Source organism: Macaca thibetana, chromosome 6 (assembly GCF_024542745.1).
Source record: "Macaca thibetana thibetana isolate TM-01 chromosome 6, ASM2454274v1, whole genome shotgun sequence".
Taxonomy (NCBI): Eukaryota; Metazoa; Chordata; class Mammalia; order Primates; family Cercopithecidae; genus Macaca; species Macaca thibetana.
This window is the reverse complement of record NC_065583.1, coordinates 170,015,119-170,086,138: the sequence shown is the minus strand read 5'-3', so window position 1 is coordinate 170,086,138 and position 71,020 is coordinate 170,015,119. Positions and strand designations below refer to the sequence as shown.

The 71,020-nt window shown below is 47.1% G+C and overlaps 1 protein-coding gene across 2 annotated transcripts; it reads left to right on the top strand.

Annotated features, from left to right (window-relative positions):
* The first annotated feature begins 20,787 nt into the window (after positions 1–20,787).
* Positions 20,788–64,784, top strand: TENT4A (terminal nucleotidyltransferase 4A). Of its 2 annotated transcripts, none has more exons than XM_050792933.1 (13): positions 20,788–22,036; positions 44,895–45,018; positions 46,065–46,111; positions 47,111–47,231; positions 49,936–50,043; positions 51,146–51,274; positions 54,273–54,486; positions 56,188–56,314; positions 57,352–57,452; positions 58,117–58,289; positions 58,771–58,929; positions 60,609–60,773; positions 62,496–64,784. In XM_050792933.1, the coding sequence occupies exons 1-13, from the start codon at positions 21,324–21,326 to the stop codon at positions 62,685–62,687; spliced, it is 2,373 nt and encodes a 790-aa protein (XP_050648890.1). In that variant the 5' UTR covers positions 20,788–21,323; the 3' UTR covers positions 62,688–64,784. The 2 variants fall into 2 exon arrangements, with proteins under 2 accessions (XP_050648890.1, XP_050648889.1); XM_050792932.1 differs by having other exon boundaries at positions 62,493–64,784.
* The last annotated feature ends 6,236 nt before the right edge of the window (positions 64,785–71,020 follow it).

Genomic DNA, 71,020 nt, shown 5'->3' with positions numbered 1-71,020 from the left:
CTCATGAGAGTCCCTCACTATCATGAGAACAGTAGGATTCAATTACCTCCCGCTAAGTACCTCCCACAACAGTGAGGATTATGGGAACTACAACTCAAGATGAGATTTGGGTGGGGACACAGCCAAACCATATCAGTGGCTTAAAATCTTTGCCAGGTTTTGCTATGTCAACAGTCTTTATCACTCAGTTTGAAATAGTCTCTAATATTCCTTCTGATATCTTCTCTCACCCATAGCTTATTAGAACTGTAGAGCTTAATTTTCACACAAGTGGGGATTTTCCAGTTTCTTTTTTCCCAAGCTAACTTTCTCTGTGGCCAGAGAAAATGATCTTCGTTATTTAAACTTTTTGAAATTTTGGGAGCTTGATTTACTGACCAGCTATAATCAATTCTGGTAAATGTTTCATGTGCAATTAAAAAGAATGTGTATACTATGGATTTAGAGTGCAGTATTCTATAAATGATAATTAGGCCAAACTTGCTAATTGTGTTATTCAAATTATCTGCTTTGAAATATTTGTGTTAAAATCTACCATTATGGTTGTGAATTTATTTACTTGTTCTTCATATTTTGTTAGTTTTGCTCTACATATATTTTCAAGTTCTGTTATTGGATTCATGCAGATTAAAATTTATGATATCTTCTTAGTGAATTGACCCCATTATCATTTTCAAATGTTTATTGTTAGTAACACTTCTTGCCTTAAAGTCAATTCTGTCTGATATTAGTATAAATATACTAGCTTTCTACACCTATAATCCCAGTGCTTTGGGAGGCCAAGGTGGGTGGATCACTTGATTCCAGGAGTTCTACACCAGCCTGGACAACATGGTGAAACCCCTTTTCTACCAAAAATACAAAAAATTAGCCGAGTGTGGTGGTGCATGCCTGTGGCCCAGCTACTCGAGAGGCTGAGGTTGGAGGACTGCATGAGCCTGGGAGGCAGAGGTTGCAGGCACCTGAGATTGCACCACTGCACTCCAGCCTGGATGACAGAGTAAGACCTTATCTCAAAAAAAAAAAAAAAAAAAAAGCATATATATATATAATGTATATTTATACTAGCTTTGATTTGGTTTTCCTGGCATATCTTTTCTCATCATTTTACATTCAATCTTTTTGTATCCTGATATTTAAATCATTATCTCTTGGAAGCAGCATATAGCTGGGTTTTAATAGCCTCAACTGACAATCTTAAATCTTTTTCTTGGAGCATTTAGACAATTTATGTTTAACACAATTACTGATATAGTTATGTTTGTATCTACCATGTTACTATTTTGATCCACCTGCTTTGTGTTCCTTTATCCTCCTTTCATGACTTCTTTTACATTAATCAAATATCTGTATCATTTATTTTCCCTAAGCTAACATGCTAGCTGCTATATAAACTTGAACTCTCTGATGAAATAGATATTTTGTTATGAAGGTGCAAATAATTCAAATGAATTTGTTAAGAAATAGAACACCAGAAACGGCTCTTGAAAATTTAAAATTTATCAAAAATCTGTCTTCAATGTTGGGATGGCCAGATAATTCTTACAAATAATCATGATGATATCTTTAAGAAACAAATGCCATGATTTAAACTACAGAGTATCACAGAAGTAAAACCTTTAATAAAATATTAGTGTATATTGTCTAGTGGTATAGTCTGGTAATAATATAACAAACCTAAACAGATTTTATTGCTTGAACGTGAATGTGATTTAACATAAATGAAGCCTCTCTATAATTCTTGAATGAATAAAAAGGTCAAGAAAGACCATAGGATATTTTCGTAAATATAAAAAAGGTATTTGAGAGTATTTCTTTCTGAATTTTAAAAAGCTTCTAGAACTAGGGATAGAATATCATTTTCTTAATAATGTAATAACCTACTGGAACCAGCAACTAAAGAATATTTAACAATTACAGAATATAATTATTTTCATTAAAATCAAGAACAAGAGAAAATGCCTACTATTACTCATATGGTTCATCATTGATTTGCATTGTCTAATGATTTTAGACAATGCAGTGAGAAAAATATGAAGTTGCATACTGCAAAGTAGGCAATGATATTTTCTGTCTTTACAGATGATTTGATTGGCTATCTGGAAAATCCAAGGGAATCAATTGATTAACACTACTTTAATTGATAATAAATTCTAATTGGATGGTTGGTTAGCTATCCAAGACACAGAAATCAGTATTTTTCCAACATAGCACCAATAACTTGAAAAGCTAAAAAACTACGTATTTTCCTTAAAAAATATATAAATACTAGCAATAAACCTAAAAAATATGCAGTTACTGCAAAGTAATTAACACTTTACTTCAAGACAGAAAAGTTTTGAATAAGACAGCATTCTTCTGGATTCGAGACTTGTATTAATTACTTTTTTTGAATGATAGAACCACAAATTTACGTAATAAAATATAATTTTAAGCCTCTCTCATGCTCACACTCATCGGCAACTTCACATACTTTTAGTTGTACATTTACATCTAAACACAAACATATAGCTTTCATAAAAATAGAATCATACTGAACATGTTATTCCCCAGGTTGCTTTCCATTCAAGAACACATTTAGGAATTCTTTTTACGGTTGTATAGTTATATCTCATTTTTAACTCCTACATCGGATTTCATAGTATGGATATGCATGATTTATTTACATATTTTCCTTTCTAATGCATTGTTTATAATCTTTTAATTTATTAAAGCTACTTACATATTATAGGTATCAAACCTATGTTTATTTTTTGAATTTTATGTTTTAACTTTAAATTTTTAATTTCAATAGCTTTAAGAGTCCAAGTGGTTTGGGGTTACACTGATGAATTGTACAGTGGTGAAGTCTGAGATTTCATTGTACCCATCACCCAAGTAGTGTATGTTGTACCTTATAGGTAGATCTTTATCCCTCATGCTCATCCACCCTCCCCACTTCTAAGTCTTCAGTGTCCACTATACCACTCGGTACGCCTTTGCATACCCATAGCTCAGCTTCCACTTATAAGTGAGAACATGCGATATTTGGTTTTCCATTCCAATCCTGAGTTACTTCACATTGGATAATGGCCTGTAGTTCAATCCAAGTTGCTGAAAAAGACATTATTTCACTTTTTTTATGGCTGAGTAGTATTTACATATATATCTCTCTCTCTCATATTTTCTGTATCCACTCATTGTTTGACGGGCACTTAGGTTGACTCCATATCTTTGCAATGGTGAATTGTGCTTCGATAAACATACTTGTCCAGCTGTCTTTCTGATTTTATGACTTCTTTTCCTTTGGGTAGATACACAATAGAGGGATGGCTGTGTTGAATGGTAGACTTACTTTTAGTTCTTTGAGAAATCTCCAAACTGTTTTCCATAGAGAATGTGTTAATTTACATCCCCACTAGCAATGCATGAATGTTCACTTTTCATCACATCCATGCCAACATCTATTGTTTTTTGACTTTTTAATAATGGCCATTCTGGTTGGGGTAAGGTAGTATCTCACTGTAGTTTGAATTTGTATTTCCCTGATGATTAGTGAGGTTGAACATTTTTTCATATATTTGTTGGTTACATGTATGTCTTCTTTTGAGAATTGTCTAATGGCACTTGTTCACTTGTTCACTTCTTAACAAGATTATATTTTTTCTTGCTGATTTGTTTGAGTTCCTGTAGATTCTGGATATTAGTTTTGTCAGAGGAATACTTTGCAAATATTTTCTCCCATTGTGTAGGTTGTCTGTTTACTTTGTTGATTATTTCTTTTGTTGTGGAGAAGCTTTTTAGTTTAATTACATCCCATTTATTTATTTTTGTTTTTGTTGCATTTGCTTTTGGGATCTTAGTCTTAAATTCTTTGCTTAGGCCAATGTCCAGAAGAGTTTTTTCTAGGTTTTCTTCTAGAACTTTTTTATGGTTTCAGGTCTTAGATTTAAGTCTTCAATCCATTTAGAGTTAATTTTTGTATATGGTGAGAGGCAGAGCTCGAGCTTCATTCTTCTATATGTGGCTATCCGATTTTCCCAGCATCGTCTATTGAATAGGGTGTCCTTTCACCAGTTTATGTTTTTGTGTGCTTTGTCAGAGATCAATTGATTGTAAGTATCTGGCTTTATTTATGGTTCTTTATTCTGTTCCATGGGTCTATGCATCTACTTTTATACCAATAACAAGCTGTTTTGGTTACTATAGACCTTGTCGTATAACTTGAAGTCAGGTAATACAATGCCTCCAAATTTGTTCTTTTCATTTAGCATTGTTTTGGCAATTCAGGCTCTTTTTTAGTTTCTTGTGAATTTTAGGATTGTTTTTCTAATTCTATGAAAAATGATGCTGGTATATTAGCAGGCATTGCATTGAATCTGTAGATTGCTTTGGGCAGTATGGTCATTTTCACAACATTGATTTTTCCAATCTATAAGCATGCAATGTACTTCTATTTATTTGTATCATCTATTATTTCTTTCAGCAGCATTTTGTAGTTCTCCTCGTAGACATATTTCACCTCTGTGGTTAAGCATACTCCTAGCTATTTTGTGGTTATTGTAAAAGGAACTGAGTTCTCGATTTCATTCTCAGCTTGGTCATTGTTGTTGTATAGCATTGCTATGGATTTGCCTACACTGATTTTCTAACCTGAGAGTTTACTGAGTTTATTTATGAGATCTGGGAGTCTTTAGGGTTTTCTAGGTACATAATCATATCATGAATAAACAGTTCTGACTTCCTCTTTTCCAGTTTGAATGTCTTTTTTCTTTCTTTTGCCTGATTGCTCTGGCTAGGACTTCCTGTATTAATTCTTATGCGTAGTTAGCCCAAGTTGATAAAATCCATTTATAGAATTTAAAAATGTAATATAATAGATTTAAATTTATAGAACTCCATTGGGGTTTTGTTCTTGAACTTACCAAAATTATCCTGATTTATCTAGAATAATACATTTGTTTGAATATACAAAACTTTTTCAGTAAAATAACATTAAATTTTTGAGGAGAAGTATCCTCTTACTAGGTAGTAAACATATCAATTTACAGTCTAATAATCAAAACAGTATTTTTTTGGTCAATAAATTAATAGACCAATCACTGGAACTCAATAGAAACTTTAGAAACGTATTCAAGTTTCTGTAAGAATTTATGATATCATTATCTCAGTAATTGGAGAAATAGTATATTGGAATGAATTATCATTTAGAAAAAAATAAATTTCCTATCTCATGTCTTACACAAAATAAATTCAAAATGCATTAAAGTTTTGTTTTGTTTTGTTTTTTCTCTGGAGACAAGGTCTCGCTCTGTTGCCCAGGCTGGAGTACAGCAGTGTAATCATAGTTCACTGCAGTCTCAGACTCCTCAAGCAATCTCCCACCTCAGCCTCTGGAACAGCTGGAACTACAAAGCACATGCCATCACATCTGGTTAATTTTTTAATTTTTATTTTGTAAAGATGCAGTCTCACCTATGTTGCCCAGGCTGGTCTTGAACTCCTGAACTCAAGTGATCCTCCTGCTTCAGCTTCCCAAAGTGCTGAGATTACAGGCATGAGCCACTGCACCCAGCCTGCATTAATGTTTTAAATGTGAATTTTAAAGGCAGATGATGAATATATGTATTTGATTGGGTGAGGAAATTCTAAGCATGACTCACAGTCAGAAAAAGTACTCTATGAATATTTTTCCCCTTCACAGTGGTTGGTCATTATTCTTAAAATATTATACTAACCCACTGAACCACTGTTTTATGTTTCATGATCTGCTAGTTGGAAACTATTTTTTGTCTTCATATCTTTCTCTCATAAAAAAACTTATATATTTAGAAGATTTATCCAATAATGGGCTTACATTTACCATAAATACCATTTTTTTCTTCCATGAAATTATAAGTCACATTTTAGACATCAGGAGACTCTCAGTCCTAAGAAGTTACAATTTGAAATTAAACTTATCTAGTTTTTAAAAACTTCTAAGCTAGCAGGATATAAATAATGTGCTGGTGTTGGCAATAACTGTTCATAGCTCTTTCAAAAATTTGAATTCTGGAAATGCCTTTCCCTCGGCAGCATGTTTTGTTTGCTTCAGGCATTTTGCAAACACAATACTTTTAAAACACAGCTTTCTATCTCCCCCATGAAATAATTTGAGAATCACCTTTATGGTTTGTCATTTTACTGTTTAGACTTGAAATGGATTCATCTGTCTTACTAATCAAGCCTTTAACTAATAATATAATTACAGCACTTATGCATGTATTTCTTATGACACTCCAAACTTCACAAACTCTTGCTTAGAATCAGTGTAAAAGGAAGAGGTGAAATTTCTCCCATCTCCCTCCAATAGCTGTGTGCCTTCTGGAAAACACGTGCTATGATCTGTGTCTCTAAAATATGCTGAGTGCTTTGTCCCGAAAACAGTCAGCTTCTCTGGAAAAAACGTCAGCCAAGATCCCTTTCTAACTTTACGATGAGAAGTATCATTCCAGATGAGAAGCACAAGTCCCATTCAAAAGGAATGGAAGTGAATTTTACAAAGATTATGTGATTGATCTGAAGAGGAAGACAAAGCAAATTGAATATCTCTTCCCGTACCATATGTGACAGTTTCTCTGAAAGTTTTAGGACCATGAATATGACTTTCCTAATCAAGCAACCCATTTCAATTTTTTTTTTTTTTTTTTTCCTTTTGAAATAAGGTCTTGCTCTATCACCCAGACTGGAGTGCAGTGGTGCAAACGCAGCTCACTGCGGCCTTTCCCTCCTGGGCTCAGGTGATCCTCCCCAGTAGCTGAGATTACAGGTGCACACTAACATGCCTGGCTAATTTTTTAAAAATTTTTGTAGAGACAGGGTTTTGCTATATTGCTTAGGTTGTCTCAACTTCCTGTCCTCAAGTGATCCTCCCGCTTTGGCCTCTCAAAGTGCTGGAATGAGCCACCACACCTAGCCAATCTTTTAATTTTTACTTAGTAACTGCTTACATTTTCAAGTAAATGTGAAAACCTACGTCTTTTGTGCTCTGTGTTGATCTCTTCCTGAATGTGGTTTGGCTCAGAGCCCAGCATCCTTGGCATTGACTTGGTTACTCCTTAAATATTTACAGTCCTCAATACTTTTCTTGTCCTCAGCCTTACTCTTTTGCTGTTTGGAGCATTTGGAAGTGAATAATGTCTCTCTCAGTTTCGTCTGAGACTTTTGCGGAGAGTTTCTGCCCTGTGATGCTGGGGGTGCCTGCTGCAATGCCCGTTGCATTGCCCCTCCTGGGAAGCATGAAGGAGTGGAGAGGCAGGTGGGTGAATTCACACCACGCCAGCTTGTGTTCACTGAGGGCTTCCTGCCTGCAGGCCGTGGAGCTGGGTCCAGTGAAGGGCTCAGATTCTGGGGGGCAAGGCTCCTGCTGGGACAAAGCCTATAGTCCACTGGGGATGCTGAGCAAAAGGGTGGAAATTAAAAAGTGGAAGAGCTAACTTAATTCAAGGCAATAAGAAAAGCCCTATCATTCATTTTCACAATCGCCACAGTAATTTTCACAATTGTTACAAATTTCTCTCTCCTAATTTCATTACTTTAAGGCCGATGTGGTCAGGAAAGCTTTACAGAGGTTTGGTTGGACCTGAGCCTGGAAGGCTGGCGCTGCGCTGGGAGAGGAAAAGGTGATGTTAGGGGAGTGTCCAGGAAACAGTGCGCCCTGAGGCACAGGTCAGAGACAAGGCAGCCCGAGGCTTGCACAGGGCCTCTGGGCAAACCAGCTCTGGTAGGTTCCAGGCTTCAGCAAGTAGGTGAGTGGCTAAAAATCAGGCTGGTCTGGAGATGAGGGTCTAAGATTAGGGAGGGTCAGCAGCTTTGTTTTTATTCAGTCAACAACTATGCATTGGACACAGCTGTCTGCCAGGCCCTTTGCTGGGCTTTTCCATACAAGAGTGGACAGAGTTGGCATCGTTGCTGTCCCCAGGTACAGGCAGCTAATGAAGGGATATAAGTGAGTAAACCTGCAATGAGCTGACCATGTGTCAAAGGACTAGAGACACAAGAGAGGGCCTCCCCAAGGACAGCTGAGCCAGATTCCAGGGGTGACAGAAAGTGTGTGGGGGGAGGGGGCTTCAGCGGCTCATGGACAGCTTTCCCAGACAGAGAGGGCAGTGCTCAGGCTCTGCAGCGTGGAAGCAGGCTGCAGCCGAGGGTCTGAAGGCGTTCGGGGTGGCCAAGGGAAGAGCGCCAGCAAGGTGATGACAATACTAGAACCTAGAGAGGGAGGAGAGAGTGAAATCATAACAAATGGACCCAACAGAGGTGTCCAGGCGGGGGCTGGACCACTGATGGTGAGGTAGGGGCTGTGGAAAATGCCCTTGGTGCTGGAGAGGATGTGGAGAAATAGGAATGCTTTTACACTGTTGGTGGGACTGTAAACTAGTTCAACCATTGTGGAAGACAGTGTGGCGATTCCTCAAGGACCTAGAACTAGAAATACCATTTGACCCAGCCATCCCATTACTGGGGATATACCCAAAGGATTATAAATCATGCTGCTATAAAGACACATGCACATGTATGTTTATTGTGGCACTATTCACAATAGCAAAGACTTGGAACCAACCCAAATGTCCATCAATGACAGACTGGATTAAGAAAATGTGGCATATATACACCATGGAATACTACGCAGCCATATAAAAGGATGAGTTCATGTCCTTTGTAGGGACATGGATGCAGCTGGAAACCATCATTCTCAGCAAACTATCACAAGAACAGAAAACCAAACACTGCATGTTCTCACTCATAGGTGGGAATTGAACAATGAGATCACTTGGACACAGGGTGGGGAACATCACACACCGGGCCTGTCGTGGGGTGGCGGTAGGGGGAGGGACAGCATTAGGAGATATACCTAATGTAAATGACGAGTTAATGGGTGCAGCACACCAACATGGCACATGTATACGTGTGTAACAAACCTGCACGTTGTGCACACGTACCCTAGAACTTAAAGTATAATTAAAAAAAAAAAAAAAGACAATGTCCCTGAATGAGAAACTGTGTTTGTGCAATGCACATGACAATTAGTGTCGACGGTGCATCTTTTCCGCTGTTTCCAGTCTCTAGAAACTCTTTTATTACAGAACAGTTGAGAAGAACACAAAACCAGCATCCCTCCGAGGTGACTCACCTTCTCCCCACTGCTCACTCTGTTAGTAACACTGACATTTTTTACACAGAATATTGAACACCTGCCCCGAAAACCTTGCTTTTGTGCCTGCTCTCAGGTACAGGAATAACACTGGGGCTGTCGGGGAGTGTGACCATGAGTCCTGATTCTGAACCCGTGATGGGAAGCGCACTAGGGCTGGATTCCTGCCATCCATTGCTGGCCATGCACCCTGCACCCACTACATGGGGAGAACCACAGGTAGAGTCACTGAATACCTGAATATTAAATGCACGAGGAGATGCACTTAACCATCTAAGAACCGAGGGAGCTGGCCACAAAGACAGGGAAAAATTTTTGACAGTGTTGAAAAGTTTTTTTCCTCGTTTCTGGACATCTTGAAGTCAGAATATCCAATGCTCTTTAAGCATTTTTATGATAAAAAGCAATCACCTTATTAGTGGCTGTGTTTAAAGCTAGCCAGACTGAGGGCGGTAAACAGCACTCCATTTATTAATGTGGGGCTGCGAACCTGAGCACCAGCTGGGACCTCCCTGTGTGCACTGGGCCATGGTGAGAGAGAGGCATGGGGCATGGGGCATGGGAGAGGCGTCCTTGGTCCAAAGGATGCATGAAATGGTATTAGAACCTCCCATTCCTGCTGCATGAAGACATCAAAAAAAAAAAAAGAAAAATAGAGCCTCCCATTTATTCTCAAGTGTTCTGTCTGTCCTCTTAGTCAGAGGTCCATACATCCCACCCTCACCATGTGGCTTGAAGGGCTCCCTGACATTGCCTTGGCCAATGAAATGGAATTTGGCACGACACTGCTATATCCAGCAGAATCTTGAGGGCAAATGTGTAGTTTCACCATGTCTCACCTTCCTTTGCCATTGACTGAGATGGGTTGCTACTCTTGCCTGGGTGCCCAAACACAGAAGGTAAGATGTGGGGTAGTGCCTGGGAGGAGAGCCACCACCAATGTGTGTCATGTTGTTCCTATGAGCCACTGAGGTCATGGGGATGTCTGTTACTGCAGCATAAATGAGCAAGAGCTAACTAATAAAGAGATTAACATTTAAACATTTAAAAAAATGTACAGTGGGCCAAACAAAGCACGCCCTGGGCCAGCATGCTCTTTCACACATCATGACCACTTCCCACCTTCCAGAGAGGTGCATGGGATCTTCCGCAATGCTAGGCAGGCTGCCCCTTTCCTTTCCTTTTTCCTTTCCTTTCCTTTCCCCTTTCCTTTCCCTCCCTCACTCCCCTCCCCCTCCCTTCCCCCTCCCCTCCCCATCCCCCCCTTCTCTTTTTCCAGACAGGGCCTTGCTCTGTTGCCCAGGCTGCAGTGCAGTGGCGCCATCATAACTCACCACAGCCTTAACCTCCCGGGCCTAAATGATTCTCCCACTGCAGCCTCCTGATCCTGGGATCATAGGTGTGCACCACCACACCTAATATTTTTTCTTTTTTTTATAGAGACGGGGTCTTCCTACGTTGTCCAGGCTGGTCTCCAACTCCTGGAAAGCATAGGAAGACCCTGTCTCTATTAAAAAAAAAAAAAAAAAGAAAGAAAAGAAAAGAAAAAAGAGGTCAGGCGCGGTGGCTCATGCCTGTAATCCCAGCACTTTGGGAGGCTGAGGCGGGCAGATCACCTGAGGCCAGGAGTTTGAGACCAGCCTGGCCATCATGGTGAAACCCCACCTCTACTGAAAATACAAAAAAATTAGTCAGGAGTGGTGGCACACACCTGTAATCCCAGCCACTCAGGAGGCTGAGGCAGGAGAATCACTTGAACCCAGGAGGTGGGGGTTGCAGTGAGCCGAGATTGTGCCACTGCACTCTAGCCTGGGTGACAGAGTGTGACTCTGTCTCAAAAAAACAAAAACAAAACAAAAAAAGAAAAAAGTGACCCTCCATCTCAGCCTCTGTGCCTGGCCCAAGACAGGTTGCCAAGACCACCACCAGTATGTGCTGTCCTTTCTCAAGGTGTCTTCAAGGAGAAGTTAAGTACACTGTGGACAGCCCCCTGGCAGTAACACACCTACTGCAAGCCCCTTTGTGTAGGAGGATTTGTTCTCCTGGCCCCTCCTTCCAATATGAACATCTTGAACTACAACTGTAAACCAGAGTCCGGACCTAGGGTTGAGATCCTCAAATACTCCCATGGAAGAGACCCCGTTCTCCCAGCTGCTTGGAGGCATTTCACAGCTAAAACCACTCTTCCAATTAAAGGAAGTAAATGAATGGGCAACAGCCGTAAATAATGTCCTCTCGTATTTTTCCCTAAACATTGGTTTTGTGGTCATGTCTTCGCTGGTGCTGAAACACTTTTTCACAACCAGTGATAATGTATGTGATTAAAACCTTGGAAATGGATTCCCTCAGTCACTCACTCATTTTCAAGGATGCCACCAAGTTTAGAATGTTGCTGTCCCATGCTTCTCCCCACCCTTGCCCATGGCCTTTGTGCTGCTGTGCCCATTATCTGTGTAATGGCTAAAATTCAGAAGAAAATGGCTAAAATTCAGAAGGAAAGTAAAATTACAAGCAGCATTTTTCTCAACAAACAGACCACTGGTGACCTAGTGAGGGCACCAGCCATTGCCTACGCCTGTCCTTCTGGTGGCACAGAATTCACTGGAAAGGTCTCGGCCAGCCAGGCTCTGCGTCCAGCCTCTGTCTGTGTCTCTAAGGGGGGCCTGCACCTCCCGGGCTGCCTGGCAGGGCCCGTGAGGCTTCACTGTCATGAGAAAAGAATCCACAGGTCTGTAAACTTGCTATTTTTAGGCCTCAGTGGACTTGCGCCAGTTTCCTGAGTGTAGTAATTACCCAGATATTTTATTGAATAGGGCCTTGAAAACTTACAACACACACCTCAAACCTACTCAGAAATTTAAACAGGTTTAAAATGCCACGTAGAGAATTCTCAAAGACAAATGACAAGCCCACTAACCCATCCACCTCCCCCCACGCCCTAAGGCTGCTCCTACCCTGCTTCTCTGTGCTTGCCACACCCGTCCCCGCCCTGGTGAGCTCACCCCATGCAGCTCTGCTACGTGCCAGCCAGGCAGGGCTTGCTCCCTGACGGACCTTTCCAGACTGGCTTCTCTTCTAAATGCAAGCCTCTGTGTCCAACTGTCTTCTGGGGATGTAGGAGGGATGTCTCCAACCTAGCGTTTCCTAAAGAGGGATGCTTCCTGCTCCACCCACTGGCCCCCATCTCAGGAAATAAGACTTTCATCCATGGCTGAGGCCACCGACCCAAACGGATGCTTTGTTCACTCTTCGCCTCCCTCCCCACTCAGTCCCCATGGCTGGCTCTACTTCAAAATCCATGCTGCATTCAAATCCATGCTGCTCCCCATTCAACCTCCACCTCCAGAATCTCCTGCGGGACTGCCATAGCCTCCTAACTGAGCCCCTGTCCCACTGGGTCCCCTGCCCGGTACTGTTCCACATGGCATGTAATCTTCTAGAGTATGTCAATTTGACCTTGATCGCTTGACTCACAAATCTCCAAGTCTTCACTTTCTTACCATGGGGGAAGGAAGGCCCGGCCTGCGATGAAGGCGCACAAGTCTGTGGGTGGTTTCCTTTCTGAGGCCCACGAGGCTGCGCTTCCCTCTGGTTGTTAAGTGTCATGTGTAGAAGATAATGACTCAAGTGCCTGGATTAGCAATTATGGGGACTAGCGATGCCCCTACCCTACCCTCAAAGTCCGGGCTTGAACAATAGAACAAAACAGACACCCAGAGGGTTTGGCAGGGAATAGAGAATGATTAGAGAAATAGAAAAATTAATTAGCTCATTAGAGCGGGAGCAGGAGAGCCATTCTCTTCCATTAATGGGGAAGTTGGAGCCCGAACCAAGAGCAGAAGGCATGGAGCAGAGCCACGGACTGAGTCTTTCTTCAGTTAGAGGAAGCAATGGGAGAAGCAGAAGACTGAAAGAAAACTCCAGCTCCTTTAAGAATCACGGAGAAGTAACAGCGGACAGGTAGGACGCACAGAATAGGTACACCGCACCGGTCACTCTTGTAAGCACTTCATGGCCATGCCTGCCTTTCATCTTCACATAATCCCAAGCATGAGTTACAACAATTTTCCCCATTCTGAGGCCAGCAAGTTTAATCAGTTTGCCTGAGGCCACACAGCTAGGAAATGGCAGAATGACGGCAGTCAGGTGAATTGGTTCCACAGCCACTGTTCTTAACAAAAACAGAAATCTAAATTTGAGAATATGCCCTGTTGAAAGACCCTTAAAACAGAGAGAAAATCCAGCAAACTTCCCCTGAGACGGATGGTCTGGGTTTCTTTCCATTTCCTAGAACTGCTTACCTGTGCGGAGCCATGCTTACTAACCCACTGCCCTTGGTGACAGTGAGGCTTGGTGCTGGGCTGCCAGTGACCTCAGTTAGGGCATGGAAAACTTGGTGACTTTAGCTGCAGGCAGTGTCTGGGGTGGCGGTGCCTGCAGTCTGGTGTGTTGTAATGTAAACACCCAGGAAAGCTTCTTGTTGCTGCTTTAGGCCCAAGGCAGGGAGCCAGGAGAAATAGAGAAGGGAAGGGGTCTTCATTAGATGAGAAAGGAATATTGAAAAGTGAGGGTTTTTCTGTTTCACTTTCATGTTATTTGACCTTTTACATTGTAAATTATATTCATTTAAAAAAATAAAGAAAAGGAAACATTTCTCCAGTAACTGGAATGCAGGACACATATTAAAACAGGCAGTGAGCGTTAAGCTACACAGTGATTTTAAAATGAACGCACCATCTTACTTGCTCCGGCAGTGGCTCCTGTGTTCACATCTAAGGCATCCTGTTCCGACCTCCTTGGTGGAAACCTGGAAGCTCTCTGATCTTTCCTCTCTCCTTCCTCCACATTGAATCAATTACAGAACCCCAAAGATTTTACCTCCTATACATGTTGTGGCAAAGTCAGTGTGGTGTGTTTGCCAGACCCAGTTCCTTTGTGTTTGGGGCTCTCAGCTGGACTATATATTCCAGCCTCCCTCAAGTTAGATGGGGCTACATATCTGAGTTCTGACCACCAAGACATGCGTGTGAGTGATGTGCTGGCCACCCCCAGACCTGGACCCTAAACCTCCTGCAGTATGTTCCATCCTATTTCTTCCTCTCACCCCTTTGCTGGCCCTCTGCAGAGAACTAGCTGAAAACTCCAGGGCCCAAGGGAACAGCAGAACTTCTGCATGAAAGAGCCAGGATCCCTGAATGACTGTGTGGAGCAGAGTTCTCCTTCCCCATACCCCAGGCTCCATGTGGTGGACTGGGAAGTGAATAAGAAATAAACTCTTAACATGTCATACCACTCTGATAAACTCTTAACATGTCATGCCACCCTGATTTGAGATCGTTTCTTACAGCAACAATGACTGACCCTAATTTATTTTCTCCTAAACAGTCCTTTCCATACCTAATACTGTGCCCATTACTGATTTTCTATTTCTCTCAATAGGCCATCCCCCTAACCTTTACCTCCATCTTCAATCGTGCCCTCTCATAATTCCATCTGTTAAGACAAAGTGAATTTTTCTTAAAATGCATGTCAGACCATACCCCTCTTTAGGGTACATCTTTTAATGGTACCCCCAAAAGGGCTGTCACATGGCACACCCTTCCTGTGCCTGGCCTTGGCCAACAGCCTCACATTGGATTTCTGCTGCCATGCTCGGGCCCTGGCCACTGAGAGCCCTGGGGAATTTCTGTCCTCAGGGCTGTGTCTCTGGCCATTTCTCATCCTGGAATGTCCTTCCTCTGTTAGGCTAATACTCTGCATCTTCTAGGATCAGTCCGGCAACACCTCTGGGTTCCCTTGCCCTGTCTCCCACTGGTACCCTGCACACACGTGTACATCACACACATCTCCGTTTGTTGAGCTGGGAGCTTCTTTGGGCCCTCACTCAGAGATGGAATTTGTCATCTGTGTGTGCTTGACGCCAGGGCCCAGCAACTACCCCAGTCGTGACAATCCGAAGTTGTCTCCAGACATGGCCACATGTCCCCTGGGAGACACAGTCAGCTCTGGTTGACAATCCTGCTCTAGAGTAGCTGGGAAGAAGAGGCATTTCTTGTGGCTTGTATTCTCTTGGTGGGGCTGTTCTATTCAAGGTTGAAAACTGGATTTCATCAGAACATTCAAGTCTCTGTAGTAGGCCAAAAAGTGTCCTCCCAAAATTCACATTCACCCAGAACCTCAGAACAAGACCTTATTTGGAAACAGGGTCTTTGCAGGCTCTCAGAAACAGACTCGTATGGACTGAATTCAGATGAGATTGTGGGTGGCAGACATTGGCTTGATATGAGACCCACTTCCTGCTTCTCTACTAACAGACCCAGTTTCTTTCAACATGGTCATAAGTCCAGCATGAACAATACTCATGACTGGTTTAGGTCATTCATGATCATTCTGTGTCTCATCCTGTGTCTCAATTTCTCAGACTCTCTTGCAGTCTGGGTGGCCTTATAACCAGCTCTAATCAACAAGATCTGAGGACAAATCTAACATGAGGTTTCTTGGAAAAAGTTTGCTTTTCTGATACAAAGGGTCATAGACAGCAGACACTGTCCTTCTTCCCCTACCTCCTTCCTCTGGACATGAGAGCTGGAGCCAGAGCAGCCATCAGGTAAAGGCCCAGGGAAATGTCAGACAGGTCAGCTCAGACATCCTGGGGCACTGGGCCACCATGCCAATGGCCCTCTCTTGCTGGATTTCTTATTACGGGAGCAAAATAACTTTCTTGTTTTATTTAAGTCTCTGGAGTAGATTGCACAGTGGTCTTCCCAAAATTCTGGGTGAATTTTGGGAGGACACTATGCAACCTCCTAGTGTCCTCAGAATGTCAGAACAAGACCTTATTTGGAAATAGGGTCTTTGGAGGTATAATTAGTTAAGAATCTTCAGATGAAATCATCCTGAATTTAGAGTGGGTCCCAAATCCAATAACTGATGTCCTTACAAGAAGAGAAGGCATAGAGAGATACACAGGGGAGGATGTCATGTGATAACGTAGAGGTTAGCATAATTCAGCCTCCTCATTCTCCCCCTTCCAGTGCCCCACGCCCCTTGCAATGTGATGCAGCTCCTTCCACCAAGAGGTGGAGGCTTCTTTCCCACTCGTTGACTTGTCAAGGCCTTGCCACTTGCTTTGGCTCACAGAATGGTAAGGAAATGATGGCATGCCAGTTCTGAGCCTCATGCATGTCTATTTGCATTCCTGAAACCCTGTTCAGCCACCTGAGAACAAGCCTGAGTCAGCCTGCTGGATAACAAGAGACTGATGGTCCTTGTCAACTCTGTCAACTCTGGTGTCCCAGCTGCCAGCCAGGCTACTCTAGCTCAGCCAGTCTTCAGCTGATCAGCCAGCTGAGTGGAGCAAGATCAGCTGTGTTTGACCCAGAGCAGCAAAACCACTTAATTGATTTGTAGCCTTGTGAGCGATACCAAACACTTATTTTAAGCCACTAAGCTTGGGGTGGTTTCTTACCCAGCGGTAGCTGACTAATACCTACACACTTTCAGTTATTTGGCACCTGTGAGCAATTGAATTTGGGCTCCCTGGTTTAGGTAGAGGTTTTCAAACTTCACTGTGTTTTAGAATTACTCAGAAAATTTACTTAAAATAGAGATTCCTGGGCTTGCTCCTAGATAGTGTCAGTAGATTGGGTGAGCTCCAGGTATCTGCATTTTGACCAGCATTGCTAATTCTGGCATGGGTAGTCCATGGAATACACTTTGTAAACCATTTTTTTCATGGGAACAAATCAATAAAACCATTGTGTAATTTCTAATATTATTCCTCCTCCAATATCACAAGAGAGCGAGGAGAGGGTTTCGGCCCAAAAGGAGAATGGGCTGCACTTATCTGTAGAAATTGATAAAGAGAAAGATCTCCCTCGCCCAGCATCTCAAAAACTGCATTTTACATTCAGTATTGTTTCTTGATTGCATTAAGAAATATACTGCAGCCGGGCACAGTGGCTTATGCCTGTAATCCCAGAATTTTGGGAGGCTGAGGGGGGTGGATCACTGGAGGTCAGGGGTTGAAGACTAGCCTGGCCAACACGGTGAAACCCCATCTCTACTAAAAACACAAACATTAGCCAGCTGCGGTGGCACACACCTGTAACCCCAGCTACTCAGGAGGCTGAGGCACGAGAATCGCTTGAACTCTGGAGACGAAAGTTGCAGTGAGCCAGGATTGCATTACTGCACTTGATCCTGGGTGACAGAGTGAGTCTCTCTCTCTCTTTCTTTCTAAATATATATATATGTGTGTGTATACTGTTTTTAATTTACATAAAAATATTTATAATCATATAAATAACAAAACCTCGGCTTTAATTACAAAATGTTGTTTGGTGGCTGGTGAACCAAATTAAGGAGGATTAGCTAGAGGCAAACTGCTAAGACAGAGTATGAGGCAATCAAGAAAAACTTAAAGTACCTAAACAATGACAACCTGTGTAACAGATCCTGGAAGCTGGACAAGGGCAACTGCACGTGTCCATTCCTGCTGGGCCAATCAATCAGCTGCCAGTCATTCTGCCAGTGTTCACCGAGAACTGATGTGTCAGACAATCCTTGAGCTGGTGCACAGCAGGGACAGGCCATTCCTATCCTCTCTTCATGGAGCATGCATTCTAATGGGGTGGGGGACACAGATGATAAATGCGATAAAATATAAACGAGGTGGTATAGTATCCCCCAAAAAGATATGTTCAAGTCCTAACCCTGGGTGCTTGCGAATATGACCTTATTTGGAAACTCTTTGCAGATGTAATTAGGTTAGGAGGAAGACACAAGGGGGACCCTAATCCAATGCCACTGGTGTCTTTCTAGAAGAGACACGGACACAGGGAAAATGCCATGCGATGATGATGACAGAGTGGAGTGATGCATCTACAAGCCAATGACACACGGAAACATCATGTGATGACATGTCAGAGAGTTGGGTGACGCACCAACAAGCCAAGGAATGCCATGGTTTGCCAGCAACACGAGAAGCTGAGAGGAGAGCATGGGGCAGACTCCCTTACAACCTTCGGAGGACACACGGCCTCAAACTTGATTTTGGACGTTCAGCCTCTAGGACTGTGAGAGCATGATGCACTTGTTTTAAGCCACCCAGTCTGTGATATTTTGTTACACAGCTCCAGGAAACTAATGGAGAAAAAGCGAATGGGGAACAGGGGCTGCTGAGGGTTATGTTTACATTTTAGACTAAAGAGCCATTCGGACGTCCTAAGATGGGGAGGGGGGAAAGCACGCCAGGCAGATGGAACAGTAAGTGCAAAGGCCCTGAGGCAGGAGGGTGCCAGCTGTGATTTTGGCTGCTACAGTTTGGGTTAGGGAAAGCGCTGGGAGGTGAGGTCGGGGGAAGAGGGGAAGGACCGGGGGATAAGGGACTTGCAGGTCATAGCAAGGTTGTTCCATTTTGCTGAGTGAGAAAGAAAGCCACTGGAGGGTTTTGAGCAGCAGAGTGGCATGAAGTGATTTTTTAAAAATTTTAAGTTCTGGGATACACATGCAAGACATGCAGGTTTGCTATACAGGTAAATGTGTGCCATGGTGGTTTGCTGCAATTGTCAACCCCTTACCTAGGCATTAAGCCCTACATGCATTAACTATTTACCCTGATACTCTCCCTTCCCCCAACCCCCCACAGGTCCCAGGGTGTGTTGTTCCCTTCCCTGTGTCCATGTGTTCTCATTGTTCAGCTCCCACGTATTACTGAGAACATGCGGTGTTTGGTTTTTCTGTTTCTGTGTTAGTTTGCTGAGAATAGTGGCTTCCAGCTTCATCCATGTCCCAGCAAAGGACATGATCTCATTCCTTTTTACGGCTGCATAGTATTCTAAGAGTAGCATGACCTGATTTTTAATAGTAACATCTTTTTTCTTTTTTAAAAAGGATCACACAAGCAGCTGGGCAGAATGTGGGAAACCAGCTAGAAGGCACTGCTTTAAATTGGACAGGTGGTGGGAAAGGGCGTAAAGAGGGGTGGAGGGAGGAGGAGGGGTAGCAGTCGGGTTCTGGATGTTTCTGGCAGTGGAGCCAAGAGTATGTGTTCATTGTGGACAGCGAGAGGAGCCAGGCATGACCAAGGATTTTGGACTGAGCCATTGGGAAGCAAAGAGCTCCCAAATAACGGCTGTTTGACTTGTCTGTGATTTTCTGTAGTTTACTGAATGCACGTTCTAATCCTTCGCCATGATTTCTACATGTACAATACGCAGGTACTTGAAAACGTCTGAAACATTCATTTTTATTATTAAACACCCCCACTTGCCCCAAAGCCTTTGTATGCAACGCACGTACCTTTCCTGTTGGAGAGATGTTTGGAGGGTCAAGTGCTTAGTAATGTCTACTGATCTGTGCTGGAGACGAGGGGGTAGCATTTACAACACGCCGGTAGGAAAGCCCGGTATGGTTCTACTTAAAAGGCTTGGAGCCCGGGCGCCACTGGGCTAAGGCGGTTTCAGGGCCCTGGCCCGGGAGTGCATTTGCGGAGACTCCCCCTGAAGACAGGGCGGCAGCCGCGGGGCCTCACGTCGCCCAGGCTTGCGGGGCACCGCGATGATCAACGACACTGGCGTTTGCTTTGGACCTCACAGGATGTGTGGTTGACGCTGTATTCCAGTGCCATTGTCAACTCGGCTTCCATCGCGCTCGGAACACCGGGATGACAAACAGCAGGCTGTGGATGGCGGGCGGTTTCCTACCGACTCCTGTCTGCTCCGTGCAGCTGGAAAAATCGAAGCCGGGGGCCGGACGCGCCGCCCACGAGCCATTCCTCGGCTAGCACTGCCCATTTTGTCCAGGGAATTAACTTGGACGTTTTCACTTCACTTTTCGCACAAAAAATCATTTAAAAAAGAAAACCAAACGCCTGTAAGCAGACCCGCTAGAGAGCAGGACTCCGCCGCCCGTCCTTCCCGGCTCCGGAGCGGCGGAGCCAGTCACTGGGCACTGCACGCGGGCCGCTCACCCAGCGAGGTGCAGGGAGCACGTGGGCCGGCGCGCGGACCCCGGAGAGCGCACCGTGAACTGCTGCACGGCCCCTCAAATGAGAAGCCTGCGGCGGGATCTGTGACCCAGGCCGGCCCTTGCATCAGGAGACAGGGCCCGCCGGCTGGGGGAGGCGCCTGCGGTGTCGTCCGCGGCCCTCGCCTGGCTGCGCGGAAACTTCCACCGCTGGCGGTGACCGCCATGCGCCCCTGCGCACGCGCAGCGCAGCACTGGCGGCAGCCCGGAGACACCAGCCCTAGCGCGCATGTCTGCACGCCCAGGTCTGCACGCCGCGGCGGGCCAAGGGCGGCGTGCGGGCCTTCCAGCGGCTGCCTGTTCCTCCCAACCCCGGCCTAGTCTGGAAGGGCTCAACGCCGCCGCTGCTCCCTCCAGCCCCTCCCAGTCGCGTAGCTTCTGACGCCGACCTCACCCCGCCCGCGGCCGAAGGACCCCAACGCGCAGGCGCGGTAACCACGGCGGCGGTGTCTAGTGAGTATTTGAAATCGGCCGCGCGTGCGCACTGGCGACGCGGCCCGGCGACCGAGGCCGCGCTTCCTCCTGCCGCCCCCGTCCCCGCCCCCTCCCCCGCCCCTCATTGGAGCGGAGGCGGTGGCGGCCCCCTCCTTCCCCCGCGCTGTCGCCGCGGAGAGTGTCTTTTCACCGCCGCCGCCGCCGCAGGAACGCGGAGCCAGCGGCGCGAGCGTGACTGAGGGCTGGGCGCACGGGCGGCGGCGCCTCCCGCGGGTCCCTCAGCCGCGCGGCGCCTGGGCCCGCCCCCTCGGCCCCGCCGCCCGCCCCTCTCCGATGGCCTCTCCCCGCGGCCCGAGTGGAACGCCGCCGCGGCCCCCGCGCCCGCCCCGCGCCGCGTGAAGCGGGAGCCCCGAGACCGCAGCCGCCTGCTGGGACGCGCCAAGCGCCGGAGCCGCCCGCCGCGGCCTGCCCGGGCCCATCACCGCCGCCGCCGCCCCACGCCGGAGCCCGACGGGAGCGCGGCTCGAGCAGGAGGCCGGGGGCTCGGCCCGCCCGCCGCCGCCGCCGCCGCCAGCCCAGGCCCGTCCGTCCGTCCGTCCGTGCGCGCGCGGCCGGGCCTCGGGGCGCGGCGGGGGCGGGGCCGCGTCGGGGCGGGCGGGCGCGCGGGCCCCGCGGGGGCGGCGCGTGGATGGATCCGCGCGTGGCCTGGATCCAGCCCGAGCAGAAGGGGCCGGCCAATGCCCTGTGGATGCAGATCTGGGAGACCTCGCAGGGCGTGGGCCGCGGCGGCTCGGGCTTCGCGTCCTACTTCTGCCTCAACTCGCCGGCGCTGGACACGGCGGCCGCGGCGGGGGCGGCCGGGCGGGGCGGTGGCGGCCTGGGCCCCGCGCTGCCCGCCGCGTCGCCCCCGCCTCCTGGCCCCGCCGCGCCCGCCGCGCTGCCCCCCGCGTTGCTGACGGCGCTGGGGCCCGCGGCCGAGGGCGCGCGGCGCCTGCACAAGTCTCCGTCGCTGTCGTCCTCGTCGTCGTCCTCGTCCAACGCGGAGTCGGGCACCGAGAGCCCCGGCTGCTCGTCGTCGTCCTCCAGCAGCGCCTCGCTGGGCCGGCCGGGCGGCGGCCGCGGCGGTTCCTTCTTCAACTTCGCCGACGGCGCGCCCAGCGCCCCCGGCACAGCCAACGGGCACCCCGGGCCGCGCGGCCCCGCGCCCGCTGGCTCCCCGTCGCAGCACCAGTTCCACCCGGGTCGCCGGAAACGCGAGAACAAGGCCAGCACCTACGGCCTCAACTACCTGCTGTCCGGCAGCCGCGCGGCTGCTCTCAGCGGAGGGGGCGGCCCCGGGGCCCAGGCGCCGCGGCCCGGCACCCCGTGGAAGAGCCGCGCGTACAGCCCCGGCATCCAGGGGTGAGTGCACGGGGCGGCCGCGGGGGCGGGGACCATGGTCCTGGCCGGCGCCCGCGTTGCAGACACCGCTTACAGGCGCCCGGGCTTCTTTTGGAGGATGCATGTTGAAGGCCAAGGCCCGACTCTGCTCTGAAAGTTTTTTTTTTTTTTTTTTTTTTTTCCTTGCTAATATGAAACTCCTTTATAATGGAGTGACTTGCCCAGATCCTGCAAGTAACAATGCAAGAAAGGGGCTGCTGAATAGGACCTGTAGGTATTTGTCTTTTTCACTCTTGAGACTGGAAAGGGAAATCGACTCTCCCCCTGCACCCCGCCTCCGGGCAAGTGAGGAACCCCTTGTTAAAGTGGGGCGTAGATAAGTGTGGAGTTTCATTAAGTTAAGTTGCAGAATAATTTAGCATTACCAGGAACTCAGATCACGTCGAAGGTAAATATTAACCGTTTTTATTTCATTTAAAACAAAAATTTAACTGTCAATTTAGAGGTGATTCATTTGGGGGGGGTTGTGTGCTTTAATTTCGTGCTGCAGTTAACATAAGCATAGTATATACATATTGGCTTAATTCAAAGAAAAAAACAGATATGTCATATATATCTATTCTTTGGAAGATGCCATTATTATTTTAAATACTTCCACATCCGCCTGGAGGGAATTAGAGGCTCTACTTATATTTAGTGCACCTATAGACGGCAAGGAATGAAAGCAAAGGTGGTGTGTGTGGGGTTGGAATTGCCCCAGGTGAGGCTGTTCAGGTGTGATGCTGTTGACGCAGCCCTTTGGCCATTTTGGGCTTTTCTGAGCGTCTGGAAATAATTTATGAGTGGGTTGTATGTCAGTATTTTAAGACTTAAACGATAAATTTTCCTTGCACGATTTTTTTCCCCCAATTTAAAAAAGAAGGATTTGCCGGGGTATGAGGGTTGTTACATGCAGTAGAGTCCTACGAATAACCACAATTGCTAGGTGTTGGGAGTTGTTACAGTGCACTTTTTCTTGTAACTCTGTTTCTCATGTGAAGTATGTTGGAAAACAGAGTTGATACTTCTTTAAAGCGTGTGATACACTGTAATAGCCGCATGTTGTGTAACTTTTTTCACCTGGCTTGGGCTACAAGTGATGCCTTCTAAATTCCCTGAAGGTGTAAACATGCATTGCAGACACTGGCGGGAGGGCAGACTCCTCTCCCTCCAGTTCTTACCTGTAGAACTTTCTGAGAGCAGGTGGTTGGAAGCGGTTTCTTCTTGATGTATAGTAATGTATACCTCAGGGCTCGCTTGGGAGGACCTTTAGGTTTCCAGCCTGTTATGGAACTGGCATGGGCTCCGTGTCTCTTAGCACTAGAAAAAACAGACACGTCGTCTCTGCAAGTCTTGGGTTGTACCTCTGCTCTTAGCGGTAGCGCATCAGGCCCCACGCATCTCACTTGGACTCCCCAAGCTGTTTCCTCCTGGTAACTAGTCAGCCTCAGTAGGTCGTGTTGCTTTTGTTAGTGAATGAGCCCACTAGGGTCAGGTGCTGTGTTGGGATCTGGGGATCTGGTGCAGAGACGATATGGAGACAATCTCATGATCTTGACCCACCCTGAAACCTGCCTACAAGTGCCCCCTGCCTAGAGCACAAGAGTACCCTGCTCAGTTGTGCAGGTCCCCTCTCACGCTCTTCGTCACCCACGCCCAATCAATCATCAGATGCTGTTCGTTTGGCCCTTTTAATCTCTCCACACCTCATCCTCAGGCAGTCTCTTGTTACCTCTGTGGAGATCGCTCAAGCAGCCGGAGGTGCCTTCGATGCACTCTCGTCCTGCTTGAGTCTTTTCCCATCACTGCTAATGGGGTGATCTTCTCTGCCGGCAGGTCTGGTCAGGTTCCCCTTCACCCTCTGATGTCACCTCCTCCATCTCCAACCCCCCACATTAAAGTCTAAAGCCTAAAACTCAGCAACACCTCCAGGGTTCTGCTACTCAGATGACCCTGGGTCCTGGCCCCTGGCCCCACACCCCACCCCTTGCCAACCTGTTAGAACCCAGCTGTAAGGCAGTATGGTGTAGGGCATAAGAGAGGGCTCTGAAGCCCGTCAGGAGGTCTGGTTTGATGCTACAGTCATGCTCTTGGAACCTTCCTTTTCACCTTTGCTGGAGACCTCTCCTTGCCTGTCTCCAGGTGGTGTGTACCATGCCTCCAGTATGGCCCTGGGTGCATCCACTTCCTGCTGTCTCTGCCCAAAGGGGCCCGTGAGGACTACCTGCTATGAGCCTAGAAGGGCACGTTGACCTCTGCTTGGGCTGCTACTCAAGCTGCTCTTTCAGAAGTAAACCTAAGCGGTGGTAGAGTTGGGCCTATGACTAGAGGAGGTAAGGTCCCCCCAGTGATCATTTCCACATGGCCCGTTGGTCCTACATGAACTAACCTTTTCGTGTCAAGAAATGGTTCCGTCTTGAACTTTCTTCTGGCCATCAGCTTACCCAGAGTGTTGAGAAAGGCCACCAAAAAGTCTTTCAGTTGTGCCTTAGAGAAGGAAATAACTGAGTTTTAAAGGCACACCTGAGCTGACCAATAGTAAAGGATCTTGTTGCTGGGAAGCTGCTTGGGGTTGTGATATAGTCCCAGGACGTGCACTTCTGAAAATGCAGTGTGCGTTCCTCATGGGAGGATGAGCCTGCTGCGGAGCACTGGCTGAACCCAGTTGGGTCTTTGCCTGGTAGCCCATGTGGCAACCCGCACTATTTGTCCTTTTCTGGGGAGGAGTTTTCTGTCCTTGGACACTTTGCCTGGTGGCTTGGCCTTGTGAGACTGCCAGTCTGCCTTCTGCTCAAGTAGGATGAAGAAAAAGCAGGTGAAAGAGGACAGGGATTGGTGCAAGAACCTTCAGAGGAGAGGAGGTGAAATGCTCCTTTTGACTCTGGTTCTTACTCCATTGTTTGATTGAAATCCCAAGCCTTTGTTTTGGGAATGGTGTGCTTAGCGTGAGCTCTGCTGTTGACCTGGGCTTCTGACCTTGAGATGTTGGGCAGGTGTGTGGACAGGCCCTGGGCCCGTTGCATCCCAGCCTCTGGCTGCTGTTACTTGCACGTGCTCTCATTCCCTGACCCAGCAGGGCTTTGAGCTGTTGTTACTTTGCCATGGTCATTCTAGCAGCTTTGGAAACCTCTCCAGGTTAAAAGTCTTGCGTAAGTGAGAGTGGGAGCATGGCCTTCAGATATTTGGCCACATCCTTCCTGGTGTGTTACAGAGACCCAGGAAGAGTGTAGTTGAACGAAGACATGTGCAGGTGTCCCGGGCCTTGAACAGCTTCTATTCAGAGTTTGGCCTTGCGAAGGCTGTGCCATCTCAGGTGTGCCTGCAGTGTGCCGCAGGTGTTTGCAGCTTCCTCTCTGCAGGTTTCTTGATATTTAATTTCATCTTTTAATATCTTCTGTTAACTCAAAGGAAATTCTTAGTTTGACGTATGAGAGAGACTGACCACTGTCAGCATAGGACATGGTCAGCCGTATCTCACAAGGCCCCTGGTGAGAGTCGTTTCCAACTTGGTGCATGTTTTTTTCGATTCTTTCTTGCAAAGGAGTCAGAGCTTGGAGGCACAACCAGGATCCCCTCCTCTCCCTCTAGCCTGGCCTCACTGACATAAAGTAGAGCAGGTGTGACCTGTCTGGAACATCCTTGTGATGCTCAGCAGGGCCTGCTGCAGAGCACGGGAGGCATCACTCTAGGGGCCTTTCCCTCCCATACCTTCCTGTGAGTGTCCAGGATACATAGAAAGGTTGTCGTGAGACCTGCCGTAAAGGATGGCGGTGGCACGTGTGGACCTTGCTTTCTGAGTTTCACTGTCTGAGTCCCAGAGGTATAAGCTTGTGGAGAGAAGTGTACATGATCACACTAAGCAGATACTTGCTCCTGCACTGTTGGAGGATGGGGAGGGATTAATTTCATAATTTCATAAATCAACTCTTCCAACACTCCTCCTGTTTAGTAATAGCATCACTTGTTCCTGTCTTTTGTTCCATTGCCAAGCTCCCCAAGGTGAAATTGAAAATAGAGTGCAAGACACAGGCTGTGTTGGAGTTGAGGAAAGTTTTGCTGGAGAACTGCTTGCACCACGTGTCTGGTCACTGATAGATGAGGACTGGCCAGGTCAGGACAGCTGACACTTGGAGAAGGGGCTGCCCGGGGGGGCATGACAGACTCTGGAAAAGGAGGGTTGGAGTATTAAACTGGCTGGGAATGAGAGGCCTCTAATCTTTTCTCCAAAAAGAAAAAAAAAAAAAAAAAGGCTTAATGCTCATGCGGTGGAAGTCAGAGTGAAGCAAAGTGAGTTCTGTCTGTCTTGCTGCTATGAGCGTGTGATGGAACAACAGTGTCATTTGCTTTTTCTCAGAAATACTTAATGCATGTTTGTGACATATTTTTTTATGTAATTTCAAATAAATATTTTAAAGTAAAAAGTTCTAAGATTTTTGTGTCTCCAGGTAAAGTCTCAAACTGTCTTTGGTCACTAATATGAGATTTTGTCTTCATTTTAAATGGATTCATGTAAGTGTCCTGTGGGAGAAGAGTTAATGGTTATCCTTGGAAAATAAGAACTTTTTATGCCTCAGTTAGGTCATATGGTTTAGGATCTGATTTTGTAGTTGTGGAGTAAAAAAGGTTGTTTAAGAAAAAAAAAAACAGAAAACCTTGATATTCAAATTCAGAAACTTGATTTTTGAGGATGCAACCAGAATTTGGACTAACGGTGGAGAGGGCTGGCAGAGTCAGACCACCCAGACTCGCAGAAGATTGAAGAAGCTGCAGTGCTACTGTGGAGAGGCCCTTTCTAGGAGGTGTGGCTGGCTTGTCAATGCTTTCTCTTCTCTGCAGTGAATTGGATGGCAAGCCTCGCCCTCTTTGAAAGCTGCCACTCTGAGCCTGCCTTGAGAGCATCTCAGGGAGGGCAGAGAGGTGGCCTCGGTCAGCGCTGACAGGTGCCCAAATTACCTGACCTGTTGTGAACATGTGCCTGAGTGAGGTGGCCAGGATGCCTTTTCTCCCAACACTGGGGATGTACACTCATGCAACATCCTATTTTTGAGATTTCTATGTTGTGGTAGTTCTCTGTTGCTGTGTAGCAAATTAGCATAAACTCAGAGGCGTAGAAGAACACTCATTTATGGTCTTGTGGATTCTGTGTGTCAAGTCAGGGATGGCTGGGCTGGGTTCTCTGCTCAGGCTTTTGCAAAGCTGAAGGGTGTTGGCCAGCTGTGTTCTCAGCTGGCACTCAGGGTCCTCTTACCAGCGCATTCCTGTTATTATTAGAATTCAGCTCCTTGCAGGATCGAAGTCCTTGATTGCTTGCTAGCTGCCAGCAGGGGAATTGGGTAGGGCTCTCTCAGCTTCTTAAGGCCACCTGCATTCCATCTGCAAAGCAAGGTACTTTGAATTTCTCTGATGTTTCCCGCCAGCTGCTTAGAAGCCCATGGAAGCCCCCTGCTTCTATGGGCTTGTGTGATTGAGTCAGGCTCCTGCAAATAACCTCCCTACCTGAAGGTCATGTAGTAATACAACATGATCATGGTGTGATAACCTCATCAGAGCCATAGGTTCCAAGGAGTAGGGTGTAGGACGTTGAGGGGAGGAGGTTCTTCTGTGGGTAGACTTCCCCTGGCGTGGAATCGGTTGATGAGGAGGTTGTGGTTCTTCTTGTCCAACACTTTTCCCCTGACTGGACTCCAGCCCATCGCAATGACTCTTGCAGATTGCCGGTTCTGTCCCCTGGCTTGGTGGTTACTGCTGAACTCAGGCAGCCACCATAACCAGGAGAACCTTTCTGTGCTGCACTCAGATGGACATTCTTTAAAATATGTCGTTTAAGAAAAGTTTGCAGGAAAGCCGTGTGAATATATGAAACTACGGTGATTGAAAAGTCCTGTTTGTGAGGTGTCCTGCATTGGCTGGATTAGGAAAGGGGTCATTCCTATGCAGGTGGGGGTCGATGACTTACCCAAGAGTCACCTCTGGAACATTCTCGTGTGTTCATAGCAGTCCATCTTTGCAGAAGGTGTGGGGGACACTTGTCCTGCAAGCCCAGGTTCGTAGGAATGTTGGCTTCCCCAGACCCTTGGCCGCAGAGCACCGTGCCTCCTTTAGGAGGGACAAGAAAACTCCCATATGGTTCTTCCCTCTGTCCCTTCCTGAGCCCCTCTGAGTGTTTGGCTCTTGTGGAGTTACTGCTGCTATAACAAAGCTGACCCGACTGCCCTCCTGAGTCTCCTCAGGGAAGGAGGAGCTGTATTGTAGCCTGCATTCTTAGTGCCAAGCACACGGTAGCCACTAAGTATGTATCTCCCAAGAAAGAAGAGCAGAAAGAGGATCTGCCAGCTCAGGAGGGCAGGTGGGGGATGGCAAGTCTGCGGAGTGTTCATAAACCAAATGCTAAGGGAAACTTTTGTTGGTTGTCTTAGAATTTTAAAAAATAAAGTCTGTTGCAGTTTATCTGCTTTCCTTCCTGGAGAGTGGCTAAACTAATGTTCTCTTTTACAACATAGAATGCGAGAGCAGAAAACATTCAGGAAAATTCTATACTGTATTTGAAAAACATCACCATTTAGTTTTAACTGCTCGCTCTTATTATAAAAATTAATACCTAACTATGAAAAGTTAGAAAGCCTGGAGAAGTATGGAGATGAGTTGTCCACCATTGGGCCACCTAGAGAGTGCACTGTGAGCCTGTCCCTGGTGTCCTGTACTCTGGTGATGTGCACTGCATTTGCTGGCAGTGAGCCAGGGAGTGGACCACATCCGGGCCTGGGCCGGGTGGATCTCTGCAGAAGTTTATCTCTCGGCTGACAGGGTGGGCTAGATAGGAGCAGCTCTGAGGGTCCCTATTGGCAGAGAATGTTTTGATTATCAATGACATGCCTTTTTGTTGTGATCTTTTTCTTTCCTAAATCAGCTGCTGTGCATAACCAGTTAGGCTCTCCCGTGGCTTAAGATTGGAATTGGTTTCCCAATGCTAGGATGTGGGTGTTAGGGGTGGTTTCTATCTTTCCGTTTGAAAGAGGTTTCAGATCAGTGTAACATTTCTAGAATCCTGTTGATCTGAAGGAATGGTAGAATGTAGTAGTTTAAGGGAAATGAAAAGTTGAATTATTTTGATGTTTCTGCTTTAAACCTGCTGGGTGGAGTCCATTTCTGAGCACTGGGAGCCACGTGCTTGGCTCTTGAGAGCCTAGCTCGATCAGCCCATGTCACACACTCACAGGTCTGGCTTTGCCTGGTTTCGCCACGGTTTCTAACTTGAGCCTCAGTTTCCCCAACTGTGAAGCGGAGCCTGTGGCACCCACCTTAGAGCACATGAAAGACTTGGAAGAGGCCGGGTAGCCTGTAATCCCAGCACTTTGGAGGTCAGGAGATCGAGACCATCCTGGCTAACACGGTGAAACCCCATCTCTACTAAAAAAATACAAAAATTAGCCGGGCACGGTGGCGGGCGCCAGTAGTCCCAGCTACACGGGAGGCTGAGGCAGGAGAATGGCTTGAACCCGGGAGGCGGAGCTTGCAGTGAGTGGAGATCGCGCCACTGCACTCCAGCCTGGGTGACAGAGCGAGACTCCGTCTCAAAAAAAAAAAAAAAAAAAAAAAACTTGGAAGCACTCTGTGAGTTGTCATGCAAGAGATTAAAAAGGCCACCACTGCCCTTTTCTCCTCTCTTTAAGGAAATTGAAACCAAAAATTAAGTCCTTCTTCTTGCCAGCTGGACAGGAAAAGCCTTTTTCTTGGTGTTTTGAAAATACAGTTTTCACTTTCAGATCAAAGTGAAAACTGCTAAAGACTGAATGTTCTGAGTTGTGGGAGTGGGGGGCTGGAGGGGTGTTATGAATTGAAAGATACTTTTCTATTTTTAAAACATTTTAACAATGCCTTAATAATATCTGTTCTAGTTTTGTGTTTTAGTTTTTTTTTTTTTTTTTTTTTTAACTGTTCTGAAGGTACATCAGCACTGTTCTACAGCTTTAAATAAGAATCTCATCTCCTTAGAGGCAAGGGTACTCTCGATGTATTTGGTCAGGGGTGAATGTGCTGCTCTGTGTAACTCGTTTAAAGTTGGTTAAGGTTTTTTTTTATTTTGTGCACATAGTAGAAGGAGTGAATGAAGTGTTTTCTGAACTCTTCCAGCTTTTAACATAGTATTCTGTGTATAGCGAAAGAAAACAAAATTAAGGGCCAGGGAACATTAAGAAGGCAACTAGAACAGCACTGTCCAGTAGAGCTTCCTGTGGAGATGGAATAATTCTAGTTTTGCACTAATACAGTAGCCACTGGCCATATGTGACTTTTGAGCACTTGAAATGTGACAAATGCAACTGAGGAGCTGAATTTTAATTTTATTTACTTTTAATTAAAATTTAAATGGCCATATATTTAGACAGCTCTGAACTGCAGTAACTTTAGACTCTATTTGAAACAGCGTTTGATTCAGTAACTGTTGCTGAAATAAATTGAAACTCATACAACAGTAAAAACTGTGTTACTCAGCAAGTTACCACTGTGAAAGCTCTAGAAATTGTTTGAGTTTCCAATGCAAATCCTTTTCAAACAGCCGCTGTTTTAATAGCACATGAAGCATAAAATAGGTGCATAGCAGCGCAACACAGAGCAACACGGAGAAACTGTTGTGACCTGGAGTGTCTCCAGTCCAGCATGCAGGTGATAGGTCTCTCAGCGTTTTTGCACACAGGTTAATGATGGTGCAGACGGTCACTTCCTTCTCTGAACAGCCTTCCTGGTCACCAGCACCACTGTGGCTCGTGTGTGAGGCTCTTTTGGCTTAGCTCTCTACGTGAGTTTGCTCCTTGAGTTCCCAGAGCTGACCCATGAAATGAGTGATATTACTCCTGTTTTGTAGATAGAAAACTGAAGCCTTGACAGGCTGACATGACCTGGCAAAAGGTGCTGCACTTGGAAATGTCAATTCACGGCTGACATCTGGACACTTTACTCCTAACTGTTCAGTGAACAAGACGTTGCTAACATGCGGGGGATGGAACCTAGCAACTCATTCTACAAGTATGGTTCAAATATGTTGGTACAGGGCCTTTTGCTTTGTTTTCCTAAAGAGATTAGATTCAGATGTGGCGGAGTGCTTTGACAGCCACCGCAGGACAAAGTTGACAGCTCTGGGGTTGGGGAGTGTTGAGGATTTCGGAGGGAAGCCAGTCCTGTGCAGTAGTGCGCTCTGGGTTTGTGCTTTCTCGCGGTGTTCCAGAACTGGCCTGGAGGGAGGCTGCAGTGCGGCAGCGGGATTTCTGTCACCTGGAGTATTCTTAGAAGTTGCATTCTATGAAAAGTGGAGCATCTGATGAGCTGTTTACTCGCTGTTGTATCTGACGGCAGTTGAAAGACAAAGCAGGACTGGCAGCGCAGCCGCCTCAGTCAGCACTGCTGCGTTGGGGGCTTGACCTGCAGTCTTGCAATCCTGGGCAATAACTCATTTTCAAGAAAGAAAAATTAAACATTAAGTGATTGAAGCGTCTTGCCCAAGCCGCTACTAGAAAATAAAGGTGCTGGTGCCCAGGTGCAGGTCTGCATGGTGTGCAAACCTGGGCTCCTTCACACACCCCCTCAGAGAGGGCACTGGTATGGTGGAGTGAAGAGCCACGCAAGACCTCTGTGAATGGGCAGAGATGGGCCCGTGGCGCAACACAGTAAAATGTATTTTGGTTATGGGCGTTGTCTCTAAACTTATGTAAAACATTATAAAAAATGGAAGGACAACGATGAAATGATGGCCAAAAACATAGAAAAGGATACCTTGCGTGTCCTGTGAAATGCAAAGAAATTCTAAAGTGTCATTACGAGTTACCTCATGGAAGAAAGCAAAAGGTGAATCTATCTAGAGTTTGTGGTTCTGACTCACAAGAGACTGATGTTCATGCTGAAGGACAAGTGTGATGGGTGGAAGGATAGAGCGCCAAGACCACACTCTAAAGATGGGAACCTATGGGAACTGTCCAGGGAGATGAAAGCATGGAATGAACTGAAGCTTGTGGACTTGTTGAGTAGAAAGAGCCTTTTAGGATTGGTTTTAGAATAAAATAATAAGGCCTGTGGTTGGGGAAGATGACTTGCTGTTCACAGAGCCTCCCTTAACAGGTGGGGACCTCAGCTTTTCCTTTGCTGCCATCAAGTGAGTGGTGTACAGTCCTAGCCACAGTAGTAATCTCTACTGGCCTGACTGAGCCCTCACCCTTTATGCAGTGTCTCCTGCCACCCTCCTGGGAGAGGCTGTTCTCAGCATAGCTGGCCTGGGGTCACACAGCTGGTAGGTGTAAAGCTGGCGTCGGAGTCCAGGTAGTCTCACTCCATAGCCTGCCTCTTTAGCCACCGCAGATGTAGAGCAAAGCAAGAATTGTCCAAAGAGGTAAGCTAATAAAGAGGAAAACAGGCTGGGTGCAGTGGCTCATGCCTGTAATCCCAGCACTTTGGGACGCCGAGAGGGGTGGATCACGAGTTCAGGAGATCGAGACCATTCTGGCCAATTCTCTGGGCGTGATGGCACGCACTTGTAGTCCCAGTTACTTGGGAGGCTGAGGCAGGAGAATCCCTTGAACTCAGGAGGCGGAGGTTGCAGTGAGCTGGGATCACGCAACTGCACTCCAGCCTGGGTGACAGAGTGAGACTCCATCTCAAAAAAAAAAAAAAAAAAAAAGGAAAACAATTATGCTGAGTTCCAGTAATCTCTGGGTCCAGAGAAGTGATATCTGGCTTCTCAGGAGAGATGCTGATGCTGTCTGAGGGCCTGCCCAGTCTCCGAATGATTCAGACACTCCAGGGATGGACAGTTAGTGCCCTAATTTTCCCAAGAGGATTCTGAGGGTGACTTCTCTCAACCCAACAGGAGGACCTGGTGCTGTCATCACCAGTTGGAGAGAGGCTGTTTTGTGAGGCTGGGGACCACCTGCTGTGTGTGCCGTCTTACACTGCCATTTGCTGATCGCTTTAGAGCTAGAGGTTGTTTCTAAGAGTACTTCGTGCTAACTAAAAAATGACGACATTGTTTTTATAAAACTGATTCATGGTTTGGTTTTTGAAGCAGAAAGCTCTGAAGTCACTCAGTCCCACCACCCAGAAGGACAATTAGGTGACTGTCACTATAGGACCTCTCTAGGCTCGTGTAGATGGACACATGGATTGGTCAGTAGAAATACTTACATTAAAAGTCTTATCTTTACATAAATTTGCCAAATTATTAATTTTGCTTGAAAGGGAAAGATGTCTAACTTCAGTTGGAAATACTGGTTTCTGAGAGATAGTGCTGAGGCTAAGAACATAAAACATGAAAACCGTAAGTGGCTAAGTGCAGAAACATCAGAGTAAAATCTTTGATGAAGTCTTGGTTTGCTTGGGCTGTGTAGGTTGGAGGCTCAGCCTTTGTTTCTCCCTCCTGTGGTGCCCAGTGGTGGTGTTTCTGTGTCCATGAATTTTCAGCATCTGTAGTTTGTAGTTATGACCACTACTGCACCTAGCCCTTACTGAGGGCCAGGGCCTGTGCTAAGCACTTCCCAGTGTGGATTCATTAAGTCCTCATAACAGCACCATGTGGGGGCAGCTGCGTCCCTATGTCGTACTTGGGATGCGATCTGACCCCAGTCACTTCGGGCTCCTAAAGGGTCTGCAGTCTCGCCTCTGCCTGGGAAACCATGATTTGCAGCATATTCCGCAGACCTCATGCTTATCACCAGGAGGCTTCCTGGGACTGCTGTCTGAGGTTTCTAAGTTCCTAACGTGGTTCATGCTTCTGGTGAGTTTTTTTGAGGCGACATACCCAGCATTGCCTCTGGTCAGCTCAGCCCTGTGGTCCCGCGTGGCATCCTGCAGTGTCCTCTGGCTGTGACTCGTGCCGCGCCACCTTGACCTGGCATCCACTGTCCTCCACTGCATTTGCAGGTGGGAGCCACTGTTGGTGCCTTTTGTCATGTGTGTTGAATGGTCAGGGTCCCAAATAAGAGCTGATTGGGGTCATTCTCCTTGAATCTGCCATGTGCCTGGACCACTCTTTGCTTCAGAACTCACACATGTTGCCTGTCCTCTCTGGCTTGGAGGGTTGTGTGGAATCAAAGGTGAGACCCAGTCCCCAGGGATGGGCGGTTGCCTTTGATTGCCCAGCTGTCCTGAACGCCCTCGCTTCCGCGCCCAGCTGCTGCCTCGGTTGCTTGCTTGAGGATCCGGATGTAGACTGAGGTCGGCCTTAATGTGGCAGGGGGTTTCTCTTGAGCCTTGGATACTTTGCTACTGGTCCCATCTTCCTGTGAGTGGGAGCGTCCCGCCTGGCCCAGCCAGCCTCCCAGCGGTGACCTTAGCTCTCTTAGTATATGGGCTCTGCCTGCCTTGGTCCCCAGCTTGCCACCCTAGTGCAGTTGCTGCTTCGCTCTTGTTCCACTCCTTGTCTCTGTCCACCCTGTGCTTTATTGATGTGTCCTTACTCGGTGTTTTCTGTGGAGCAGGGCATCCTGGGCTTCCTCTCTGATCCCTGGCTCCTGTGCTCTTCCCTGCTGGGCTCCCTCTTCCTTTCCGTTTTCTGCTGTGTTGCCCTCACACAGCTGGCATGCCACGGATGTCGCTCACCCAAGCCCTTCCTAGTGTTGCTCACCAAACACCTCCCACCTTGCCCCCGGGACCTTCTCTCCTTCCAGGCTGCAGGCAGGCTGAGGGCCTGGCATCTCAGGAGTGCCGAGGCTCAGCGGGAGGCAGTGGGGCCTTTGCTGGCAGCTGGGCTCTGCGTCCTGACTTTCTGAGGGCTTAGTCCTTTTGGTCCATCTTGAATCTCCTCCAGGCTTTTGGACTCTCTGCTCTGTAGCTGGCCCATGGGAACAGGTACACTCAGGCCTGGTCTTAGACTCCACTACTTGGGCTGTGCCGGTGCCCTTGGTGTCCTCTTAGTCCGTCCCACCTGGGGGCCCCATCCTGCTGTCCCTTGTGCCAGAGTGCTGTCCTCTTGTCTTTCCACAACTGGCTGCTCATTGCCTTTCCCATCTCAGACTCAGTTCCAGCCCCTTGGTATCAGGGAGGCTCTCCTTGACCACCCAACCTAAAGTTCACAGCTGTGGTTACCAGTTTAAATTTCTGCCTAGCACCTTTTTGGTTTATTTGGGCTACTTATCTCCCCCATCATGCCCCCGTCCCTCCCATATAAACTCAGTGAGAGTAGGGACCGCATCATCATCCTGCCCACAGCTCTACTGTCTGTATCAACCGGGTGCGCTACGCAGAGGCTCATGGTAAATAACTGCAGACCACGAATTCCATCTACTTGCTGTGCTTTAATATTGGCTTACATCTTTGGATCCAGTGAGTTCTTTTCTCTCTCCCTCTCTCTCTCTCAGTCATACTTACTTTGTGTAATTGGTGATTTCCAGCCTTTTGTATAGTCCTTTCTTGAATAGTTGTTTTCTGTCATCTTGGCGGGGCCTCAGGGGGTTGACTGTGTGGAGGGCAGGGGCTGCAGAGCTGCAGCTGCTGCCTGGGCTCTCATGGCGCCTGCGAAGTATAGGCAGGTGCTTTGCCTCTGAGCCATCTGTAGAATGGGGTGACGGTGGTTTCATCAGACTCAGTGAAGCGTGTCATACAGTGAGCGCCTGGTCACAGCAGGCAGATGATGAATGTCAGCTAATGAGTATTCATCACCAATGAATAGTAACAATTTTTTCTACTAAGGCTATGTAATGTAGCCTCGGAATCCCACTCAGCACAGCCCCCTGGCAGCAGTGCCTTTGAGAGCTGGCATGGTCGAGAGACCCTGGTTGGCCTTACTAGTGTGGTTGGGGTACTTGAGAGAACTCCTTCTTCACGTAGCTCTTCCGGTGTTTAGTCTTTGCATCTGGAGGTTTTTCGCGATTGTGGGATAGCTTTTTCAGGGGCCTTGCCTTTGGCAGGGCAGGGACGTGTACTGCTGCAATCTGGGGTATGGGATAACTTTCTAAACCAGACCCAGAACTTGACGGCCGAAGGGGCCTCTTAGCCATGCGGGGCTAGGAGCTGACACAGGGTCAGCAGCACGAGGTCCTGTGGTGCTGGGTGGCAGAGCCCGGAGGGGGCCCCTGCTGGTGTGACTTTAGTGTAAAGGCTGCGGGATCCCAAATTCTTACAGAAGACTTAAGACGGGCACAGTGATGTCTGCTCTTTGACCTTTGCAGTATGAATTAGTAAAACTGAAATGATTACGCTTCATTTATTAGGATTATGAAAACAATAATGTACTTATTGAAGAAAATGTGGAAAATACAGAAACTACCTATAATTTTTCTATTGTTAACATTTGAGCATATTTCTTGTCACTTTTAATGCTGCTTTAAATATGTAGCAAATTTATCATTTTGCATTAAAAAAAAATGCTGCTAGCATTTCCTCCTGTCTTTAAAAAGCTCTTTTAAACAACTTTAAAATATTGTATAGATAGATGTACACAATTTTCTCAATAATTGGAGTTATATTTACATCTTGTCACTCTTTAGGAAAGGACTGGCCTACTTCTGTGTTGGGTTCCTTCCTGAGTGTGCTTTCCAGCTCAGTGGCTCGGACTTCAAGATGGAGACTTGAGTCCTGGTTCTGTATAGTCTTGGGCCAGTTACCATATGTCTGATGAATACTTAGTTTTGTCATCTGTAAAATGAAAATAGCAGTACTTGCCTCAAAGACTATTTGGGAGGATCTAGTGTGAATGTTGGTAATGCGGATATTGTGTAGTGTCCCAGAATATTAATGTTTTTAGCCTCTTGGCTCTTACTCTGTATTGTTGCCCCAAAAGATGATGTTCGCTTCTTATTTTTCATCCAGTGTAAGGATATCTGGAAAGACAAAGTATAGCTGCTTTCATTTCAAAAGTGATCAGCTGCTTGAGCTAGCAAGCAAGCTAGCTTCCAGGCGCAGTTATGCAGTTTCACAGCAGGCGCGGTTCCCTCGGAGCACCCAGAGGTGCTCTGTGGTCGTCAGCAGTGATGCTGTGGCTGCACTGCCAGACGGGGTGGCAGGTGGACCAGAGCAGATGTGGCTCAGGAAGTGCCGTCTTCTTCGCCTCTCCTTAATCTCTTTCAGAGTCTGTGGGTTCTTGATTGCGCTGTGGGTTGCTTCAGACTCCAGTATTAGGAGACTGAACCCCTTGGGTTTTTGTGTGTGTGTGTGTGTGTGCTGAGCTGGGTTGAGGACATGTTAAGCAGGTGGGGTGCCTCCCCTGGGTTTGCTCCTGGTGGTTCCTGTAGTGTGGGGTGGTTCTGAGTAGTTCTGGCCCCACTGCTGGGGTATCTGCCGACTCAGTTTGTGAGATGTGGAGCTTCATCCTGGTCTGGTGCCTCATTTTCTTCTTTAGCAGTGGGCTTAGAACCAATGCAGATTCCCAAGTTAAGTATTTTTCCTGTGGCTTAATTATTACAAGTTTCTGGTACCTAAGCCCTTTCTTACTTTCTGTTCTGAGGGGAAGAGGAGATTATGGTGTTTCTCCCCACTCCGAGTGGCCCCAGGACCTTTGCATGGCATTTGCCGTGTGCTTGGGTTTGCTCTACTGGGGTGAAAGAGTATCATGCCCCCCAGCACTCACAAAGGCACCTCTGCTCACCCTCCGGTGAGGTTCTGACTGGCCCTGGGACATCACCTGCTCCAGGATCCTCTGTGGCTCATCCCAGGAGAGATGTGGGAGAGGGAAGGGGAAAAAAGGCTTACACTTGTCGAGTGGAATTCCTGTAGGTCTGAGTTCCACATTGATTCCTAAGCTGCAGAACCCTTCTGCCCTGGCTGTTTTGTGAATGGTAGTCAGTCTTAACCTTTTTAACCAAGTTAACATTGGCTGTCTCAGGAGGCTCACAGCTCCTGCTCCTCCTCCAGGGGAGTGCGCCCTCCTCCTCTGTCGGTAGCTGTCAGGCGCCCCTTCCCTCCGCAGCAGATTCTCCTGGGTCCTTGCCTGGCCTTCTCCTTACACGTGAGCCTGCAGCTTCATTCACAGCCGCTGTGTAGAAAGACAGGCACATCGATAGGTCCCTCCCTGCCCAGAGTGGGTGGAACTGAGGCAGACACTAAAAGCAGCTGACTGGCAGCCCTAGAAACACGAAGGGTTTCATTTATAGTTTCAGTCCTTTTCCTTCTTTCGAGCCTTGATTTAAAAAAGAAAGGAAAAAAAAAAAGCCTTGAAGTCCTGCTTCTGGATTTTCTAATTTGTGCAGGTATTAGTTGCCTTGTAATGTAATTAAAAATAAATAAAAATGATTTATAATTAGCTCATTAACTGTATCAGTAAATGGATGCTTTAAAGAGGATCATTGATCCCTCAAAACAGAAGCAATGCAGTCATTCCCTCATTATGCTGTACTTGAGATTTGCTCTAGCAACCCACTCTTCCTAAAGTTAAATATTAATCCAGACCCTATCAGTGCAACATAGTAGTGTCTGAATCAGTTGTGGTTTTGGTGTAATAGCATCAAAGCATGTTATAAAATCTACAAAATTGTAGTGGTTAACTCCAAATATTTCACTGAGACATTATTTTTTTGGGCAAAAATGCATAGTGAACATTGTGGAGCTGAGGTGAGGAACTTCGATTTCTGAGAAACCACCCGTTTTAAGGGTTTTGAAGGAAGAGTTGGAGGAGAAGAGGGAGAGAATAAATTAACAGTGAGTTTCCAGTATTTTCTGTCGCATTTTACGTTTTAGTGGAAAAAACTGGGAACTGAACTCACATGCAGTTTGTAAAATCACTTTTTCCCTAGCATTCAGGATTGATGAGATTTAATGGGGTGTTAAAGGTAAACTGAGGCACATAATTAACATGGACAGAACTGTATACCTGAGTGTCGAGAGCTGTGAGATTTCAGTGAGTTGGGAGACTGGAAGCGCCCATTCTTCAGAGTGCAGCTCCTCATGTTCAGTGGGTTTAAGGTGCTGAAGCCTTTTGTTTTTTTTTTTGAAATGGGGTCTTGCACTGGTGCCCAGACTGGAGTGCAGTGGTGCAGTCACCACTCACTGTAGCTTTGAATCCTGGGCTCAGCCTATCCTCCCACATCAGCCTCCTGACTAGCTGGGACTGCAGACCTGGGCCAACACTCCTGGCTTGAAACAACTTGTATCCAGATTGGAGGAGGGCGTGTTTGTTTTTGTGACCTTTCCTTTCCCTTAAACATTGAATAATATCAGACCTTTGACCATCACTTTGCTTAAAAGAAGCTACTGGATTTAAAGTCTAGGAGAACGTCCTGGACAAGCAAACCCATAGTATGTTCCTGTATGTTCCCCACCCAGAGACCTGGATTATAAAGTGTTTGGTGTGCTGCTTCTGGCCCCACTGTTCTTTCTAAAGTGTTTCATTTTACATAGGCTATCCTGGCTTCAGGGTTGTCACCTCTGCCTTTGTGCCCCTTAGTACCTTTGTCCTTTACCTACTGCAGTGCAGCTGCCTGTCCTTCGGTAGACTACAAAGAAGTCACTTTTGAACAACTTAGAAATTGTGCCTTGTGGGGAAGGCAGGGCAGAGCCTTGGGGCTGAGATGGAGGAGGAGCCAGCTCTGCCCTGGGAGGGATACGAAGCGCCCTATCTGCGTGAGGCAAGGGACGGGTGGAGTTGCTTCACCTCTTTGGCCCCAGCTTCAAAACCAGCCAGTCCTCCCTGGCTTTGGCTTTAATTCAAGTTTGGACAAACTGGAAAACCAGTTAATCCCATTAGCTCAGCTTCTAAAGCCGAAAATCATGCCCTGAAATGGGTCATCTGTTTTCATCAATAGCTTTATTAGCTATGGAATAATATAGTTTTGTTTTCTAACTGTAGGATCCTTCTTTTGCTCTTAAAATAGCTCAGTAAGTTGGGTCTCATAAATACATGCAGCAAGCATATACCAGATAAATACGAAAACATTGCTGATCTTGCTTTTTAGTACTAAAAGCAGAAAATCGGGAATTTACTAAATGTAGAAGTCAGTCGTTACCTTTTGATGGGTTTGGACTCTTGCAAGGTAGTGATTGTAAACAAGAGTGATCTTTTGTTGTTTTTCAATGAACTTTATTCTCTAATTTTTAGTAAAGCACACTAGGAAATAATGCTTCAGAATTCTGTTTTCTAGTAGTTTCTTGATTAAAATGAAAATTCACTAAAAAAAAAAACTCTGCTGTCACCAAGTTTCCTTTTTTCTTAAGATAACCAGGAAATGAATCATTCAGGGTTTGCTCCATGGTGATGGGTCAGGAAGCTGCCCCTGCTGTGTGTGGGGCAGGAGGCTTGCTAATGTCCCAGGATTTCACTTCGCGGAGACAAGCATCAGAGGCTTGCTTCATTTATAGATCCTACTTCTTTTCTACACCACAGCCAACTCAAAATGGTGACAAAATCTAAGACGAGGCTGGAAGTCACCGCAGAGCAGTTGGAAGCTCTGCCCCCGGTTCTGGGGGCAGTGTTCCTGGAGTTGTGTCCTTCGGCCCCACCTCAGTTTGTCCATTCAGCTCCTCCGCTGAGAATGAGATTTGTATCATAAAGGAGTTTCCTGGGCCACTCGCAGCCCCCAGCTGGAGAGTGCCAGCCTAATGTGTCAGGAGTAGGGGGCGAGGCCAGAGGGCTATGTGCCAGCTCCTTCCCTAAGAAGCCTCCTGGGAAAGCCCTCCCAGGCACTTCCCAGGTCTCACTGGCCGCCTGAGGGTGCTCAGGCCGCCTCTCGGCTGGCACTGCTTCCCGACGTGCCGCCAGCCTTTCTCATGGGGACGGGGATGATGGCATGCTCGGGGGGCAGCAGGGCCTTGGGGCTGCCTCGGGCTGTCAGTATGTCCTACTGGTCCTGAGATGCCACCTCTGTGATCCACTGTAGAGGGATATATTCTATTATGGTCGATGCATAGAAATTTCTTCGATTTAGAGACTGAACACTAGTGAGCAGAACTGAAATTGAGCTCTTAAAAGATTTTGATGACTGGTCTGTGGATAGCAGACTTTAGTGTGGTTTTTATGCAGACATCCTGCCAGTTGTAAATTCCCTGGAGGTTTGGTATGTGCGAACATAAGACTAAACTTATTTCTGTTTTGTTGAGAAGAAATGATTAAAACTTTTCATTGATGTACTTCTGTAACAGACTTTTGGAGAATTGAAGCAGTGGGTATATTCAGTATTTGAAGTCATAGATGAATAAAGGAGGTATGTCGTAGTTGGCACTGGTGGCATGGCCTGTGGTCAGCAAGGCTTTTCTGTGAAGGTATGTGCACAGCTTTCTAAGGCAGTGAAAAGTCCTGGCAATGTTAGTATTGAATAAGATAATCCAAAACACTTAGTGACTGTTTACATTTTTAAAGGGATAGTTGGCCATTTAAATGGTTTCTGCTAACAGATCAAATTATTCAGTGCAGAGGTAAAATATTTTCAGAATGTTAATTTTAGATGTCATTTTATAGAGAATGTATATGAGCAATGACAAGGTCAGCAAAATATCTTAGCAAAACTTGATTGATTCATTCCATGCACAGGCAAGCACTGTTCTGGGCACTGGAGATGGAGCAGTGAGCCATTGCGTCCATCCACAGATGGCCTCCAGGATCGTGCGGTTGCAGGGAGGCCGTTGGGTGGGCACGGCTGGGCAGTGCCCTCATGTGGGTTTTGTTGGGCTGCTCTTACTGCGCACTGTTTCTCAGTTTGGTCGGTGTTCCACCTCGCTGCCTGGCCCCCACCCCTCGCCTTCTGAGGGCCTCACAAAGAGCCAAGCGGAAGGCAGGCTGGGGACTTTGCAGGTCAGCCCAGAGGCTTCATGATGATGGTTGGTACTGTCCCGCGGCCACCATCAGTCTCACGCTCTGCCTCGTGCGCAGTCCTGGTGTCGTGCGGCACCTCGCTGGTCCCTGCTCTCCTGGAAGGAAGGGCCCAGTGGGGCGCTTCGCCAGAGCCTTCTTGTCTGACTCCCTTATCCAAGAGGCATGGATGGCAGGGCCGCCGGCTGTGTCCTTTCTGTTCTGAAAAGGCAAAACAAAATTGTTCTTGGCTCTTATTATCTAATATTTGTTACAACAGTTGCTCACTTTTAGGTCCATTTTATTACAGATTTCAGACAGGTGTGGTTATTAGTGCCCCTCATTGTTTGGACACAATGCCAATGTCAGGAGGCCCCGTGTTCCCCTGAGCCCCCTTTCTGCTAGGAGCACGGGCAGGCCACGCCTTGCCATTAATCTCTCCTGTTTTAGGGGAGGAATACCAGGCCACCCCCTCTTCTCTCTGTGCAAGGGAACAGACATTTGACAAAAACGGATGCCATGTTAACGCTAATTTTGTTTGTCTGAGGCAGATTGCAGCAGGTGTTATCTCCATATTCTTCCTTTCCTGGAGTGTTGAGCATGTCCTGATAGTAGGGGATGCCCCGGAGGGTGGTGAATGTGGCTGCACAGGGCCTGAAAGCTATTTGATGTTGCTGTTACTTCAGGTAGAACTTAAAGTTGACAGTACATTCTACTCTGCAGGCAGAAACCTGGAGTGGCATTTTGACAAATTGGAATGCCCTGTTTATAGTATGCTTTAATGAGTTAAATCTGGGGGATGTGGATAGAATTTTAGCATCCTAGCCTTGGTATTCTTCCATGACTTTGGGCCAATTATTTAATAATTCCAAGCCTGCATCTTTGTTAGAATCTCTCTAAGTTTCTCCTGTTGTTATCCTCAGAACGGAACTGTGAGGTACAGGAGGCCACGTGGTGTAGTGGTTTAGGTGGACAGACTTCCCAGTGCTGTTCTCATGGAGAGCCCAGGCCTGTGCCTAGCTCTGCAGTGACAGTGATAGTGACTGGTGAAGGTAAAGGGGTCCACCCAGACGCTCTTGCTGATGGAGAGAGGCTGGCCTGTGGCTCTTCCCTGGGGTGGATATTAACCTGCTAACATGCCGTATCTAGTCCTGCTTACATTACTAAGTGGTAGGAAATTTTAGGTAACATCTCAGACTTTAAAGTGGCCTACTGAGCGGGTAGAAAAGATAGTTAAATGCCTAGTATGTAGTTGGTGCTCAGTAATTGTTGAAAAGATAGAAGCTTTACTTCAAAGCTCTTGTAGTTCAGTTTGGAAAAAATATTTTAATGTTGGGATGTATTAACAGCTGGACTGGTGGCTGTCTGAATTGGGACCATGGTTAGGGTGACGTGTTTTCTTACTTTTTTTTTTTTTTTGGGTGAGACAGTCTTGCTCTGTTGCCCAGGCTGGAGTGCAGTGGCAGAATCTCGGCCCACTGCAGCTTCTGCCTCCCGGGTTCAAGTGATTCTCCTGCCTCAGTCTCCCGGGTAGCTGGGACTACAAGCTCGTGCCACCATGCCTGGCTAATTTTTTTTCTATTTTTACTAGAGATGGGGTTTCACCATTTTAGCCAGGATGGTCTTGATTTCCTGAACTCGTGATCCACCCACCTCAGCCACCCAAAGTGCTGGGATTACAGGCGTGAGCCACCGCATCCAGACACATGTTTTTTTAAATTAAATGTGATAGATAAAATTAGGCTGCAGGGATGGCCTGATTTGCAGGTGCTTCATGAGCAAGGGTGCCCAGCATTTATTTGCTGCTACTGGAGTCTCATGTGTGCTTGCAGCCTAGCCTTAAACCCTCTGTGGGCGGTTTGGAATACTTCCTCCAAATGACTTTTTTGGCAGGGTGGGAAGTGGCGATACTTCAGGTGAGAGACAGTTGAAATTAACTTTACACAAGAGCCAAACTGTAGGCTGACGTGGGGCCACTCACCTTTGGACTCACCCCTGGCGGGTCCTGTAAGAGGTGCTATATGCTTCCACTTTGCCAGCTGTTCGTTGGCCCTGTTTTGTCTTCTGCTCTTTGCTTGATTAGTGAAACTTAGAATGGAAACAGGCAAGTTTGATTTGTTATAATTCCTAGGAGTTCTAGCATTAAGGAAGCAGATGAGTTTGATTTGTTATAATTCCGGGGACTGGATAATTTGCTTTCTCCTCTCTCCATCTTTAATTAATCTCTTAAAGGAAAGGAGGACGACAGCACTTTTCCTGCAGTCATCGGTGTAGGCTTCAGCCTTAACTCATGACATAGGCTGGTGCCACTGACCACAGGGCTGACCTCAGCTCTTGGAGCCCATGGGGTGACAGGACATCAGCACCTTTGAGGTGGCGGCATGAGGCGTCTTCCAGGCCTTGCTCCTAGTGCTTGAAAACACTGCTTTAGTTTTTTGTTAAGAGAGACAGAGGCCCTACTTACTCCTATCCCACAGGCGTCTGGCTGTTGACCTCCTTGTTGGCCTCTTAAGGAGAGAATACTTGAGTATTGAATTAGATCAACTTTTCTGCCTCCAGGGACCCTGTTTCTCTCTGCTGAGACTGGCAGATGGAACCTGGATTTAGTGGATGGTCACCAGGTAGCTTGGGCGACCTGGGCCGCCGGGCCCCTGAGGACTCACATATCTTTTTTCCTGTTCATGTGTTCCTTCCCCACACCTTGGCCCATTCTCAGTCCCTCCCATCCTCCTTAGCTGAAGCACTCAGGGAGGTGCTGATGGGGCCTTGGGACATGCACTGGAGCTGGGTCCCACCCTCAGACCTGTGCCCGACTGTGCCACATTCATTGGAAAGCTGCTTTCACACTTCCTGGATGGAATTCTCTCATTTTTTTCAGTGCAGAATCACTGAGATGATTTTTTTGGGATAGATCTTTAAAGGCCAGTTGTAAATTTATTGATACTTGGAATTGACAAAATTCACTTGTTTAGTGTTGCTGTGTAAGTTTGTTGAACACAGAGTTTTCATTTTATACTTTCAGAGGAGAAATGAAACTGAATTTCGTGGCCAGAAATATGTTTGAGTGTCATCCTAATGTAAGAACAGAACAGAAAGCGTGGTGACGTTTCATTGTAACTCTAGTATGTTTTCTCTTTTGTCCATTAGACTACATGAGGAAATAATTGACTTTTATAACTTCATGTCCCCTTGTCCTGAAGAAGCAGCTATGAGAAGAGAGGTGGTGAAACGGATCGAAACTGTTGTTAAAGACCTTTGGCCGACGGCTGATGTGAGTATGTTCTTTGGGGTTCTGTGCCGCAAGTCATGTGCGAGTAAATTTAAACGCCCTGTGGTGATGGGTCGGCTGGATCCACACAGACCTTTTCCCGTTTGCCCGAGAAAGCAGTTCTCCAAGTGTGCTTTGAGAAGGCCAGGTCGCCTGCAATGCTAGGAATGCACGGCCCCCGGCCCACCTGCACCTGATGCCTTCGACACCTGCGGTGGCCACGGGTCTGTGTGACACTGGCGCACACTCAAGTGCGAGGACCATTGGCTGAGGGATTTTTTTTTTTTTTGGAGCGGGGAGAATGATGTGATTGTTTCTCTTAAGTTCACCTTAAATTTAGAAATTTCACCCTGTCACCCACCCCTGCTTCCCCACCACCACACATGGTAGCATATAATGTGTTCATTTTTATAAAACTTGGAAGTGTTCCCTCATCACACACCACTCTTGCGGTGAAGGAACAAGTGTTTTTGACATGTGGAGAGGGGCCTTCTGGAATGCTTGGTGCAGGCGGTGTGAAGCCTGCCCCTGGCTGGCTCTGCTCAGCAGCCTTCCCTGCTGCTGGCTGGGCTCAGGGGACCGGCAGGGCTGGCTGTGCTCTAGCTGTGAGGGGCATGTGTGCTCTTGGTGGGCGGTGGGCAAGGACGACCCAGTTTTCTGCTCCTCTTTAAAAATGATACATATTTTTGGCTTTAAACTTCAGAGCCCTAGGACAAAGCCCTGCCCCAGTGCCTTAGCTGTGGGTTTAAGAAGAGGTTGAAGGGTTCAAAGCTAGCTCTGGAAAGTCCTCAGCTTTGAAGGGTTGTAGGGTGAAGACAAAACTTGTTTCACCTCTTAACTTAGAGTTTTTAAACATTCCTTTTTGGGGCACGTCTTTAACTTATAGGGAATTTTCTGGTTAATTGTTACACAGTCCCCTCCATCAGTTTCCAAGGTAGTTTTATTTTTTACCCAAGGGTATAGTGAGGGCTTTCTTGGAGTAAGAAGTAATGGTAGTGTGGCTGCTTGGTCTGTGGTATACATTTTAAAGCAACCTCCCTTTCTTTCAGGTACAGATATTTGGCAGCTTTAGTACAGGTCTCTATCTTCCAACTAGGTGAGTACCAGACTGCATGGCATGGGCTAGTGTCTGTGCTTATTTAGAGGCTGGGATGGTGTCTGGGCAATATTAAGGGCTACAAATAGATTCTTTGTAATTGAGTCTAAGGCGAAAAAGGCCAGCTGAAGGAAAAGACTGTGGTTACAGAAGGAAATTGGCAGAAAGATTTAATTTAGTGTTATGATGAATTCATTGCTTTGCATTTTGCCTCACACTTAATTTGTTGGGGTGCAAAAATGCTGGGTGCTGGAAACGTGAAGAAGACAGGTGGGAGGACTGTGGGAAGTAAAAGCAATAGAAAACATTCTGCTGATACTTTAGAACATGTGTTTGAAAAATTGATCTTATGTTTTAATGAAGATTCAAGCAAAATTCTCTTTAAATAGTATTTTCTAAGGGTTTTTACCTGATAAGAAAATGTCAAACAAGTTTGCATTCTAAAATGTAAACTGGTATTTTCTCATTAAGGATTCTTGATATCAAAATAAATTTCCGTGCACTATCTCATTAAAAGTTTACCTTCTATTAACCCACTGCTAGTTAGCATTTGGAGGCTGAAGAGGCTCTAATCTCAGGATTTGGGGGTTGATGTTAGCAGGGCCAATGGGTAATTGAACAGGTTCGGGTATCCAGGAATCCCTGAGTCTGCAGGAGTGATCCAGTGTAGGTAGTGCTGGAGTAGGTGCTGGGAGAGCGGGGCCTCAGCCTGCTTTGGGGGCAGGCGTTTTCTTCTGAATCCCCTCACATACCTAGTGCTGTTGGGAGAATCATTTAACCTTTGCTTTCCATCTTATGGAAGTCTTCCCTTCAGTTCAGCGAGGATTTGCTGTAGTTTATGAACTGCATTTCACTTCCTTAGGGGCCATAGCCTAGTGGGATTGTGTCTTGGCCTTTGGGGGAGACGCAGGCACATGTGCGGTGGTGCTTATCCTGCCCACACGAGTGTGTAGGCTGTGGTAAGGGGAGCAGTGGCTGACGTGCATTTTCTTCTGTCAGCGACATAGACCTGGTGGTCTTCGGGAAATGGGAGCGTCCTCCTTTACAGCTGCTGGAGCAAGCCCTGCGGAAGCACAATGTGGCTGAGCCGTGTTCCATCAAAGTCCTTGACAAGGCTACGGTGAGTGCCTGGCTTTGGCCCCTCTGACTGGGCAGGAGCCTCGTCACATCCCAGGTGGTTACAGGATACGCCTGTGTCACGAGCTCGTGGTATTTTACACAGTTATTGGCCACGGTTTCGATGATTAATCTGCTTCTGGTATAGACAAGTGTTTTATGTTTTTGTTTTATAGTCATGATCACCAACTGAGAACGTGTTTAGTGAGTCTGAACTTTTGGGATTTGTGAGCCCATTAAACTGTTCTTGGAATGAAAATATATGATTGTGTCTACTCATGTTAGGATGAATAGGAAAGGAGAGTCATATCTGAAAGCGGACACTGACGTTCAGGTGCTGCCCATTTTGGAGTGTTTGGCTCAATGATTAAACCATGGTTTTTATGATTACCATTTGCTACGTTAAATTCAAGAGGAACAACTTAGCTGTTCCTTTGTTGTTCCAAAATATATACATATATGAAAAGCCTCTTCTTTTTGGGGGAAGTGTGGAGATGAGACTGTTTCTGGTGTGTACTTGTTAAAGTTTATGTCAGTTCAAGATTCTAAGCCCCCAGTGACTGGGAGGTACTTGCCTGTCGTATGACAGTTCTTAGCTCACCTGTGCGACTGGCTAGCATTTCATTTTTAAATTTGTCTGTCAACTTATGTAGTGTGTGATTCACATCCTCCTAGTGTTTAGCAGAGCGTCAGTTAAGGCGGGAGCTTCCTCCTGCCTGTGCGGTGGTAGGGGAGGGGGCATTCACATGCTTCTCAGGTGATTCCTTGTCAGGTGCTTTTGATTGGGACTGGGGGCAAATTTTAAAACGTGATATATGCACTGAAAAGTGCACATGTACCAGGTGCACCTCTTGGTGAAAGTTAACGAAGTACACGTGCTCACATCATTGTCATGTGGACCAGAGAGAGCAGGCAGCACCAGAGGCTCCCTCCAGGCCCAGGTTCCAAAAGGGGCTGTTGGCTCTTCTCATGAGCATGAGACGAGCCCTGGCTGGCCACTTTCTCAAATGCTTATGGGCCTTATTGCACTTAGCTCTCCCAGCCACTCTCATCAGCAGACACTGTTGCTCTTCTCATTTTACAGGTGAGGAAACAGGTGCAGAGAGGTGAGGTAGTTAGCCCAAGGTGGGTTGGTGGCAGTGCGAGGCAGCACCTGCGTTTAGCCCAGGCCGCTGTTGTCTGCTGCTCCTCTGTGTGTGCCAAGGGGCAGCGGGGAGGTGGATGGGAATCCTGACCAGGCGACCACCTTTGGAGTAGAGAACTAAGGTGCGGTTGTCCTGAGGACACACAGTAGGTTGAGCAGTTGTTGCAGTAACTGCTTCGTCCCAGTGACCTCATTACTGTCGCATATTGGCTACTAAGTACCTCTTCCTCTGTTGCCTGAAGGCCAGTGTAGACTGCAGGGAGAGCCTGGAGCCTGCCACTGCTCCTTTCCAGGGACCGTCCTCACCATGCAGCCGGTCTGTCATGGGCACAAGAGCCCCGGGGCGAGGGCTGAGTTTAAGGTGAAAGCTTGTCTGTTTGGAAGGACAACCCAAAACTGAATGTTCCAGTGTTACTCCTCACCTCAGGATTTGGGGTTGCTGCGGTGAGTGAGTGTGTGCAAGAGTAGGGCAGGAGAGTGCCAGGAGTGACTGTGGGGAGGAGTCCATGAGATGGAAAGGAAGCTGCTTCCTGAACTCTGGGTGTCGGGGAAGGCATAGCCATCGAGTGTTGACTTCTTCCAAAGCAGTTTCTGATGAGTTCTTTGGGAAAGTGTTTTGTTTCTCTGCCTTCTTAGAATGTGCTGGCCCCCAGAGCTTACCCTGTCTGGTGGTTGCAGTGGCGTCCAGGTGACTCTGGCCCCACTGGCCTGTCCTCACACGCTGAGTCCTTGGTGGTTTGCCCTCAAGTGTAGACATTAAAGCCCAGAATAGGTGTGTACTGAATGCCCCGTCCCTGTGTTGCCTTTCACTGGTGTTTAAACCTTTCATCAGCCCCTGATTGTTTTGGTTAAAGGAACTCTGTTTTTAATGCTTCACGGCTGAAGGAAACCAAACATTGCCTTTTTTCCTGGAAGAACACAGTTTCACTGGTGGGGTGGGCGGTGGGGCGTGAGTGTGGCCTGGACAGTTGCTCAGGCAGGTTTTGAGTGCCATTTGGTGACAGTTCTTGTTGGGGAGAGTATTTCTAAAATAGCCCTTTATTTGCTGAATCTTTTAGGGGAAAGGTTTTTTTGGTAAAATTATCTTAAAGAGTGAAAACCCAAAGTAGATAAACAGTACCAGTATTGTTTGGAGAAACAGTATCAGTATAACGTACAATTTAAAAAATGGCTTTGAAGTTACATTAAATTATTTCAAAAATTCGACCAAATAGAAGTTGGGGGCCAGGCACCTCTCCCCATCCCAGCACGTAGGGTGGGTGTGGCAGAGACTAACTCATCATGTTCCCTGTTGGCTCCCTCCCCTCAGTCCTCTTTGATGCTTGGTCACCTCCGGTGCTGATCCAGGGCTGCAGGGGCGGGACAGAACGTGGGCCTTGCTGTGAGGGGCTGGGGCCTGGGAGTTGTCCTGGATTCAGGGACTACTGATGCTGACAATGTTCTCTGACCCCCTTTCATTACTAAAAAAAAACACCAAACCTCTGTACAGCTTTGGCAGCATTTTGATGCCTGGCTGTGGAGAGTCCAGCATATTAAAGCAGTTCTTAAAATGAAATCTTTACAGGTACCAATAATAAAGCTCACAGATCAGGAGACTGAAGTGAAAGTTGACATCAGCTTTAACATGGAGACGGGTGTCCGGGCAGCGGAGTTCATCAAGAATTACATGAAGGTACTGTGCTTGGTGACCTCGCGCAGCGAAAGTGCAGGACTGGAGTGCTTATGCTCGGCGGCATTTCTCCTACAGATGTTTACAGCTGTCAGCTGCACACAGGGGTCTTTCGTAATACAGACTACACTTACATTATTTCTCCTACAATACTATTTCTAGAGATACTTTGAAATTACATAGCTGTTTTTAAAATTTGCTTTTCTTGAGTAACCATTTTATGAAGTTGACAATTATTTTAGAGGGCTTTGTTAAAATGTTGTTTCTAGTTATTACCAAGAGACTGCTTCTAGCTCAGCGTGCCTCATTGGCAGATTTTGCGCAGGGGTCCAGTGGAAGTTGATAAATCATGAGGTGTCTTAGATATACTCACTTCGGGTGGTCTCAGTGCCTGAGGATGGGCAGAGAGGTTTGGTTGAGCTGATGTATTTGGGACTCTGACCATGTTCACGACCCCCGGGTGGTCGTGACTTCCTTCCTGTTACTGTAGAGACTGTGCAGTCCTTAGCAGGGGCAAATCCTGTTACAGTAGAGGCCATTGTAGTCCTTAGCAGGGGCAAATCCACCCCTGCAATCTGGTCCCGTCTTGTTCCATTTTCAAGGGCCTTGCCCTTCAGGTTCCCCCTTCCCCCTTGTCATCTGGTCTGAAGGAGCACGTCTGCCCCCAGCACAACACGGACAGCAGCAGCCAGGCTTTCCCTCCCTCCTGTCATCTCCTGCCGCTCTGCCTTCCTTGCCACCCTCACTCTGCTCTCCTGCTCCGGAGGCCCCCACTGTCCTCACGGCCTGCGTAGCAAGCACATAAACACTCCAGCGAACGCACTGGTCTCTCCTTGAGTTCCTTTGTGCCTGTGGACTCTTCATGGTGGGGGTGCACCCCTGCTGAGTCATAACCGAGGGAGAGCTCCACAGTCTCGATTTTCACAAGCCCCTCAGGAAATTAATTCTTAGCGTCTCCCAACCAAAGTTTGAGACTTACTGAGAGTCTTCAGATGGGCAAGAGGATGGAGGAAACGTTCCTTTCTGTCTTGTGTAATTTGCTATGTGAAATCTCTTTGAAAGTATGGTAATTACTCAATAAATCTTTTTCTTTTGGAATTTACAGAAATATTCATTGCTGCCTTACTTGATTTTAGTATTGAAACAGTTCCTTCTGCAGAGGGACCTGAATGAAGTTTTTACAGGTGGAATTAGCTCATACAGCCTAATTTTAATGGCCATTAGCTTTCTACAGGTACGTATGCTTTCTTGCGACCGTTTCTGTTGAGACATGTGTAAGAGTAGACTTTTCCAACCAGTTGTCCTGTAGGTTCCAGCAGCCTTTGCTCTCCTTTTACTATATTGTTTCAATTTGTTAGAGGCTGATTTCTGATTCTTATATTAAAACCCTCTTGATCAATGCACCTTTCTGGAGGCTCCTTTGTAGCTCATTTTGTACTGGGTGTAACGGTTAGTGCGGGGGTGCCCATCTGGTTCTGTGGGTCCAGTGCACATCAGTGCAAGCTCAAGGAGTTCTCTATATTCAGAAATGTCCATTTCATGGTAAACAATAAACATTTGTTGGTGCTTGCCTGTGATTTATATTGAAAAAAAATTGTCTCAGAATAAAGTTTGGTACCACATATGAGAAAAGGATTTACAAGATTGCTTTCTCAATTGATGAAACCTCATTATTTTGTCTGAAATTATATGTGGTCCTTATTTTGTTGAGTAACATGGAAAATCTATCAGTAGAAAACAGATGTGTTTTAAAAAATATTGTTAAATGCTGTGATGTATTGATAAACTGTACTTACACTTTTTTTTTTTTTTTTTTTTTTGAGACGGAGTCTCGCTCTGTCACCCAGGCTGGAGTGCAGTGGCGCGATCTCGGCTCACTGCAAGCTCCGCCTCCCGGGTTCACGCCATTCTCCTGCCTCAGCCTCCCGAGTAGCTGGGACTACAGGCGCCCACAACCGCGCCCGGCTAATTTTTTGTATTTTTAGTAGAGACGGGGTTTCACCGTGGTCTCGATCTCCTGACCTTGTGATCCGCCCGCCTCGGCCTCCCAAAGTGCTGGGATTACAGGCGTGAGCCACCGCGCCCGGCCTTACACTTTTTAAACATTTAAAATCATCTCTAATTGAAACAGTATTGTGTTTATATTTTCTTGAGTGAAGAATTCTGTTCTTTACAGAATCTTGCCTGTATAATTTAGCTGCACAACTGGATTTGTCCATGTTTACCATTAATGTTGTACTTGTGATTGTGCTGAGTGAGCCGTTTCTGTTCATGATTTGGTAATGTTCTCACTGTCATGAATGCTATGATAGTAGAACCACTGGGTAACCACCTGTGATGATCGCAGCTTCCTTGGTCTGTCTCTGCAGAGATGCTTTAAGAGTAGTGAAAATGGAATTCCATGTCTGTTTTCTTACAGTTCAAGTCACACTGTCCTGTTTTCACTTTCCCCTCTGAGATGTGGCCGTTAGTGTATAGCCTTTCTTCCATAGTTTTTGGACATTATTTTGAACTAAACATGGGCCTCTGTTCTTTACTAATATACTCCTGACTTGCACTATTTTCATGGCCTTGTAGTAACAACAGCTACTTAATACTTTGATCATGCATGTGCCATGTGTGCCTGGGCCCAGGGCCTCCTGCCACCCCCTCAGGGGGTCCTTTCAGTGATCTTGTGACCCCACAGGAGGCCACCATAGCATGAGTCGGATTCCTGGGTTCACTGCCACATCCCTGTGCCTGTCCAGTGCCCAGAGCTTGTCCTGCCTCAGCGGTGTGACTGTGGCAACATTTGAGTTTCTTGACTGAGTGAGGGGAGGAGGCCCACCCTGCCACTGGCCAGGCTCTTGGATATGTGATTTTGGCTAAAAGACAAGGAATAAGGAAGGGAATAAAGGTGAGGCCAGAATTGGAATCCTCCTCTTGTGTGGTGGAAATACGCAGAGAACTCCGGGATTCTTCTGAACCTTAAAAACATTTGTATGCGGCCGGGCGCGGTGGCTCAAGCCTGTAATCCCAGCACTTTGGGAGGCCGAGACGGGCGGATCACGAGGTCAGGAGATCGAGACCATCCTGGCTAACACAATGAAACCCCGTCTCCACTAAAAATACAAAAAAATTAGCCGGGCGTGGTGGCGGCGCCTGTAGTCCCAGCTACTCGGGAGGCTGAGGCAGGAGAATGGCGGGAACCCGGGAGGCGGAGCTTGCAGTGAGCCGAGATCGCGCCACTGCACTCCAGCCTGGGCGACAGAGCGAGACTCCGCCTCAAAAAAAAAAAAAAAAAAAAAAAAAAAAAAAAAAAATTTGTATGCTTTCGAGCTGCAGCTCCTCCTGGCACTCTGTGTTATAAATAGTTTCAAGCACCGTGCTTCTCTGAGGGATTTCTCTCATGTGCCCTTGTCCATCCCTTTCTAGTTGGCACTGTCCGATAGAATTCTCTGTGATGGTGACGGCCACTTCTGCATGGTCCGGCAAGGGGCTTGGTGCCACATGTGGCTACTGAGTATTGCAGTGTGGCTGGTGAGAGCAACAAGCTGGATTTTTAATTAATTTGTTTTAGTTCATTTAAATAAACATGTGGGCAATGCAGGTCTGGACAGCTGAGAATTATGACCCTCAGGAGGTGTGGTGGACAGTGGTTTAGTTCAGAACAAGCCCAATGCCTGCTTTTGAAGACGATATGGCACTGAACTGAGAGTGGTGCTCATCTGTGTGCAAGCAGGATGGAAGCTTGCTATAGATACTATGATGCAATACTGATGGCCTATACTCAGCTGAAATCAGTCATTTCACTTTCTGGTTTTATGTGATACCGCCATACTGTTCAGTCTAACACTGACCCCTGTTGGTTGTACTTCAGCATAACGAAATTAGGACGGTGAGAATCTGAAATTACATCTACCATCCACACAACTAAGTTATGCAGAATATAGTCAACTTATTTGCCAATATTTGGTTAATCAGGTATCTGTGTTTGCAGGAAGTTTGCTGTATGGATTAACAATTCCAAAAATTAAACGACAATAAAATTGAGATTAGTACATTGTATTCCTTTTGAACACTCCTCATTGAAGAGGCTGCTGTTCAGGCTTCCTCGTGGTGCTGGTGAGTGAGCGAGTGCCTCTCACTGGTATTGCCTTGAAGAGGCTGCTGGACAGCAGACTTCGTTGCATCCTATTTTCTTTAGAACATGCCCTGAATCCATACAAATTGTGGATGCATTGCTTTTACAGTTGCATCCAAGAATTGATGCCCGGAGAGCTGATGAAAACCTTGGAATGCTTCTTGTAGAATTTTTTGAACTCTATGGGAGAAATTTTAATTACTTGAAAACCGGTATTAGAATCAAAGAAGGAGGTGCCTATATTGCCAAAGAGGAGATCATGAAAGCCATGACCAGCGGGTACAGACCGTCAATGCTGTGCATTGAGGACCCCCTGCTGCCAGGTAAGGGCTCCCCGACCTCCACTGCTGGGAGCTAGGCCAGCTTCGGGGGGGTGGGGGGGGGGGTGTGGGGGCCATGTTGGGGCTCTGAAAGCCTCGGGCAATTCATTTGCTCTTGATGCAGGTTTCTCTTTTTTTTTTTTTTTTTGAGACAGTCTCGTTCTGTTGCCCAGATTGGAGTGCAGTGGCGTGATCTCGGCTCACTGCAAGCTCCGCCTCCCGGGTTCACGCCATTCTCCTGCCTCAGCCTCCTGAGTAGCTGGGACTACAGGCACCCACCACCACTCCCAGCTAATTTTTTGTATTTTTAGTAGAGATGGGGTTTCACCATGTTAGCCAGGATGGTCTCGATCTCCTGACCTTGTGATCTACCTGCCTCGGCCTCCCAGAGTGCTGGGATTACAGGCGTGAGCCACCATGCCCAGCCACAGGTTTCTCTTATACTAACCAGTTAATAATGACACTTTGAGAAATCCTTATTTAATGCTTCTAATTAACTTTTGTCTTTCCAACTGTTTACATTCTATAATAAAGCAGAATTAAGGAAAATCTTTTTTTTCTGATTATAGAAGTATTCCGTATTCATCCTAAATCATTTGTTTCCCAGAAGTATGTAATATAGAAAAACAGTAGATGCCATAATCCCTTTATTTGGACATGTATTTCTCCACTTTTTTCGTATATGGATATTAATGTTTATTATTGTTATCTTGTTGAACACATCCCACAACGCAAACCTGTTAGTCACTTGGCTTTTGACTTTATTTCCTAAAGATCATCTCAGGGAAAACACATTGGCTGATGTGTTTTGTTGTTGCTTGTAGATGGCGTGATTTATGCAGGCTCTTGAGTGGTTTTTTTGGTAGCACGGTGTGGCAGTGTATCATCCATCTTTTTGTCTGTTGGATCAGTCACATTGGAGACATTGCCATTGTCTTCAAGTGTCTACTGAAATGTACTCAAAAAAACAAAGACCCACATAATCATTGAGATATATAATATAAACCTAGAAAAGATAAAATTCCGGTACTTAGAATATATGTCCTTTAAAAAAAATCTACACTTAACCTGATTGTGAAGAATGAGTTGTATGTAGATTAAAATTCGAAACAGTGCTTTTCTGATGAAAAGTAAGCTCCTCTTGACTGACTTCCTTGGTGACTTCTGTGACAGATTTCTTTGATTTGCTGTCCCAGTTTTCCACACATGAGAATTCACATTCCATTCTAAAGGATCACTTCCTGCAGGTTCCGTTAGTGTTGACTGAGTTGGGGTGCACTTTGGGCTAGCTGCCCTTCTGACTGCCTTGTGAGGCCTCCTGATTGTCAGATCGGCTATCACACTGGGTCGGTGCTCCGGTCTGCACAATGGTAGCTTTTGGCTTCCTTGTGTGTCTGCCACCTGGAGAGCGGGCTTTTTGTGAGCTGTTGCTCCGTCTGTGAATGGCAGCTGCCTTCATGAGGTGGGCCGTGAGCACGTGGGCAATGATGATGCAGACCAGGCCCCTCGGCACTCACAGACCGTGCCCTGTGTATGGTGATTGACAGGGCCTTTGCTAGTGCCGACTGCCATGCGTGCCCATTGTGTTCGCCTGTCTGGGCTTTGCTGGTGAGGGCCTGCTTCAGAGTCACTTGTATGACAAGATCTGAAATGTGGACGATGGTGTGCGTGTGGGGAGAGTCTGACATAGCCTTTTTGCTGCAGGGAATGATGTTGGCCGGAGCTCCTATGGCGCCATGCAGGTGAAGCAGGTCTTCGACTATGCCTACATAGTGCTCAGCCATGCCGTGTCACCGCTGGCCAGGTCCTATCCAAACAGAGACGCCGAAAGGTAATGGGTTGCGTGTCTGTGTCTGGGCTCAGCATGCCTGTGGGATGGTAGTTACCCCTTTCCTGTGTCATTTACCTCCATGAAATTTATGAAGGGATGTTCTGTCGTATTTCAGTAGAATTTGGATATGTTGGTGAAGGAAGGCCTTCTAGGAATGTGGGATGGCTGTATGGGATTCATCCATGGTTGAGAGTTGAAAATTTCTTTCTTGGAGATTTGACATTTTCTTCAGGGTCTTTTGTTTTGGAGAGGTGATTTCTAGCTTTCAAAACTTTGGAACATGATGCTTTTTCTCCAGCCTTGAAAGCATAAACATTCACTTTCTAAGTGAATGTATCTGATCACCCAATCCCTACCATCTTCTCTTATGTACACTCGTCCCTTGTTCTACATTTTGGGCCATTTTTACAGTCCCAAAATGTAGTCAGATGTATTTACTTCTGACCCAGATGATGCTGTGGTGGTGGTAGTGGTGGGATTGGAGGGGGTGGGAGATGAGATAGGAATGGGAAGGAAGAGTAACGTGGTCGTCAAGAGTGGAATTTGAAACAGTTTGATAAATCTGTTCCATGGTGGATGATGGAATAAACAGGTTTCGAGGCCTGGCTCAGCAGCTGCTGCAGGCGCTGGTGGTGCTGGAGCTCTGTGTGTTCCTGAGCCGCTGTCTGCTCGGTGTTTTCAGGCGGAGCTCTGGGCCCCGTGTAGGGCACTCATCTCAGTACCATCTCCATTCTCGCCTGTGCAGTGGGAGGTGAAATGTCAGCACTGTGTGACCATCGAGGGTGGGAAGGCCACGCTCCCCTACTTGGAGCTGCCTTTCACAGTGGTCTTCTGTAGGCAGATGTACTGCGATCCAGGGTGTGCTGGAGCTGAATCATTAGAAGTCATATGTATTTGTAAATGTATTTTAGCTCCCTTCCTACTGTCCTTCACCTAGTGAGATGATCTGTTAGGGGTATAAGGTAACTGCTCAAGAGGGGTTCTAACTCCCTGATACCTGTTGTACTCTGTTGATCTCCAACAATGTCCCTTTGCAGTACTTTAGGAAGAATCATCAAAGTAACTCAGGAGGTAATTGACTACCGGAGGTGGATCAAAGAGAAGTGGGGCAGCAAAGCCCACCCGTCGCCGGGGATGGGTGAGAGATTAATTCATTTGTGTTCATCCTAACCACTGGCTGGCGTGTTCATGCAGAAGTGTCTCTATTCCTTTGTGGTAAATTGGTCAAATTAAGAAGATAGCTAGTTTTTCTGATGAGCATTAATTAAAAACACAATAAGATCTAGAGCAGCACTGTCCAGTAGAAACAATGCCACACGTAGAATTTCAAAGTTTCTAGGGCCGTGTCAAATGTGAAAAGAAACAGGTGAAATAATTTTGGTAGATTTTATTCAACTGAAGTCAAAATATTAACATTTCAACATGTAATCAACATAAAAATGATTGAGATATTTTATAGCCATTTTTTGTACTAAGTCTTTGAAATCCAGTGTGTATTTATTTGTACTTACAGTACATCCTTATATGGGTGCCAAATTTTCATAAAAAATACTTGATCTATATTTAGATTTTAGAAAGTTCACATTTGAAGATGATTTGCATACCCAAGTTGTTACAAGCATGTTTAATGTTTTCCAATAGCTAATTGACTATAATTTTTAAAATTAAGCAAAACCTAATGTTGGGTTTGTCAGTCACATTAGCAGCGTTCCCGGCTCAGCAGAACCCATGACTGATGCTGCTGGGGCGGCTCCACGCCACAGTTCTCAGGAGTTATTAACCAAGACTTTTTCCCTCCACAGACAACAGGATCAAGATTAAAGAGCGAATAGCCACGTGCAATGGGGAGCAGACGCAGAACCGAGAGCCCGAGTCTCCCTACGGCCAGCGCTTGACTTTGTCGCTGTCCAGCCCCCAGCTCCTGTCTTCAGGCTCCTCAGCCTCATCTGTGTCTTCACTTTCTGGGAGTGACGTTGTGAGTGCCCTCCCCTCCTCCGTGTGTCTGTTGGACAGTTTGTGTCTCTGGTAAATGTCCAGAGCTGTGAGCTTAAAATCTCCCCCTTAGGTTTGCTCAGGTTTTGTTTCCTTTTATGTGTGTGGAGTGGGTGGGAGGGCAGCCCCGTGATGTCGGCACCAGGCTTCCTTTCCCCCACTGTGAACCTTCTGAACCTGTCTGGCTCATGCGGCTGTCGAGGGCAGTAATCCTCTTCACAGATTAAAAAAAAATTAAATCCAAGTATCTCTTCTGTATTTCCTTCAACATTCTTTTTCAGTTTTGATGAAATTACTTGAAGGAAGCCTGGGTAGATTTGGGCTGCCCGTTCAGAAGTTAGACTTAATTCAAATAACCTTTCATAGCCAGCCTGGAGGCAGGCGTTTCTTTTCATAGCTTGAAGGAAGTAGTAGTGCACCTTTGTGGTACAGCTGTCCTTGTTGTTTTTTGTACCGGGTTCAAGGATTCAGACACACCGCCCTGCACAACGCCTAGTGTTTACCAGTTCAGTCTGCAAGCGCCAGCTCCTCTCATGGCCGGCTTACCCACCGCCTTGCCAATGCCCAGTGGCAAACCTCAGCCCACCACTTCCAGAACACTGATCATGACAACCAACAGCCAGGTACGTGGCCCTCTGGTGCCCTTCCCGGTGGTGGCCCCGGGAAGGGCATCTGAGCTGTGATATGCGCTAGAGATTCATGGTCCTTTGAATTCGAAGAGTAACTTTTTGAGTCTTTGGCCATTGCTGTCTTATTCTAGGAAATCCTGTCTTTTTTGTGGTGGTGAGGCCCACCATGTAGAGTTTCAGCAGTGAGGAGACTGTGGTTCTCGAGTGCTGCCGTGGCTTTTCACGGGGGCCAGGTCGACTGCCTTCCTATAAGTTTCCTCACTGCCCCAGCATGAGACTGCTGTCGAGGATCATCTTGAGAGAGCGACTCAGTCGCGACCCACTTAGCTGGGCACCAGGCAGCGCCAGACACTTGTCCCTACTTCCTCTCAGAATCTCAGTGTTGAGACTTTTTAAAAGTTTTAATGTGAACTTATTGGACTTTTTTCATGTTTCAAATTAGGCATACTTTCTAAGGCTTTTTCTGTTAGAATGTACTGTCTGTTTCTAAAATTTAGATAAAATTAGAAATCTAAAGGAGAATTTTATAAATACTAAATTTTGTATCTACTTCCGATTATACATCACTGGAATATGTGTGGGTATAAAACCCAACATGTTAATTGACTTAAAACCATTTTCTGAAATGTGGGGTGTAATTTGAGCATAAAACTATGTAGGTATATGCAAAAGTATCTTGACTCATTACTTGGAGTTTTGCACTCTGCTCTGGGGAAGACATGCTCACAGGATCCACCCTGATTCTGGCAGAGCTTCTGGAATGCTGGCTCTGTAATGACCCACAGAGTTGATGAGCAGAGCCATGGCCCAGCCAGACACCATAACGTGTCTAATTACTGCATAAATGTAAAATTCTGAGGCAATTATTTACACTCTTAAAATATACCACAGATAAACTTGGTTGCCTTTTTATGGTCATCACACTGGCCCTGACGTCCTGGGTCATGTGTCACAAAGGTGTTTGTTTTAACCACCCACAAGCCTTGGGGCCCTTGAGAGCCCAGTGCGGCTGCTGAGCTCCAGAGCCACACTCTGCGGCTGCTTGTGTGGTTCGAGCGTGAAGTCTAGGGACGCTGAGGGTTTCTAGGTTCTTATCTAAGAAGACTCTTGTCATCTCCAGAGGTGGTTGGGGTAAATGCATGGGATGCCAAGATGCAACGAGGTCAGTGTTGCAAGTCTGAGAAAAGGGGTTCTTGTTAGTGTGCTTCTGCTGCTGACAGTAATGGGTGATGCTGACGTAGAAGCAGCCCGGGACCTGGACAGCAGGCGAGGATGGATCTGCCGGCCGTCCCACGGCCCCTTGGGCCACCAGTCAGGCCAGTCTCGGTCTCTGACCCCGAGTTCAGTGTGTGAGTCGTGGATTCATCACGGGGGTGACAGTTGTTATTCTGATGATGCTAATGTTTTGAGTCGTTTGATCTTCAATGAGTTTTAAACTTTATGACTTGGATTACTGGGCATACTTTATATTCTAATTGCTGTTTCAGAATATGAGGTATTTCTAATTCAAAGCACAATATTGTTAGGTTATAGTGAAACAAACTGCTTTATGGAGCCCACATGCAACTGTGCCATTTATGAGCTGCCCTGTGGCGGTGCTGAGCTTTAGAAGCCGGATGGTTTTCCTGTGATTGATTTGGTACCCATGGCCGTCTCTGTCGTTTTCTTCCTAGACCAGGTTTACTATACCTCCACCGACCCTAGGGGTTGCTCCTGTTCCTTGCAGACAAGCTGGTGTAGAAGGAACTGCGTCTTTGAAGGCCGTCCACCACATGTCTTCCCCGGCCATTCCCTCAGCGTCCCCCAACCCGCTCTCGAGCCCTCATCTGTATCATAAGGTATAGCTCTTTCCTGGTGCGTTCACCTGTTCAAGCTGCCATGTGAGAGGTGGTGCTGAATGTTTTCTCCTCCAAAGAGAATTCCAGAGAGATCATTTGAAAACGGAATTTGCTTTCTTGTCATTCAGCCTCATGTTTGCTTGTCTTTCCAAACAAAACTTTAAAAAGTTAAACTATTTTAAGATGTAAGATACAGTTTAATTGGTTGCCACAAACATCTCTTAATTCCTCTGTTGAACTGATTAGCATAAAACTAAAAGTTGAAATAAGGCTCAAAATGAAGACTTTTCTTTTCCCATTTATATAATTCATTTATATGCTAAATACCTCGGTTTCTAAGAAGCAAATGATAAAACCAAGAGCAGATCTTGCCATAATGTCCCATGTATGCTGCTGTCATTCCCACGTTGCCTGATCCCCACCTGGGGTAGGAGCAAGCATCAGGGTGGGCAGAGCTGTGTGCTGGGCCTCAGCAGGATCCTGGCATGCCTGCCCGTGTGGCTCCTCACAAGTGCAGCTGTGTGCACGGAAAAAACAGGTCACGTTAGGTTCCTATGTTCTTGAAGTACCTGAATGATTGGGAGAGCCATGACGAGGATCTTCCAGGTCAGCCTCTATCATGCGTGATGTTCCCTTGGGCTGTGCGGATGCTCGGTACTTTCATCGGTGTCCACACCTCTTACTCTACTCCACTCCTCCTTTGCTTGTCTAATCCTACTTTGCCAGGAAGTTTTATTCTTGAAGCTTGCGTCTTTGGCCCTGTGTTGTATGATGGTTGTTTTTAGGAGTTAAGTCATAGAACATTTCCTCTTGGATTTATGCATCCCCCATAGACACATTCAGGGTGAAAGAACAACTTCGCACAGCAGCTCCTTCATTGCATTTTGGCTTTGCTTTCCCAGCCTCCTCCTGCTGTTTGTCCTGCTCTGAGACTTCCCTAAAGCCGGCGTGTGTTTCCTCTCAGTCTGCTTGGCCGGGACCTTGCAGTGCGGAGAATGTGCTTTGGGTGCAGCCCAAGCACAGGCTGCTGCATGCCGGGATCGACAGGCTGCTGAGGGCGAGAGTACCAGGCCCTGGCACGTGTGACTTGCTTGTTTCTAGAAGGTCACAGTTGGGGGAAGAACATGACCGGGACCTTCTTATTTCTTTTTTTTTGGGACAGAATCTCACTCCATCCCCCAGGCTGGAGTGCAGTGGTGTGATCTCAGCTCACTGCAACCTCCGCCTCCCGGGTTCAAGCAATTCTTGTGCCTCAGCCTCTCGAGTAGCTGGAATTACAGGTGTGTGCCGCCACACCCAGCCAATTTTTGTATTTTTAGTAGAGACGGGGTTTCACCATGTTGGTCAGGCTGGTCTCGAGCTCCTGACCTCAAGTGAGCTGCCTGCTTCAGCCTCCCAAAGTGCTGGAATTACAGGCGCAAGGCACTGGCACCTGGCCAGGGACCTTCTTATTTCTATGGATAAGTAGAACAAGTTAGAAGTGAGGTTCTGCTGAATTTGTGTGGTTTGATCCTGGTATATGGTGGTTGCCTTCAGTCAGTCACGGAATGGGAAGAATACTTTTCTGTCAAATGGAAGAGTTGGAAAGTCCCAGAGGGCAGGTGTCCATCCCTCCTCCCTACGTAACATCACGTCGGCGCTTAGTGTGGTCACTGCCGGAGGACGTGGGCATTGTGCCTGTTGTCTGGCTCCAACATTGCTGTCTCTCTCTTTCTCCAGCAGCACAACGGCATGAAACTGTCCATGAAGGGCTCTCATGGCCACACCCAAGGCGGCGGCTACAGCTCTGTGGGTAGCGGAGGTGTGCGGCCCCCTGTGGGCAACAGGGGACACCACCAGTATAACCGCACCGGATGGAGGAGGAAAAAACACACACACACGCGGGACAGTCTGCCCGTGAGCCTCAGCAGATAATGGCTCCTGGCTGCGTCGGCCTCCCCCACCCCTCCGCAGACTGCCCCGCGGCCTCGGCCACCGGCAGGGGAACCGAGACCAGCACCCCGCACGTCAGCCGGGCTCACGGCACGCCCGCCGCTGATCACTCTGCATGTTTCTTTGTGTGGTGGTCGCGTCCATCTTCAAGAACAGCTCGTTGTGCTCATCTGTGAAGCCTTATTAAACGTGGACGTTGTTTTCTGCCTTCCCAGGATTCTTCCTTCAGTGCTGAGGCAGGTCAGGCTCAGGAACTGCAGGGACGTGAACATGCGCTTGCGGTTTGCGGTAGCCGTGTCTGTTCCTTCGCGGTTTGCTATTTTCATTTCCTGTTTGTCAAAGCAGCAGAGGAGATCAAACCCCGTTCGTGTGTCTTTCCTCCATGGATAGGCTTGGGAGGTCATTGTTTTACTGCCCTCACATTTTGTTTGAAATTTCAGAACTGTTTTTCTATGTAAATATTGAAAACTTATGATTTGTGCAATAACTCAGATATTTTTTATTTAATTTCCTATTTTCACATAAGTTATATTTAAGGGAGGAGGGAATTTTTTTTAAACAAGCTTAGGTCCTTTCCCGAGCTGCATTTTCTAAGTTGGGTCATCGTGTCGGCTGGTTGTCTGACGAGCATCGTTACAAACACCATGATGAGGGGTTTGGGGTTTTATTTTGATGTCTTTTCTTTTGGTTGGAGTGAGTGAAGGAGTCAGGTCGCCCTGACGGTTTTCCAGAGGGCTCGGCTCCAGAGCCACCTGACGGACTGCCCGTGGCCCTGCTGTCGGGCCCCAGGCCGTTGTCTTGCTCTGACCACAGAGTTTTAATGTTTTGGTTTTCAGTTCTTTTAAACTGGACAACAAATCCAGCATTTCAAGTGCCAGAAGTATAACTTTCTAAGGAGAGAAGGGTTGTCACGTTATAAAATCTTTAGGAAAATGTGAACTGGAAAATGTTTCAGTCAGTTTTAGTGACATAGCCTGTGATGATGGGTCTGGTGACTATTATTGCGGACCGTGGTACCCAGTTTTAGGAATGTGGAGAAAGGAATTCTGTTGATTCCATTGAGGAATCTGTAGCGTATGCATTCGTTCTGTTAAGAGCAAATCTAGGAGAAGTGCTTCAGCTGCCCAGTGCGCCGTGGGGAGTGTTTTAATGGATCATGTCGCAGGAGAGCACAGCCCAGCGTTGGGGCCGGGACCGCTGGCGCCCGACGTCGGAAGCATACAGGTATACTATGCAAGTGTATTCTGCCACAACAACCACTGTCTTTGTTACCTTTTTTTGAACAAGAATATATCCATCCTGCCTAACCCTGAGTTTTTGGAGCACCACAGTTGTCCTGGGAGTTGGTTGCATCTTGTAGGCCATCTGACTTCCTGTTGTTAAAACAGGGGTCTGGTCTTGCTAAACACTACAGGTAGGTTGGTCTTTGAAGTCCACTAGTGGAGAATGTCGAGACAAGATACTTATTACCATGACATCTGATGGATGTGCAGCAGTGGGGAGTTCTAGATTGATCTCTGAATGTGATGGACGCCCAGCAAGGACAAGCTTTAAAATGTCTGCGGTCTGCCCTTTTGAAGCAGGACTGGCTCACTCTGTCATTGGGAGCTGTCGGCTGCGACTGCAGGTTCTCTAGGAGGCATTCCAGAATAGAGTAGCACACTGTGTCTGCAGTTCTCGATGACCGAAAGTTATCAAAAATATTTAAAATATTTAAATTGTGAACCTATTGATAAAGAATATTTATAAAAACTGATCTGTAGGCCTGTACTAATCTCTACGCATTAGCAATATTGACTGTAAACCCACATTAAGGAAACCACTACGGGGCCGGCAGTGAGTGTCCCGTGGGGTGTGCATTTTAAAGCTCGATTCATAGACACAGGTACCATGTTCCATTTCCGTCATGGTGAAGCAGATGAATTGGCCTGGCTACCACTGTGGTTGTGTGCTACAGGTTTGACAAAAGATATCATGTTTCGATTTTTTTGTGTGTGGACAACAATATGGAAGCTAAAATTGACATATTTTTATGTAAAGTTTTTCTATTCTTTGATTTTTAATAAACTTTGGAAACCAGTTTTGTGTTTGTGTTCAAGTGTATGCTTTCAAGGGTAAGAGCGGCTTCCACATTTTCAGTTTTGAATTTCTAAATTAGGGCAATACTTTAACCAGTTATTCTAAATAAGATTCAAAAGAAGGCAGATGATCCCAGTCCTATAAAGCAAGTTGCGGCAGGGAGATTATGTTGTCACTGGTCCATTAAAGTAGGAGGAGGTGAAAATACAAAAATTAGCCGGGCATGGTGACTCACTGAGTAGCTGTAATCCCAGCTACTCGGGAGGGTGAGGCATGAGAAATGCTTGAACCCGGGAGGCAGAGATTGCAGTCAATCGAGACCGTGCTACTGCACTCCAGCCTGGGCGACACAGTGAGACCCTTTCTCCAAAACAAAAAACAAAAAGTGGGTGGAGGTTCTAGGCTTTGCACAAGGCCTATATAACAGTAACAGAAACGTGCTCTCTGTCCTCACATTCTGATGCTAACAAATTCAGTAAAACTGTTTAAATGGTTCTTACATGCAGTTTCTGGCAAGCTGCTATGTGATATTGTGTACTTAGACTGCCCAGGGGCAACATTTTACTTTCTTCATTTCTTTTAGGTCAACATTGCATCACTTGCAAACAAGACATTACAAACCAAACAATCATAGTGTAGCTTAAAATGCAACGGACATTTGGGATTTATTTGAGAACTGACGTTTGGGATTTATTTGAGACAGAGTCTCGGAGTCTTGCTCTGTTGCCCAGGCCGGAATACAGTGGTGCAATCTCGGCTCACTGCAGGCTCTGCCTTCCAGGTTCAAATGATGCTTCTGCCTCAGCCTGCCGAGTAGCTGGGATTAGAGGCACCCACCACCATGCCTGGCTGATTTTTGTATTTTTAGTAGAGATGGGGTTTCACCATGTCGGCCAGGCTGGTCTTGAACTCCTGACCTCAAGTGATCTGCCCACCTCGGCCTCCCAAAGTGCTGGGATTACAGGTGTGAGCCACCATGCGCTGCCGACATTTAGAATTTATAAGGAAAGGTATAACAATTCTTCTAGGCCAGTAAGTGACAGAACTGCATGTCCCAGCCTGTGCAGCTGTAGAACTATCAACTCTAGAGTTCTTCCAGTTGTCAAGGTGGGTGTTGTGGGTAAAACACATTCCTTCCACCCAAAGAACAGAGTAGCCCTGTCCTCTTGGCGCCTGGTTCCTGAGGGGGGGGCAGAAGCTGCTGACAGCACTGCCCAGTGGTGCTGTGGGGAAGACGGCAGGCAGCTGGGTGGGACTCGAAAGCCTCTCCAGGGGCCGAGCCCTGTGCAGGGTCTGCATGAGCCGCCATGGCCAGGGTGGGGCTGGCAGGAGCTGAGCTGGGCCTCCGAGGGAACTGGAGGGCTTGTAGCCAGGGGCATCTGGAGGAGGAGCCCACGACAGTGCTGAGGTACAGGGCACTGGAGTGGGGAGATGTGGCTGAGTTAGCCTCTGTTGGAGGCGGGACTGGTGGGTGTTGTGGGGGGGCACTCTCGGCCTGCCCCGGATTTCCCCGTGGGTGGTGATGCTGCCTACTGAGCCACTGGTGCCTGTAGGAGAGCTGTCTTTAGGAGGCTTCCAGGAGCAGCCACTGCAGCAGCCACGTTACCAGGGAGCCTGAGGCCCCACAGAGGCATCTGAGGTGTCGGATTTGGGTCCCGCTCTCCTCGGAAGCTGGGAGTACTGGAAGGTAAGGGCTTTCTGGGGGCAGAGTGAACCTGTCCAGGCCACTGCGTGAACATCAGTAAGCCCACCACGTCATCTCGGGACCCCGTGGACTGGATTTCATGGTAACAGGTAACCCCCTCATGACCAGCTTTTGTACATTCCTTTTGATTTGTCCGGGGTCTCGAGTGCCACCTCTTTACCCCGTGAGATACCCAGAGATCTCTGTAAATGCTGTGCCCAGCATGCCTCGGCCTGGGCATGAACCGTACGCAGGGGAGGTGGCGACATTTGTAATCGAGATATGGTTTCGTTGTGACTGGGTCACCTGTGATGCCCTAAGCCTTGAGAACTTGTCATGTGTGTGTCATTATCCTCTTGCTGTCTAACTTGTGAGATTCTTGCCAAGCCTTAGGTGACTTTGACTACCTTTGGTCCAAGGTAATTGCCTAGAATGGACGGTGGCTCCTGTTAAACACACACACATCCCAGACACCACGCCGGGGGCTATGCCTGTTGTTTAAGAATGGCCCCAAAATATGTTGCCTGCACTGTGTCTCCAGGGCCTGTGTGGGAGGGGTAGCTTGGGAGGGCCGGGTCCCGCTAGCCCTGGGTTGCAAGGGTAAACCGCCTGGTGTCATTCATGGTGAGATTTACTTACCCCATGACTTGATCCTAGAGAAGGCCAGCTAAGGACTTCAGAGGTCTTGGAGTGAGTTCCAGGCAAGGGCAAGAAACCAAGGCTTTTCATGGGTTCTTAGGTAAAGGAAGGGGGTGTGGACCAGTCGCACTGGGAGGTCGAGTCCTGTCTCCTAGGAAGCCACGTGGCTGTGGGGTGAGCTTGCCCAGGGTTCCTTCCTGCCAGTGTGGATATGGCGTCCTCTGCCCAGGCCTCTTGAGATGGAACGCTTGGAGCTCAGCCAATGCTCAGGTCGTCATAGGTGCTGTGGGGTCACTCACACTTGGTTGAGAGGTATGTGACTCGAGGCAGATTCCTGTCATTCCTGCTTGTATTTCATCAAGTCCTGAGCGAGATTTGTGGTAATGAGTGCAGGTGGCTGTGACCGAATCCAGGTCTCCTCAACAGACAGGAGACCTCCGCACATCCTGCCATGTCACTGTTGGAATTTTCAAGTTGGGAGGAATCTTAATCAGCTAGAGCAGCTCAGCCCCAAAAATGAGAAACTGAAGTCCTGTGATGGGAAGGGCTTCTAAAGGTCACGTGGCACATCCGCCAGGCCCCCGAGAGCGTGCTGGGCCTGGCTCCCATGCCGCTGCTCTTTGCAAAGGCCTGTGGCCCCTTTTTGTTGTCTGACGACATGTAGAGAAATTGCTGTGAGTTTACGCAGAACACTGGTGCTTACCCTATAATTGAGTCTCACCAGGTTCTGAAGATGCGTCTTGTGCCCATGGCTCACGTCTGTGGGAGCCTTTCAGGGACAGCGGCATCACCAGCCTGGACCTGTGTGTTGAAATGGTTATGGTAGAACTACGTGGGCTCATGAAACGTGGGAGGCTTCCAGTTGGACTTTTTGTGGCCAATATTGATAGGATCCTGCCAGCGGAGAGCCCGGGCCTAGGGCCAAACGGCTGGAGTTAGGAGCTGGGGTGCGCAGAGCCCTGGAAGGATTTGGCAGGGCAGGGGAGAAGGGAGTAACAGCCTCACTCTGTGCTTCAGGCTTTTCCTTGCTGGTTCAAGTGTCTGCTGAAAGCAGCTAACATAATCAGTACAGCTTCTCTGTTTTAGGAAATCAAACCCCAAATCTTTAATTTGATTTAAAAAGCTTTCCAGGATCTTGCCTTTGCTTCCCTTTCCAATCTTGCCGCTCGGCAGTTATTTCTGCTAGAAAATAGGTATTTCCCTCTCAGTGTCTCCAAATGTGAAAGAAAAATCATCGTCATCAATAGTCGGGTATAAGAGAGGCAGCCTTCTCCGGAAGGGGACCAGTGAGCAGGCAGTTCACAGAGCAGAAGGGAGGGTGGATCTCCAGGGACCGTCACTGGCTTCAAGTCTCACTTCTGTTGCTTCCTGGCTGTGTGTCCCTGGGCATGTCACTCAACTCCTGTGCTCCAGTTTCCTCAGCCTCGCAATGGGCCATTGTACAGACTAAACGAGTAAACGCACATAAAGCACCTGGAGCCGTGCCAGGCCCGATGTGAGCATTTGGGCCGCATCGACTCATGTGATTAGTCCTGGTAGGCCCGGCGCAGGGAACCAAGCCTGTCAATTTAAAGGGGAGTGGCAGGAAGAACTCATTTTTAATGACAGGCAAAAAGGGAAAATATTGTAATACATGGCTTCCTATTTTCCTTTTCCCTTTTTCTTGCCTTTGAATTTATAATGTTGCTTATTTGGTATTTAAGATTCTTGCTCTGGAGCTTCGAACATTTTGAAAGAAAAAGTAGTGTCATTTAATAAATGCTGTCATTTGACGCTCTGGTTACTATTTTAGGGCAGCATGGTAGGTAGATACTGCTAGTTACTTACCCAATATCCATTTTCCTTTATTACTTGCAGGATTGCCAGGTTTAGAAAATGAAAACGCAAAACTCCAAGTTAAATTTGAATTTAAGTAGACAATGAATACTTTTTTGGTGGATGTTCCAATATTGCATGGGCAATTTAACTGGGTGTCCTGTATTTTATCTGGCTCAACTTTGTTTAGACAGCAGGGTGCACAGCTGAAAAGATAACTTGTATAACATCCTTGCAGCTAGGGGTGGTTGCAACAGAGTGCTTTCCTTTGGAATGAAACTTTTCTGGGATAAAGTACTTTGCTTCCCTCCTTGGATTCTGGCTGGAATTCAAGTGCAATGCCTGGTGACACAGCAGCCATGTTGTAATCATGAAGCGGCTAGCTGTGTAGTAAGGCTGACAGAGCAGGAAGCTGGAAAGGACCCAGAGTCGTGAGGCTTTGGGCCTTCTTTATATGTTCATATATAACATTTGCATGAAGAAGACACCCGCATCTGTTTATGCCACTGATATTCAGGGCTCTCAGCTGAATACAATTTTAACTGATATATACAGGAAACGCATATTTCAAACAAAATCTCATGTGCAACTCCATATGGGTGGTTCTGGTTAAAGCAGTCTGGTAGGGAGGAAAAAGGGGACATCGCTTCATTGCTTGAATTTCGGCTCCACTCCCTTTCCCTTCTCCCAGATTTTGGGGGATGCCCTGTGGAACCCCTCACTTTCCATGGAACACATCTTTAAGCCAGGAAACCACCCATTCTTTCCCACTCTTATTCTCATTTTTATTTTCTCAACTCTTTTGGGCAGGGGTTGAGGAGGGTGTCCTGTGGTTTGCATAGATGCCTGCTGGACTGATCAGAGCCCTGGATCCCATACCTGGAGTCGGGAGCTTCCCCCAGAGCCCTGCAACTCCCACCCTGGTTGCTGTGCACGGCGGAAAGGGCCCGTCAGGAAACAGGAAGGGAGCCTGCTCCACTCAGGTCATTTGTCCTAATCCAGCTAAGGCACAGGCTGGAGATCTCAGGGGAGTCCCTTCCCTGTGCCCTTAGGAACGCTGGCCCCACCTGGGTGCTGGTTTCACCACTTTGTTACCAAAGTCTTTGTCACAGACAGGTATCGGGTGAGCTTACAGCTCAGCCTGCAGACATAGCCCCAGGGCAGCATGGCTGGACTGGTTGTGCACAGATGCCTGCTGCGGGCTGTGGCTCCCCTGCGGGTGGAAGTCTTGGCCCCTGGACCTGGTATTCGAGGTCTTCCGAGACATTCTGCCCTCGGAATGCTTGCCTCCCTATTGATCTGTCCTGAGTGGCTTGTTACTATTTTTTAATAGTCAGTCATGTATCAGTAGTTATGTAAAATGTGGCAAAAATGAATGACTGAAGAAAAATGAGATGGAAAAAGAAAAAATCTGAAAATATACAAAATAAAAGCCCACACTGTTTTGCTATTGGATTCAAAGACCTGGAACTATCCTTGCAGGAGCCCCTCGGTGCCCACCCGTAGGCCACACTCACCAACTGCACCCGGGGCTGTGCTTCCAGGACCCAAAAGCTCCCTCCCTGAGCGGCACCCAGGCCTGCTCCCACTCACCTCACCAGCCGCACCCGTTTCTCCCACGGCCCGCCCAGGGGACCATTGATCCTTTAGTCCTCTTCGGCCAGTGTACCCCCAATGGCCCAGGACAGCCCCTAGTACATAATGGCTGTTTCTTGTGGACAACGCGTGGAGGCACACATCAGGGCCCTGCTTTTAAGAAGGAAGTGCTGAGACCTGGGTGCCACCTCTTCCAGGAGCCATGGATGCCGGGGCTCACCTCCAGAGACTGAATTAAACGGTCAGGAGGGAGCCTGCGCACCGGAGAGCTCTGAGCACCGGGCGAGTCTCCCGTGTGGCCAGGTTGGGAGCCATCGCTGTTCACGTGGCCAGGGCTGCCTTGCCAGAGGAGCTCATCTTACTTTGCCACTGTGTAACTGTTCATGTTTATCAAGTCATGACCTCCCTTGCTACAGTCACTCTTGTCTTTCGTGTTCTATTTAATTTTTTTAAAATGCTGGTGGCCTCACTCACGAAATTTTTTTCACCACCACTCATGGAC

Coding starts and splice junctions, on each gene's coding strand:
- TENT4A (XM_050792932.1), top strand. CDS start 21,324: ATGGATCCGCGCGTGGCCTGGATCCAGCCCGAGCAGAAGGGGCCGGCC. Junction 22,037..44,894: donor TACAGCCCCGGCATCCAGGG/GTGAGTGCACGG, acceptor TTTGTCCATTAG/ACTACATGAGGAAATAATTG. Junction 47,232..49,935: donor AAGTCCTTGACAAGGCTACG/GTGAGTGCCTGG, acceptor AAATCTTTACAG/GTACCAATAATAAAGCTCAC.